Source organism: Chaetodon auriga, chromosome 22 (assembly GCF_051107435.1).
Source record: "Chaetodon auriga isolate fChaAug3 chromosome 22, fChaAug3.hap1, whole genome shotgun sequence".
Classification (NCBI taxonomy): Eukaryota; Metazoa; Chordata; class Actinopteri; order Chaetodontiformes; family Chaetodontidae; genus Chaetodon; species Chaetodon auriga.
The window spans coordinates 4,575,235-4,647,323 of record NC_135095.1 but is presented as its reverse complement, the minus strand read 5'-3'; the positions used below and the strand labels follow the sequence as shown (position 1 = coordinate 4,647,323).

The 72,089-nt window shown below is 43.0% G+C and overlaps 2 protein-coding genes across 5 annotated transcripts; both read left to right on the top strand.

Annotated features, from left to right (window-relative positions):
• The first annotated feature begins 14,768 nt into the window (after positions 1-14,768).
• nap1l1 (nucleosome assembly protein 1-like 1) lies at positions 14,769-39,147 on the top strand. 4 transcript variants are annotated; one of them, XM_076721956.1, is made up of 16 exons: positions 14,769-14,897; positions 20,482-20,520; positions 22,185-22,273; positions 24,417-24,519; positions 28,217-28,358; positions 29,594-29,686; positions 30,089-30,217; positions 30,441-30,512; positions 30,605-30,744; positions 31,214-31,359; positions 31,473-31,492; positions 32,724-32,846; positions 33,117-33,149; positions 33,271-33,321; positions 34,651-34,687; positions 37,215-39,147. In XM_076721956.1, exons 2-15 carry the CDS (start codon positions 20,504-20,506, stop codon positions 34,654-34,656), a joined length of 1,164 nt encoding a protein of 387 aa, XP_076578071.1. In that variant the 5' UTR covers positions 14,769-14,897; positions 20,482-20,503; the 3' UTR covers positions 34,657-34,687; positions 37,215-39,147. The 4 variants fall into 4 exon arrangements, with proteins under 4 accessions (XP_076578071.1, XP_076578072.1, XP_076578070.1 ...); XM_076721957.1 differs by having other exon boundaries at positions 14,786-14,897; positions 29,594-29,674; XM_076721955.1 differs by lacking the exon at positions 34,651-34,687 and having other exon boundaries at positions 14,786-14,897; positions 29,594-29,674.
• A 1,121-nt stretch (positions 39,148-40,268) lies between these two features.
• On the top strand, positions 40,269-44,119 carry phlda1 (pleckstrin homology-like domain, family A, member 1). Its single transcript, XM_076722533.1, has 2 exons — positions 40,269-40,970; positions 42,104-44,119. The coding sequence occupies exon 1, from the start codon at positions 40,470-40,472 to the stop codon at positions 40,929-40,931; it is 462 nt and encodes a 153-aa protein (XP_076578648.1). The 5' UTR covers positions 40,269-40,469; the 3' UTR covers positions 40,932-40,970; positions 42,104-44,119.
• The last annotated feature ends 27,970 nt before the right edge of the window (positions 44,120-72,089 follow it).

Genomic DNA, 72,089 nt, shown 5'->3' with positions numbered 1-72,089 from the left:
TTATTGCACATGCTGCTAGCTGCTTTATTAACACATTAGTATCTTGGAGGACATCATTAACTTCCACTTATACCAATGAAACCAATGATGGATATCCCCGCAGGTCTTTTTGGCAGAACAATAAGTGATGTTCTTCGTAAAACAAAAGGCCTTGGTGGGCAGCTGTGCCATCTGTGTGAAAACAGTGACTCATTTTTTCCCACTTTGACACTGGCCTGAGATCTGCATCAAGCTGCCTGTGTTGTGTAGCTTTATTGTTTGCTGTGTAGTTTATTCAGTTTTACTCCAGCCGCCTGCAGGTTTGCAGTGTTCAGCAAAGACTCTGGATGTAGCGTGAGAGCGCTCTGAAGGCCAGAGCCAGCCGACCACATGCCTGCAATCGGCCCGCTGACAATGACCTCGCTCTGCTCAAACCAGCCGATGTTGCGCTTTTCATTGAACCTGAGGATTAGAAGCCAGTTGTCCCTCGTCTCCTCAGAGGCCCAGCCTGCTCCCTCTGTTGACAACTGCTCACACACTGACATTCAGTGTTGCACCTCATTTCAGTCCAAAGTTGTACATGTCCTGTGAGGGAAAGGGTCAAAAGCTTGGTAGACAGTTCTAACAATAAATTAGATTCTACAGCCACGCTAACTGCTCTGTGAGGTGTGCATTCATGTCATATTGTTCAACCATAATTACTATTCAGGTCATCTCTATCAACAAAATAAGAGTCCACAAACTGGTAGCACAATAACTGCAAACATAAAATTTACTTACTTACTTATACCCACCTTGTTAATGAACCACTATGTAATATGTCACACCACAGAAGTAGCTAATTTCAGCTACATGTGACTCCCGGGCTACCTGTAGGGGTAGCCATCTTGAACTGTCCCAAAAATTGGTTTGAAATTGTTTTTTTTTTCTGTTCTTTCCATTCTGTTGACATCATATTAAAGCAGCATCAGACATAGTGGCACCTTTAGCTAAATGCTAACATCCTCACAATGACATTGCTAACGTGTTTGGCGGGTATAATGTTGGGTTAGCGTGCTAACATGCTCACTGAAGGCCTAATTAGTACTACACACAAAGTACAGCTACGGTATTTAGTCACACACCAAAGTATTAAATAAATGTACATTTTGACCTGAAGATGCCACGAGAGGCACTTTCCTGAGTTTCCTCTTTTTGTGTTATTTTGCTTTTATGTTTGCTCATATTTTTATCGACGGGACGATGACATGCTCCATGAATTAGCCATGTCCAGATCCAAAAAGCCCAGCTGCTGTTGTTATAGTCTGAGAGGTTATGAATGGATTCATGTGCCTGTGAAGCTGCTTATGGATGAGCCTTGGCACTCCAGCGTTCACGGCTAATGGATTCACGAGTGGCTCTGTAAATAGGCCATGGCACAGGAGCAGGCCAACGGCAGCAGCCAGGCCATGAATAATGCATGGAGGTAAATTCAAAAAATGACTTCCGGCTTCAAGGAGGCTTCACTGGAACTCTGCTTTTGGAGAAAGTCAGAGGCAGATCCTACACGGTTTTTCCAAGAGCCGAAATATTTTTGTTCAGCCCATTCTTCAAAACACTTCCGTCTTAAAAGCAGTTTGTGCAACATGCCTCCTGCTTCGTGTCGCCAACGAATTATTCTTGGCTTTATTTTACTCTTGTTCTTTATTTACACTGATGCGTGAGGGCTTTAGAGAGTGACAGTCGTCTGGAGACTGAACCTCCAGAGCTTTTTTTAATCCTCTCTGAATATTTGTGACTCAACAGTTCAGTTATATCTCCACAGTGCTGATACATTTTGTGCCACACATTTAATTAAATTTATTTTCATTTCCCTTGTCATTTTAGGGAGTTGTATAATGTATTTCATCATGTTCTGGTCTTGATGTCCTGTAGGCTGTGTTCACACTGCAGCTGGAAATATCCCAACTCTGATTTGCGATACACATTGAACATGTCCTTAAGGAAAATGAACATCTGCATGGAGTCACAGTTTCTCAATTTCAGACTTTGGGGGTCAATGTAGCGTGCGTGTGCCGACACAAAGATTTCAATGACAACTTTCTGAATGGCTTTTTTTTTTCCCCCATATGTTCAGAGTCATCTTGGTCAGCTTGTGTCACAGATTACTGTCAGCGGAGCAAGGCTTACAGGAGTGATGCTGGCTAACGGGAGAGCGGCCCTGTTATTCCACTGCCCAGCAAGTGTGGCGACATATTGTAGTGACAGTGGTGAATAGGATTACAGAGCAGCTTGACGGCGCAAACCAGAGCTCTGGAAGAGAGGCTTTTTCATTTCACTGTGGAGTTATTTTTAAGCGCTGTCAAACCTGCCTGCAGAGAAAGAGAGCGAGCAGTCTTTTAATGATAATGAAAACGGCATAATTTTGTAGTGATGACAGTGAGGGATTGAACCCTCTGTTTTTTCTTGCACAGTCCCTCTTTCTGTGATTGCCTTACATGCATCATAAGTCTGTTTTCCCTACTCACTAAATCAGCTGGACATTGCTAATGTAAACACAAACTGTCTAACTGTCTGCAGCAGGGTTCCTTATCACATCCAGTGGAGTTATATCCATTTTAAGGCCCAGAATTAAGGTGCTATTTGCAAAAGATCTTAAAACATAAAATAAAGGACCTGGTCAGTGAAAGACACCCAACATATAAGGATAATCCAGAACTCTGTAATCCCCTCATGTATACCAGCTTTTAAACAGAACTAGTCTGTGATAGTTCTACATAATGTGAGTGTCCAGGGCAGAAATATGAGTGGTAAACAGATAAAGATAAAGAGCGCATAAAAGTTCTTTCTTTAACCTGGAAAATATAAAGTTACAGACCGTTGATATGGCAGCATTAGCATCAATTTGGAGTTTCTGGCCACCTGGTGAATATAAGTCCAACTCATTCTCCTTTTAGCTCTGTGTTGGCCTCCACCATCTCCTGAGAAAAATATCTGACTCTTTAGCATCTAAATGGTTCTCAACATTCACCAGCTGGTCACAAACTGTGTTCATCACAGCTGACCCAAAACAGTAAAGTTCTGGTCTGTAAAGATAAAATTATGAGCTGAAAGATGCTAAAAAGCTCATTGGAGCTACATACAGTCCTCTTTCATTGTTCTACTTCGATTTTTGCTCACTGGACCGTTATTTTGGATTGTAAACCACTTCATTACTCCCCCCTGTTTTGTAAAAACCTTAAACTCCAATCAATTTCAGTGCTTAGGCTGTTTTCATTTATTAAGGATGAGTACTTCCTCTTTTTTAAAATTGATTCAAAAAAGCTTTATCATAAATTCAACACTGGCTTTTCTCAGTTTATCTTAGGAAATGTGAGGTTTTCATACAACAGCCTTGGTGCGCCTGCTGCTCGAGAGAATTGGATGCAAGTGCCACATCATGCAGGACAAACATGAGGCTGTGACGCAACATCAGAATAATATCCAAAAGATAACAGCTGGAAGCTTCACGCAGACGCAGACAGGGGGAGGAGGAGGAGGGAGAAGAGGAGTGGGTGGAGGTGCCACACAGTTGCTACAGCCCCTAGATACCATTACCACCCCCTCATCCCTCCCCTCTGACCTGCACCCTACTGTCAGCCTCCCGAACCTTATTCAGTGCTTGTTACGCAACAGGGGTTTATGCCATGTGCTACAGGCTAGTTAAGTATTTATCAAGCCTCTTGTGTAAGCTGGGGATGGCAGGCGGCTGCCAGTTGCCTCTCCCTCTTTCTCTCCCTCCCCTGCCAAGCTTGATCTATTTTTCCTCCCATTTGCTATGTGTGTGCTCGCAGGATGCCCAGATGTCACGGCCAATCCTTGCGATTCAGCCGCCGCATCTGTACCTGCATGTGCGAAGCCTCAGACGTGATTCAATTCTGATGCAGCATCATAACTTAACCTCCTGCTGTCCCCTGAGTGATGTGCCATGCTCCTCCTTTCTTGGAAAAAAAGAATAGGAGCCATACATCACAGTGGGACAAGCAGCTGAGACAGAAAATCAAACACGCAGTGATTGAGCTCCTCCACTGCCACGAGTCACTGTCACAAGTTTTACAGTGGCGCTTTGTGACAAAAATCCCATCTGGCAGATCAAACTGAAATTCCCATAATGCTCTGTGGTGGCAGACAGAGAGCGCAGGCCGGGATCCAGTCTGTCAGGAGCCCGGTGGATTACACCCATCACTGTCTTGTCAGCAGAGCCATTTGCAGGAGGGCAGAGCAGTGAAAGGTATCTCGCCGCCTGGGCTCTGCTGTTTGTTGCTGCAGCAGCACAGGCTGAGTATAAACTGTCTAGATGTGAGAGGACAAATGCGGTCTTGAAGGACGAATTCTGGAAAGAAGGAATTATATTCCAGAGATGTAGGTTATCATGCGGTAAGACAGGGATGTTGCAAAAGCAGGAGGGACAGGAAATAGTGTGGGTAAGATTGTAAACTGCGGGAGCGAGCATGCCAACAAGAGCAGTCCACAAAGCTGTTAATTATACAGCGTTTTAACCTCTATCACTGTCCTTACCCTCACTGCAGACAAACCGCATCACTCCTTCTCTCCTACTTGTCTTATTTTGTCGTATTAGCTATAAATTAGGAGCATAAGCAAACAGTATTTCCTGAATAAGAGGTCACCCCTTCTCTTACAGACTGGAGAGAGCCTCAGGATTTACTGTGTCAGGGTTCAATTACATTGAATTCTGCACAAACCTGAGGAGGTCGGTCAATCGGAATGAAGGAAAAGCAAATTTCAGTCTGACTGCACCATTACAGTGGAGGGTCCTGGCATCCCCCGCTTGACTGATGATGCATACCAAATGAACTTGTATCATGACAGGTTGACCTTGGGACTTATGTAAAAAGTTTTCCAATAATACAGAATAAAATACCACCAAGCCTTGGCTTTTATTGTGAAGCAGTCACAGGAATACAATGTATTTGTCACAGAGGTTAGCCATGACCACAATCATTTACCACGAATGCATCAACAAAACATGACAATGGTAATTTTCAGTGTTTTTCCATCAGTTTTAATTTTTGTAAGGCAGTGATGGAACAAGGAGGAGTGACCACAGTGAGCTATCGATGAGGAGGTGCTGACAACAGGCAGCACGTCTTCAAATCATCAACGAACTCCTTACACTGTACCTGCTGTCGTACAAAAAACTTCAGGGGAAATTTTGCATTGCATACCTACTAAGTAGTATTCAAACAAGCTTCAAACCCTTGCTGCTCATTATTTCTGTAACATTATGTGCATGCTAGCAACAACCAGCACACTGCTGCAGGATGAAATGCATAATTAATATTTAACCTATCCTATTTGTTTTTTAACAAGGAAAAAAAATATGCATATATCACAGCTTTAATCAGATAATAGCTCAGCTTGATCCAGAAGCTTTCACGTTTTAGGCAATGAGGTGTTCGGTGTTCATTCATTTGATTAGTTTAAAGATAATCGCTCCCAGAAATTCTACAGAAATTACACAGGATGTTCTCTTTGTTAAGTGTTCCTAGAGGTTATTTATCACCATTGGGCTGCTGCTGAGCTAATAGCCCCACGGCTAATATTAGTGGTAAAATTAAGACACTGAGACATGACATTGCCCTCCTTCCTCATCACCTCCTGCTGTGTTCACTCAGCCATCAGAGGTTGGCCGTCACACTTATAATAACGGAGGGAAAAAGCCGGATCGTCCGTCGTCCAGGAAAGGGTTGAGGAAAGTGGGTAGCTGCCATTAATATTTAAATTTGGCATCTCAGTCGGTCATCTCTCCTTACAGCTTCTGAGAAGATGTCGAGTCACATCTTTGCAGTTGATGACAGCGCTGTCATCAGTTCCCTCCTGCAGAGCCAAAGAGCAAAAAACCACAGAAACTGAGAATCCTGACCTCAGACTTTAGCCTCTGATGGCGCAGAAGTTGCCTGTATGTCATCAAAAGTTATGACCTTTGAACACAATTTTCTGACAAAGACCAGTTTTGGTTCATTCTTAGGAGGTTTCTTTATTTTTGTCCTTGTTTTTCCTCAAAGGTTTTAAGTGGGCTGGGCTCAGCTGCAAAAATGTGATGCAGTAATCTGCAGCAGGTCAAATGAAGTAAAATTTTTATCAGAAGCTAATGACTAATTTGTGTGGTCGTTTGCTTATATTGTGTGCCATTGTCAATTAAATCTGTTCAAAACGCACCCACATAGCCCGAAAGGAGTAGATTAGCTGAGTATTTAGCCATGTTAGCATCAAGCCTCTAAGGATGGTCATGTTGGTGGGTCCACCACTTTGGTCAAAAGTAAAATATCTCAACGACTACTGGATGGATTGCCATGAAACTGTATACAGACACTCCTGCTTTATCATGCGTCCATCCCTCTGATTTGGTGATCCTCTGACCTTTCCTGCATTCGTGCATCCATGAGGTTGTCAGAGTGTAAGAACTACCTCCTCTGTTTTTTCATCCAGCACCACCATCAGGTCTAAATTTCAACACTTTGATTTATGGTTTTCATATACAACTGATCTCTGCTTTGTGCTTAGTGTTAGCAAATGCCAGCATGCTAACATGCTAAACTAAGACAATGAACATGGTAAACGTAATATCTCCTAAACAACCAGCAAGCTAACATTTTCATTGTGAGTCTATTCACATTCGGATGTCAGCATTCAGCTCAAAGTACCTCTGTGCAGCCTCACAGAGCTGCAAACATGGCTGAAGACTCAGACTGACCTGAGGTCTGCATGAGAAAACGCAGCCCTCTCATTCATTTGACCCGTGTTGTTTTACATAGAGCTGTTTTAGGTCTGAATGCCTTTCAACACCCAAGGATGTTTTCATTCGTATAATCATTTTAACTTTGATTTCTGCTGATTTAGTTATTGATATTTAATGTAATTGAGGAAAAACTCTGGTTTTCATGGGTTTTCTATGAAGTGCACTTCACAGAGAGGATGAAGGAGCAATATTTTCCCAGGTAAGAGAGATCAGAAGGCTGAGTGTGTGAGCAGATTGCGAGCAGATGGTGAATTACTGTGACAAGAATTAGCACTGCTAAATATTACAGATGAGAAACAACACACGCACGCGCACACACACGAATGCTCACACACACACACACACACACACACACACACACACAAAAAAAAATACAGTTTATTTAGTGCTTAATACATTCTAGCTATTGATCAGCCGGGCTATGAGTCTTCAGTTATGGTAAGTGTGACACAGCGCTTATCAGGGTGCAATAACATCCCTCTGTGCTTCCCACAGTGATCTCTCTGAGCCAATTGTTATGTCTACTCTTGAATGGAAAATTGCCGAGGTGGAATATTCACCCCCACACGCTCTGCAGCCGAACGCCTTGCCTGGGCGCTCAAGAGTCACAACTAAGGTCCCATTAGCATTTGATGGTCTCATTAAACAGCCCATTAGGGAGCCTCACTGTGCGGACGGGAGGCTCTGTCTGGCAATTTGCAGTTTGATGGCCACGGGATGCGTTCCTTTGCCGTGCTGCCAGGTGCCCTTGAGAAGTACGTGGCATTTCTCTTCCTAATGGAGGCTTCGCAGCTAGCTTTTGGGAACATTGTTTAGTCTGAGGTGTTATTATGAGGCTGCAGTTTCGACGCGATTGTGAAAACTAACTCTGATAATGCTGCCATCCAACCCACGTTAGTATTTACTTCAGTGTTCTCTACCTATGATCCAACGTATTACAGCCATGCCTACTATTTTCCTCCAGGGTCTGGATTATTATTCTTCTACAGTTTTAAATGAGAAATTAGCTCCTTCCTTATCACTGTGATCAGTGTGGGTTTATATTTCTTTCAGTGGATTCCAATGAGGGCAGTAAGATCACACCTCCAGCCTCATCCAGCTCTCTCCTGTCCCTCCATATGTTTACTAAGTTCCAAGTTGCTGAAATATGGCTAATTGAACTGCTTCCATTGCACTCATCACGCATGATCCCTCCAAGCTTACAAGCAGGTGCACACTTTGGTTTATGGGCGTGTTAGAACACTTCCTCCATCTGCTGTTTCCGAGTTTATTGAAATGCGCTCATGATGAACCCAGCTTCAACTTGTTCATCAGTCTGAATCCTATTGTAGTTTGCTTACACGGGCATAACGCTCACACAATAGTTCTTTGAAAAAAATCCACTTCTTTTCATTTTCAGTAAATGCTTGAGAGAAAAATATCTACTCAGTTATGTGCTGTTTGTTCTTAAGAGGAGCAGCGACAGATTGTGTCCAACATTTGCACGTTTTCGTGAATTTCATTCCAGAGTATTTATATGAACCTACAAAAAGCATTTTATGTAGCACAAGCTCACCAATATAGTTCATAAAATGTTAGTGTTTGTGTCAAGTATGGTACAAAATGTCTTATAGAGCTTGTAAAATGACTTTCAGTTTAGTTTAGAGCTACATGAAATGCTTCTAAGGCTGCTGAATGTCAGTGAACATGAGGGACTCTCTCCTATGACCTTGATGAACATAATGAAATGAATACTGAGAACACGCTATAAGTTACTGTGACGTTTGTGCTGTGCATCAAAGCGATGGAGGAGATGTCACTGGAGGGGGGAATGTCTTCAAACATATGGAACACTTTGCAGGGCGGTGCTGCCACATCATGCCCTCCGTTCAGTGAGGAGATCTCATTCGATAACAAAGTGTCACCTCTTTCTTCTGGGTCATCGCTTTCCGCTGAATTCAGGAGCTGCTGATTCAACCACGGGGGGCAAAGTTCACCCGGGAGTCAAAGTGCGCATCACACCCTGACTTCTTTTTTAAACCGCATGTCAGAATTAGATGAATGTTCAAAGTTTCAGCGAGGTGCCACCTCAAACTCTTCGCTCCTGCTAGAACTAATTATATCCTGCATGCTGGTGAGGAATAACGTCACATTTTTTTACATGCTGTCAACACGTTATTCTTATATTTTGATGCCTATTATTTGATGCCTAATTGGCTGCAGACGCTCGCGGGCGTGACTCCCCTCAGATGCGGTGTCCTTCGTCTGTTAATAATGCAGAGGGATGGTGAAACTTTAATTTTCAACTTGAATGCATTTGCAGTAACTATCTGGTGTGCATTTCCCCTCCTCTCACAGCCAGCCCGCTGTCACTGTGTGCAAACAAAGCGGAACTATTTATGCACTTAAAACTTGATAGCTCTTGTGAATCACCGTGAACAATGCGATAGCGGATCCTAGAACGAGACGCCCCATCCGAAATACTAGGCTCAGGGAGGGCTGTGACATTTCAGATAACATTTAGAGGCCCGCCTAATTAATATGAGCACGGGTGTGTTTTCAAGCCCAGTCCACTTAGCAAATTCTAATTTATTTCCCAATTACTTCAAAACAACTGCTGTCTTAATACGCCTGACTTGCTCTTTTGTCAGCTTACTCACTGCCTCGTTTCCCAGCATGGCTCCCGTCACACATACAGGCCCACACAGTGGCTTTAAGGCTAAAAAGCAGCTTGGTTACTATGGAGTCTGGGTTTGCAGATATTCCACTGCACAAACACTGGAGAGTTTGCTCCTGACATTTATTGCATTGCATGGCATAATGTCCAACATACCCTGTATGTGTTATATCTTTTGTTATGCTGGTAGCATGACTTCAGGGATTGCAATAGCAATTAATCGGTCCACCATTTGAAATACCTCCAAAAATACTGAATATATATATATTTTTACATTTGGCTCAGACCTTCATGATTCCCTAATGATGGATCCTTCTGACTGTGGTCCTGACCTTTGAGAATGTTCAATACTGTGTCGAAAAGTAGCCAGACTAACTAACTAACTCACTCACTCACTGAGTAACTAACAAACATTTACTCAAGTACTGTATGTTTGGATTTTAGCTCATTTCCCTGTTCATGCTAACTGTACAAGGGGTGAATTTTTACATACAGGCTTAAACTTGCAGAATCGCATGCATAATTCATTATGCGTAATTAAGGGTGTGGCCACTTTGAGTGACAGGTTAGCTTTCAGTAACCAGGCTCGACTGGGCACACCTCAGCTCTACCCTCCCAGAGTTTGGCAGACTCAGACAGTGCCAAGACAGCGACGCCCGGAGCCACTGTCACTGAGCTTCACAATGGCTCCTACGAAGCCTGTGAGTGACGTCACTGAGACTACCCCCATGTTTTATACAATCTATGGAAACACTACATATGGTAGCCCGACATGATACTGCAAACTGTTTGCTCACTAGCTAGACAGGACCTGCTAATCGGCTCACAGTAAAAAAGAAAAATTATTCAAATTACCAACAACTTAAAAGTATTTATGGCACAGTTTTATGACAAATATAGACTAAAACTTAGAATATCAACTATGTTAGCTCCAGCAGAAAATTCTAATCTGATTTACAAATGACTTTCACAAGAAGAAATGAAGAAACCTAATATGAAATGAAACAACTTAAGTTCCCAATATGTCCTCACCTGAAACCCAAATGGCCAAAACTAGTTCTTCAGAGACATCAGGCCTTTGATTAACCTGCTTCTAATTAACTGCAATAAGTGTTTATCCAAAATGAATTCGTTCTGTATAATTCGAGCTTTCCACAAACGCCCAAAGTCAATAAAATGCTGCCCTCTAAAAAGCAAAAGAGCGTTAAAAGAGGCAGCGGCAGACTGTGTAGACAGAGCAGCATTTGTGCAATTAAAGCAATTTTGTGAGTAGAATCCAAGGCAGCATTTCACACGTCGCACTCAAACATTGACATCACTGCTGGTGGTTAAAAGTAGGCTGACATACAGACAATTCAGCTGATTGTTGATTTTTATGTTCAGGTTATAAAGCTTGGACGCAATATACCGCCAGTCACACATGAATAGTCCTGATTTGGACCATCACAGGACTCCAAAGCTCCCAACCACACCCTGTCACTGGTCATAAAAGTGGCATTTAGTACAAACCTTCCCTGAATTACTGCTGACTTCCAGATCCTGTATATATCATTTTAGAATGTAGCATCCACTCTGTATGTCTGTCCATATTATGGTAATTTTATGGTGTAAATCCTGTACCTGGAACAGCAGAATTAAGTCACCTGTACATTGTTTTAATGTTTGTTTGTTTTGCTAATCTTATGGGAAATCACTTTGTCTGGTTTTACAATCTCCTGTTGTCAGGGTTGAAAGTAAAAATAGAAAATAAACTTTCCCTGCAGGTTTTCCTGAGCAATTTTCTATTACTGTGGTCAGAGAGGGAAGGAATAATCAATATCTGTCCAACCAAGCTTTCCCAGTCTAAACACAATCTTCTAATGGTGGCCATTATCACTCATATCACTCCTGGATAACTACCCTGATCAATGACAGTATCTTTTCATCCTGAGGAGGGGGTTTCTCATTCACTCTTTCCCAGCAGGGGGGGATTCAAAGCGAGGAATCGTTCTCAACAGCAGCAGCGGTGGCAGCGTTACAGTTCCAGACGCAAACATACCTTGACATTTCCAGGTTGGCACACATTGTGTTTTAGCATGCACATGGTTCGAAGCTCATCAGATATCCTGCTGACTGCCCAGGATGTCTCAACAAGTGCAAAGTCAGTGGTGAGGATTATGTTCAGAGAAGGAGCTTCCTTGTTATTTGAAACGTTTGAGTCGAAAGTCCACTCCTTGAAAAATGAACTGACATCGGCTCTCCCAAAATGATTGCTGGTGTGAAAATAAAGAACTTAGTGTTCGCTAATGTTGTAGTTCTTCTAACATGAGTCACCATGTTCAAGGGAATTATGTCTGGGATTATCATGCTCGCTAAAAATGAGAATAAAAAAAGAGCTTTCAGTGCAAATTCCCAACAGTTTTTTTTAGGAGGTAAGTGAATATCTGCAATTAGGAATCCAAGTGTCCCGGTTGTTACATTGGAGGCAAGGGGGAAGCTCATCTGCAGCACTCTGTCTGCCATATTTTCACTAACACCTGTTCAGTGTTGTTCGTCTCACCTGTTTGTAAAAGTATGCGGGTGTTACTGCATGTGACACCTTGGCTGTTTCCTGTTGACACAGTCTGAGTGGTGTTTGTGCTTTGGCTGTTTCATAGTGGCTGTCACTACTTATTCTGATCTTTTATCCTGATGCATATCTTGTTTTTTCCTGTAGCCCACTGGCGCTATCAGAAATTGACTGTTTACAACAGCCAGTAAATATCGCTTGAAATGAGAGAAGGTCAAATCACTGCTCTCAAGTCTCCCGTTAACAGTTCTCAGCCCAGGCCAAAGTCTGGAAATCTACCCAAAACACACACTGGACATTAAAAACTACTATACAGCAAGAGGCTAATAGCAGGAAAAGCACAGTCATATGATGAATAGCATTAATGAAGGCTGCATTCAGTTTAGGTGGGCTTGTGTGTTGTACATGCTATGCTGATACCTCACTGGACAGTTAATAGACTGAGTCATTGTTCATATTATTAGTAACACCTGTCCTTTTCCTGAGACGACAAGTCAAAATGTTTGTCGTGAGGAAGGTCTGTGGGGGATACAGTTGGCAAAATGGCAAGAATGAAAATGAACAGCGGGTTCGTTAGTGCTTTGTCAGTAACAAACTGAGCTCTTATTTGTATGTCAGGCAAAATGTTCGAGAATATTATTCTAATTTGATTGTTTCCTGCATATTCTCAATTAAACAAGTGTGGCCTTGTCAGTGTTTAGTCAGAGCCATCCTGAACGCAAACTGAATTTTATAATACAAAAACTTGTTTTACTGAAACACACTGCTGCAGGGTTTGCTGTAAATATCTTTTAAAAGGAGGAAAGTTAATGCAAAAATCTAACTGTCTGTAAACAAACTTCCTCTTTAGAAACTTCAAACTGCCTCTGACCAACCTCCCAGCTGGTCCAGTAAAAGCTGCACCAAGCACCAGTATCAAACTGTGGTTACACCTGCAGGTGTAACTGTATTACAGGGCCAGAAAGTCATCCCTGAACGCCTCCACGTATCTGGTCCTCTGTCTATTCCTGTGCTACTGGCCGGCATGACTCAGGGAAATATTCACTTATGAGTTTCTGACATGGAAGGCGCACGTGGGAAGGCTTCCCCTTCCAGGGAAGCGTTGGATGACAGATCTGACCTTTGGGCTCATGCCAGACATCGCTCAGAGAGAGTTGACGCTGAGGAGTGCGTCTGGTGTTAGTAACACTCAGGCTGGTGCTGCCTGATGGATGAATCACACTGAATTCCTCACAGTCTTTGCCTCTGGCTTTGTTCAGGGTCAAGAGCAAGAGCTTTTGTTTGAGTCCATCTATGTTTTGAGATGTCTCATCACTGAGAATAGTATCTGTGATGTAGGTTAGGAGTTTTCTACAGTTATTAACAAATCAACATGTGTTCTCCTGGAAACCTGGAGGTTTTTTCCTCTAATGTAGTTGGATGCTGAATATAAGACACCATTCTTGATCAGTATGACCCCCAGTAACAGGCATTTGTGTTTAGAGTGATTTATTCACACCCTGGGATATTTAGTCCTTCAGTTTTGTTAGTTTTGACAGGTGAGAAAAATACAATTTGAACTCAGGTGGCACCAAATGACAGCTGTGACATAACTGAAAATATGAACCATTTTCACAGAGGATTTAATCTTCAACAACTACAAGAAATTACTCCAAAATAGAGAGGTTTATGGGTGTGGGGACAAGGATGTTGACAACTTGTAAGTAGCAGGTGCACACTGGGAAAGCTTAGCTTCACAAAATGAGGTTCTTTGTGTTTCTTCACCAGGACAGAAGGGTCATTATTTTGACAATGCACACGCCATCACGCTTTGATACAATTTAATGACTCTCCCTGCCATCGATTCACCAAATATCAGTCCAATAATCAGGCTGCTTGTGTAAGGTATGGTATAATTCAATGTGGTATGATTTAATTTGGTGAAAGAACGAAATAAAGTACAAAAAAGAGAAGAAGAGTCAGCTGTAAGTGTGATCACACGGGATGTCAACAGGTGGTGCAACATTAAGACAGGTGCCAATCCCATAATTTTTGTGTCTGTCATCAGGTGTAGCAGCTTCCCTCCCGCTTACAGGACAATGAAACACTTATCCCAGATAACACTGCAATGGCACAGAGTGCAAAAAACACCTTGGATGGCATCTTTAATCCAATGAACCCTTTGGCAGCGCTGCCACTGTTCATTATCAGATATCTGGCTGAACTACAGGGAAATGAAATGAAATACTCAGTGACGACATCCAGAATTTATTTTCAAATTGATGCGATTTCCTTTTATACAACTGTGATATCTGCCTGCTGATGGATGACCAAAAGAAGAAAATTTCCAGTCAGTGGATCTCAGGCAACAAATTTTCTGTCAGATTTGGTATTTTGGTATTTCTTGGTATTTCCAAGGTCAATAATTGTGATGATCGTGATGATGAAGAAGATGTAGATGACTGCACTTGTGCTCGAGGAGCAGGTAGATGATGAGGATGATAGAGCTGCTGTTACTGATGCTAATGAGACCACCATGATGGTGAGATGATCATGATGCTGAACAAGATGATGATTAATGATGAAATGGTGAGGAGAATGATGATGAATATGATGAAGAAAGTTAATAATGAGAAAGAGAAAGATGATTATAATGATAAGTATGAAAAAGTGATGAAGAGGAGTATCAGCATGATGAGAAGAAGAACATGATGGTGGTGATGATGGCCCCTCGTCCCCTGCTCCCCCCTATAGGGGCACCCTCGCCGCTGCCCCTCCCATGAACAGCGTTACCACGGTGACTGCCGGTTTACGTGATGACGTCGGATGTATATGAGCGCGGGCGGCGGGATCTCTCTCCCCTTTTACCGCCATCGGAGCGGAGTCTCTTTCTTCCCCGGGACCTCTTCGCTGCGCAGAGCCGCTTTACCAGTCCAGCCTACGGCCAGAAAGCGAAGGTAAGGGACGGGACCTGGAAATGGCTCCGGTGCCAACGCCCTAAACTTGTGCGTCGTTTCAGAAGTGAAATTACAATTCCGCTGCTTATGTGGACAGCGGCAGAGAAAGACGGCTTTTCTTTGCTAATGCTAGTGAAGTCAGACAGCGGCAGCAGCCATTGAGACTGGCTCCACCATGATGTGTGTTAACGTTACACGCGATTAAAAAAAATAATAAAACAACCATTATTATGTATGCTCGTTTCCCGTGGATCGTCTTGACAATCGTTGCATTGATAGAAACGACACAACGTTGCACAATTCCCGTTATTGTCGGCGTTTTTCGACATTTGTTGACACGTGTCTTATATCTTGTATTTTTGGAATTGACCTTATTTTTTGGAGGATGATGCTCAGGGTGGGGAACTGTGGGTGCGAGTCTGGACTTAAGGTACACAACACACGGCGTTTTGTCAAGTGGGTGATGTTAGCCGGTAAAATTACACAGCGAAAGCTGGTTTAAACATGGTTCAGGAGCGTTGGCATCACTTCCTAACTGGCCCATATTTTCTAGCTACGGCACCGTGTCTGTCGAAGCTGTTCCTCCCACTTGCTCAGCCCAAGTAGTGCGCATCAAGCTAGCAGCACATGAGCTAGCTCAACTAGCCAGACACATCGAGGCAGCGCAGTGACAAGACCGGGCAGGCCGGCTAAAGTTAGCCTGTTTACTAGCTCCTGGCTGGTGTGTGAGGGAAGCGAGCGGACCTTTGTTGTTTGACGTCGTTTCAACAGGTTGGCTGGCTCGCTTCGGCCAAATGAAGTTGAAAATGTAGCTTCAGAGTGAGCAAGCAAGCACCCACCCAGGGCTTTTTTTTGTCAGTCATTGATGGTTTGCTAGACTTGAGCATGCAACACGTGGTCACTGGGCAGGATTAGGCGAAAAAAAAAAAAACCTGTCCGAGAAAGTAGAAGGTCTGTGTTTGGTTAGTCTGCTCAACCAGTGTTACATTTAATGTTCACATCTAGATCTGAGAAAACATGAGATTTGTAGCGGCTATTCAGTGTTTTTTGGCTTTCTGTGACAGGACCGAGACGATTGAAATGTCTGATTTGCATATGCTTGGTATTTCCATTCCAAACTGAATACGACCTGTCAGAGCTGTACTGTTTGCCAAATATATTAGACATTTCTCATATAATGACTCATCATTTGGTCAGATGTGGATGTTTTCATCATGAGATAGTTTGTCAGATGGTCTTCATTGTTGAAATGAGAAAGTGTTGCATTGTAATATGGAAGCATGTGTAGAAATTCCACAAACCTGCACAGTGACACATGACATAAATGTACTCATAACTCTTTACTGACATAGTGCGTCTTCTTTTGAAATGCTGGGTCCTCGTCTTCCAGCTGAGCGGTTTGTGCACATTCCATTGTCTACCTGCAACTACTTTTGTCCATTAAAAAGCAAGTATTGACCTCAGCTTGAAACTCCCTGTCAGCACATTTTGCACAACAACAGTATGTTTGAAAAATGTCTGCTGCTGCTAAGAGCTTTCTACCGTACTTTCCCCATCAATAATTTGCCATTTTAGAGAATACAAGATGGCAGGGGTTTGTGTGTATCATCTTACCTTGGATATTGCAGTGTGATATGGGCCATATGTGCATTAATTCTTTTGTGCCTGTTCATTTGGACCATTGTTGGCTAAAAAGTGAAAGCCCTAAAGTGTCTCCGTATGGGAAAACTGACATGATTAAAGCCACAAATCAGAGTCAACACATAGACAGCTCTCTTCATCAGTTATGCCCATATGGAGGAAGGAACAATTTGATCTGCCACTTGAGTTTGCTCTGAGCTTAGTGAACTGCCACATCAGCTCTGTAGTTAAATAATCTTGCTGTATTAGCTGAATGTAGGCCAGCATTTATATATATAGATATATATATGATATGATGGCTTTGCTAAAAGGGTATCCGTCATGCCCATTTAAAAAATTCTTATGACTTAACAGCCTTCTCTTGATTTCAGGTTGAATAGCCCTCTATGAAAATGGTTTCATCTCAGTGTCTTAATTTTCTGGTCATGTGTGACCCCAGAGGTTTGAAGTTCTGGGCATTGGGACCCAGAACTGACTTACCCCTGGGATGATGGCTGAATGCATGTAATGACTAGACAGGATGACAAGCCAGTGGGGAGGTGGCAGTCAAAGACCAGGAGTGGGTTGCTTTAGCTCTATGTAAGTTTAACCGTAGCCGAGTTTGAACCTAATTTCCGACTTGGGGCCGAGTTTATGCACTATTAACATTTTAGGGGTTGCAGCTGACCAACTGAAATGGTTCCAGTGCAGACATACATTACAATTTAAATCTGACACTGAGCCCTTAATAGGCGTAAAGTCCTCTGTAAAATAGTGGTTGGCATGGCTCATTGTTTTGAAAGGTAGGATAAGAATGAAGAGGAGCAAATTATACTGGCTGTTTTTTGGTAGCAACATGTTCATAATGATAGTACACAAACTACTTCTGTAACAGTACACAGACTAATGTCATAGGGCATTACTACTCTTATGTGCCTTTTTGTTGTTGTTTGGTGATTAGCCTTAGCTATTTTTTAGCCATTAGCAGCTTCACTATTGTGTATGTAACTGTTCAGACGTTTGGACATGAGAGACAACAAGGTAATAAACACTGTCTTAAGAAAAGTGCGGTTCCCTCACATTTGCTGCAGGTAGTTTTTGATAGACCGTTCTCTCCAGAGGTGTCAGATTGATGCTTTACAGAATGTGTGATTCTGGGTTGGAACGGGGCAATACAATTGAAATAAGATGATATTAATATTTTCCACATCTAATAATTAGCATAAGGCCAAAAAATAAATTGATTGTCAAAATCTTACCAAATAATGAAAAATGTCTAGAATTTTTCAGAGTCAAAGGTAATGTCTTTGAATGTATTGTTCTAATTTTCTAGCAGAGAATGTGTACAGCACAATGTGCTGCATGTGAGAGGGGCAGGATGGACCAGTGTCTTTTTTCTGTGTCGCCTTTTCTAGTGTCATTTCCATGCATCGTGAGGCAACGAGAGACTGTCGGAGCAGGAATAACCCAGTCAACATAATACAGAACTTGCTTTGAGGCCTGTGCGTAATCTATTACACATTTGGGGCTTTGTCACTCCAGTGTGGATCAGTAGTGGCCTGATGTTCCGCTGATGGAGGTTGCCGATATTTAAGGCTGACCTAACAAATTATCTTCAGTGACTTTGGGTCCATTCAGGTTCAACACCAGTATAGAAAATTTCCACCACCTTAAGTGAACTGCACATATGACTCTGTTACACATGAAAAGCACAAGCCTCCCCCATGTATAGACCGGCACCACATGGCTCAGGGTTTGAGTTACAACCACCTTAGTGATTGTGTGTTTTGACACCTTTGTCACTTCCAGGTCGTGATCTATTGCCTCACTCTCTTATAGGCACCAATTGCTTGTGCAGGTCTCCCTTAGCTACCCCTCTGAAAAGAATGCCAGGTAATCCATCTCTGTAAAGGGAAGAAGGCTCTGGGTGGGTGAGTCACAGCCAAGGTTGATCTTGTCTGGACCAAGAAAGGGACTTCTTTTGTAAGCATGTGTTCGGACTTATCCACATCTAGGCTTTAATAAAAATGCTCTTTGTACACTGAAAACAGGAGGTTTATTTCACAACGTGATCAACTGAGAAAAGTAGGGTTGTTTGCAATTCCTGCAATGACGCATGTGTATGTATACACACACACACACACACACTCTTGACCTCCGTGGCAAATTTCAGCCTGCTAGGCCAAAGGTTGAGTATATTTTTGTGGACCGTCCAGCTGACAGAACAAGCTATAGAGCTGCTTGTCACAGCTAAAACCTGCCCGTCAAGAACGTTCCCTGGCCGAAATGATCATCAGGGATTCATGTCCATCACTCATTTGTGCATAATCAGGTGCAGGGAAAGCATGAATCGATGCATGCTTTTGTCAGTTGATCAACTCATTGGTTACTTGTTGTGAAATTACTGGTCTCACAGGGATTTCTGGAAAGAATGGAACAATGGTGCTGAACCATAATTTTCTATTGTACCAACCCTTTTCAAGTTTGGGGCATTAGTTTAGTCATACTTCTCCATAAATCCCCAAATTTTAGGGAGACCTTGCATGGGAGTTGAGCCTGACTGCATTATGGGGAAACTTGGTCTACACTCGGGAGGGAATGTTTCTGTTTTGCTGATACGACAGATATCTATCAACAGCACAGTTTGTCGAGACAATTTCCACGAGTATCTTTTTTCAGCTGCTATTTTTGTTATTGTTTTTCAAGAACACGTTGTGCTTTACTTTGATCTTACGTTGGTTGCAGGCTGACAGTGAAGTGTTGTTGACTGCTGCATAGGGTTCCTTTTGATATGCATTTTTTATGCATTTCCTCTTTGATGGCGGCAGTGCACAAACAGCAGAGTTTTGCAGGGGTAGGATTTTTCTTTAGTTTGTTTTGATTTCGTTTCCATCAAAATGCTCGGGCTGATTTTAAAAGTGGGAGAGTTTAAAGCGTTGATGTAAAATCTGGGTTACGTAATAGAAATCATTTAAATTATTTGTTCTGTTCTGCTGAGGCTGGAGTTTTCCTGGTGCCTTTTCACTGTCACACACCGAAACCTTTTTGGGAATCAGTTGGCTATTCATGGAAAGTACGATGCAGCTGTTGTAGTAGCTTTTAATGACTGAAGGTCTGTGTGAGCCGAATGCATGAAAACATTATTTGGATTAGAGAAGGAAACCTAATCTATACGTGTGTACCAGCATTTCACAAACAAAAAAAGTATAACTGGAGATTGTGACACGTGCAGCTGGCATGATGCAAACTGGTAGAGTGAAGACATATCACTAAAGAAACACTGATGTTACAGATGTTTTTCTCCCACAAACAGTCTTTGGCGAATACAGACACCGGCTTGTTGAGAGCACACCGACCTGTCAACCTTTGTCAATTTTGGCCATCAAGTTATTCACGGAATTACATTAATTGGCGACAGCTGATATGACCTGCCACCGGTGCGTTTGTCAGTGTGACTGGAGAAAGTGACAAGTCAGCGGCAGCTAAAAATGAAGCTGTTACTCGAATGTTTTGTACACGGAGCTTTAATAATGATAAATGGCACAGGAGCTTAGCAGATCTGTGTATTTTGCCAACCCAGGTGTCAGAACAGAGTCACTCAACCGGTGTGACCAAATAATTTTTCACACTCATTTTGCAGCAGGATTCTCAGTGTTGAGCCTGGCTGTTTGTAAAGGAGAGTAGCACTACAACATCAGCAGGCTGAGGTGGACAAACACAGCAAAGACAGGATTAGATTTTGATCAAAATGTGTAGAAATCTCTCAAATAACTGCTAACAAAAATCTGACTGTCATATAATATATGGTAGTACACCCCTGTAGTACTCTAAGCAGCTTAAAATTAGCGTCATGAGTTATTTGCAAGTGTTGTTTGACCTAGATCTGGTGACAGTCGAATGTTGTCAAAATTCCTTTGTCTTTCAATGTTTCTAAACTAATTTGCTCTCCTGTCTCTCTTTTTAGCATCACTTGAGACTCAGCTAAGATGGCAGACATCGACAAGTAAGTATATCTTTCACTAATGCTGCTCTGTATCAAACACTGTGCCTCCCTGCCACCTGACTCCTCTTTTGGTCTGCTGCTCTTGGTACCTGACGTAGGCTGCGAAGATATACGACATCACTGATTTGGGCGCGGTTAGATATACAGCACGTTTAAACCTATAGAGGGCAGTGCAGAAGGCTTACCCTCAATGAGGCCTAATGGGCACAGTTGTTTACTAAGGCCGGTGGCTGGTTGGGATGCCACGCCCAGGCTCAAGTCGCATCATCACAGTCTGACACATTAGACACACGGACCAGACGCCTCGCAACATTTGAGTGATGGACGTAAACATCGTTCCAGCAGGCGTGATGCTCCAGTGGTTGTCTCACAACACATGGACAGATGCTGTCTTCCTCACACATACTGCTCGACTGTTTGCCATTGATTTTCACCTCGTGCAGCAGACTGACAGGAGAATGATGGGCTTTGCTGCTGATGCTGTGTTGTGTTTAGTATTGAGCTCTCCTGCGCTGCATCTTAAAGTAGGGTGTCATGTTTCAGTGCTTAGAACAGCATCATGGGGGGAAAGAAAAAAAAAGCCTGCAGTTGTGATTACTGCTGGAGTGTTTTTGGAGCTACAACGGATCCCATGGTTTAAATGACTGAGAATTGTTTATTATCTAGCAGGGAATATGACTGAACTTAAATTCCTCCTCCCTTCAGTTGCCATCAAATGTCCCTATGAGCAAGTAGGGCTGCAACTATCCCTTACTTTCAGGGTCAAGCACTCTATCGATCAGTCTCATTTAGGGTTGGTGGGGATTCGGCGACACTGTTTCTACCACAGGAGCGATCCCTGCTGTATTTACACGCTATCATTCAGGGTATGCACTGCCACCCTCCTACACAGCAAGTACTCTCTTCTGCTTGCCTGTATGTTGCTTTCCGCTCTTTCGTTGACACGGCGGATATGTCCAAATACATGCAGTATTGATATAGATGCAGAAACCGTCATCATTATGGATGAGTCCTCCTCTTGCTCTACCCTGGTGCCACCCCTCGCCTAAACCATACAGAGTATTTCCAATAGGTGAGAATGCGTCTGACATGGGCAGATGTGCTGCATGTGTTAAAGGACATTTCTGGACAATGTCCAGGCCTGATGCTGTTCATATGAGAAAACAGCTTGAGTGTCTCTGCTGTGTATTCAGGGTGGGCAGTGCGATGTAGCGATCGAGCTGCCTCGTAAGATCACATGATTTGGGCAGCATGGCTGTTTCCATCTCTGTTCTCATTTAGAACCGTGAAGCCTCCATTTTGAAAGAAGTTAGTTTTTAGTCTTTTGTTTTTAGCTTGTTGTCATGTGAGGCAGATGTTTTATCCTCTGATCGACCCCTGTTCTCACATTCATTCTTTGAAGATTCATGTGTGTATTTGTGGCTTTTAATTGGGCAGGTTAAGACTAAACAAATGTCCTACTCTTAATTTTTCAGCTTCACCAATCAGTTGTTTTTGGAATTTAAAAAGAGTTTAATATTTGGCTGCTGGTTGCAGCAGCTTCTCCAAAACATGCCTGAAGTAGTTTGGTGGTTTGTGTTAATTCTATGCAAACAGTCTGAAGCGTCTGTGTTTTGGCTGACCTTCCCTTCTAACTTCCTCCCCCTCTGTGTCTCCCTGAGCAGCAAAGACCAGGCTGAGATGGACCCGGCAGATATGGAGGATGTGGAGGAAGTGGAAGAGGAGGAGACGGGAGAAGATGAAAACAGCAAAGGTAGGACTCGGTGATTTTTTTTTTTGCATTATTGAATACATTGTTTAGATGTATGAGATAATGTCATATACATCAAAAGATTTTTGCACAAGATTTTCATCATTCAGCTGTATAAAAGTGTCATTTCAGTAGTGTAACAGTCTGAACTCTGTCCCTCTGCCTGGTATTTAAACTGAGCACAGTTATTTACACGATTTTGAATTGTCGTGAAGAGCTGGGAGGCACTAATCCGTTTTATTTTGGGATCTTGATGCTGTTTATGCATCCTTTGATGCTCAATAAATGATTCCGACAGTTTTTTTTTTTTTTTTTTTTTTCAGATATTAGCCTACTCTCGGTTCACTGTGGATAGATATAGATGCTGTTGGACCATGTCTATTTATAGCAAGTTTGAATGGTCTTTCTAAAAGCCACACTTGAAAGAAGGCTCGTTCTGACTGCCTACGACTGATCTGTCATATCGACCACACTCTCAGGAAAGCCTTACATGAGGTCTGGAAGCTGAGGGGAGATTTTAAATGCATGACTAATATACTTAGAGCTTGCCAGCGTTAACATACAGTGCAAACTCTTGTTAAGAAACCTGTCACAACAACCCTCATAAAGGCTGCCATGAGACAACAGTAACAAACTTGGAGGGACCCACAAAGTCGGAGCACAGACCATAAGATTCGTGGAAGTGAGCCACTTAAAAAACAAAAGGTTGAAACAATGTCTGCTGCCACTACAGTGTAAATTATAGAGCAGCCCTCATCCTCAAGAAGCTGGAATCGGGGAATTTTAATCTTTTCTTTGTTCTTAAAAATAACTGATTTGTCGATTTTCAATAATCTAATAGTTGACAACTAATGGAAGAATTGTTGCATATGTGTATGGGTGGAACTGGGTGGGTGCACCAACGCTGGCATCAAACACATAACCTAGCATGTGTTTGTAACATGCTAAATTGAGATCGTGGCACTGGAGGAGCCGGAGTGAACAGCAGTAAAGGCAACAGTAACTTAAATTTGACATCCTTGCTCTTATATTTACAGTGAAGAGCCTAATAGGTTTTTCATTGAGCGTCTGTAGTGATGTGATCCCAAACTCCATGAGCATCTACAGAGCACTGCTGCTGTGTGACTTGATGAAAGAAAAGGGTCCTAACACGCCTTGTTATATGAGCATCATCAGTCTGAGATCTCAAAATGGCTCTCGACAGGGGACAAAAAGTTGAGACGTAACTGGCTTGTATAGAGCAGTACTTCAGGACTGATCAAAGTCAGAAAGTGCATGGTAGTCAGGGACAACGCTTGGTGAGCCACACATACTTCACCTCAAAAAGGCAACTGGCCCTGAGGCGGCTGACCTTCATTGATGTATCCACTAACAGGAGCATTTTCTACCACAGCATCCAGCCAAAAAGCTAGTGTTGTGTGAATTCAGACAAGCAAAGGTGTATTTATTCGAGTGGATGCGGAGACTTGGACAGCCGCTCTATGCTAGCTGGTAACACATTACAAGCAAAATGCCCAGGGTGTGCCAGCATGGAAAAGTGACTTCCAATCTCTTTAATCTTCTCACCTGCCAGCAGTGATCTGACTGAGCTTTGATAGGTGCAAGCAATGTGTCGGGACACTCCGATTGTACCATCTGTCACCTGTCTGGTTGCACAAAGGGAGAGCACCCTTTATTGCTGACTGCCACCTCTTTTGTCTGTGCAGCACTGGCAATATAACATTAGTAACCCCAATCAGTGTTTACCTTATTTACCTCGAATGACACAAAACCTAAAATATGCAGGAAACAAATATGTTCAAATGTAGCTGAGAGATGACTAAAGGCTCTGGGCAGGAAGCTGCATAGTAAGTAGTACAGACGTACAAGACAGTGGTGCATGATTCCCTACAAAGCAACAAATGCATGCATATCTCTAGTTGTTACCTAGACAGGGGTAGGGGAAACACTGCGACTAAAGCAAATAAAAATTGTGTTCTTCAGCAGTGATTCTTGTCCAAAATATGAATTTGCTTATTTAAGCAAGGCATTAATTTAATCAAACGTCCAAGTTCAGGTCCGTCCTCAAGAGACTTTTTCGTACTCTTAATTGATTGAACTGCCTTCATATTGCACTTTTGACTGATGTGCGTGTTTGTGCCCTCAGCTCGTCAGCTGACCGTGCAGATGATGCAGAATCCACAGATCCTGGCTGCGTTGCAGGAGAGACTGGATGGTCTAAACGGTTCACCGTCGGGGTACATGGAGAGGTGAGATGTAATCTTATTTTTTAGTAAGTTAATCTTTGAACACATTTTTGCAGCTTGCTCCCCTCTGCAGTTGTCATAAAGCAGAGTAAGGTGTTCAGTCCTCTTTCCATCATAACACTCCTGTTTGTTATTTGTCTGTAATATTGGATTCAGTGTAAAACATTAAATCAAGATAATGGGTTTGTTTTTAATCCCAAACTTTGTAAGTAACTTGCACAGTGGATGTTTTTTTTTTTTTAAGCACTCTGTCGGGTCCTGTTGCTGTGGGCTATCAGTCATAGGTTGTAATCATTTACTTGCACTCGGATGGTGGGTGGGTGTTTTTGCTTCTCCAGTAGCATACTACATGCTAATTACTTTCCTAAGCGGTGACTGGGCCTTGTTGAGTAGCGGTGCTTTTATGCAAATCAAGTTCAAGCAAAGTTCAGTCATATTCATGTTTCGCAGCAGTATTCCAGTAAAAGATAAAACCACTGAATCCAAAGGTGAGGATGCATTAAAGGAGCCAACATTCAACCTGTCGCTGAATGGCTGAGTCCATGCGGAGGCTACAGAGAGGCTTCATTGTGCTACTGCTGAGCCGCTTGTATGAGAATATTGTCAAGTCTCAGCCCACGTTGGGTCAATTACTGACCATCTCAATAGCAGAAAAATTGGCGCAGCTTCACAGGCTTTACTTTGTATAGAGCAGCTTAACAGGAGTGAGTGGCCTGTTTAATGTACAGCAATCATTTAGCTTCATTTTGATTGGCTCAGTTGACAGACAGAAAACAAAGGTCAGTAGAGGCGACCTGAGTACATGAAAAAGGATCTGGTGATGCGTCTGCAGTGATGTGTTGCGTCTGTTTCCTGACTCTGAACATGAATAAGTACTGAACGGAGGGCAGGCTGCCACATGGGATTATTTTTCTGCAGTCCTGACTGTCCATTGTAGTCTGTCCCCGTCATGTTTGGTGGCCAATCCAAACCAGACAGTGATGGATATGCAGAGAACCGACTAAGGGATTATTGCGGTATAGAACTGCATCAGCTCCTGAGGCAGGTTGAACTTCATGAGCTGGTACAGGAAGTGCAGCCTCTGCCGAGCTTTTCTGATGGTGGAGTCGATGTTGGACAGCCACTTTATGTCCCAGGAGATTGTGGATTAGGGTCGGGCGAATTGACGAATATATTGGCAAATGGCCTAGTCCATTGCTGATCGTGTTTTTGTTTGTTTTTTTCCTGACAGACTCTGTTCAGCAAGTTAACCCAGTAGCACAATGAGGCCATAGAGAGGCAGCTTGGAAAAATAGTCTAGAATAGGCCAGAATATTTTCTCAGCTGGCTCTGTGAATTAAGGATTTATTTCAACCAAACCAGAGTCGGTGGCAGAACAGTGGAAAAACTAACCAAGACGGTTTGGGTGAGTTTTATTTTGTTTTTATTTAGTTTGAACGAGGTGTGTTTTACGATTATTTAATTACGCAGTTAAACTCATGTTATTTCAGTGAAAGACTTGTTCGCTGCACACAAACCTGCAAGAATATGTCGGCAATTGTCTGTTGTTGGGCTGACGGGGGCTGGTTGGAAAATGTCAACAGATTGCTCAGCCCTATTGTGGGTTCCAGAAACTTGAAGGTTTCCACAGCAGACACTGTGTTGTTAAGTCTGGTAAGGGGGGTGGTGTTCTTCTGAAGTCCACTGTCATCTCCACCGTTTTGAGCATACTCAGCTCCAGTTTGTTCGAACTGCAGCAGAGGACCAGTTGTTCAGCCTCCTGTCTGTATACAGACTCGTCATCGTCACAGATGAGGCAGATGACCGTTCTGTTGCCTGCAGACTTCAGAGTTTTAATAGACAGGTCTCCTGAGGTGCAGTCGTCTGTGCAGAGGGAGAGGAGCCGTTAATGCCAAGACGGCTTGGAGAAATATGAATGCAGCTATTCTGATGAGACATAGATTCAGCCTATTGCACCTGTACAAAATACTTACCTGAGTGGATGAAAACTCTGGCAATCAGTTGTTTTGTGTGTTATGGTTGTGCATTGGGGTCAGTGTATTTTGTCTTTGTCAAAAAATCCCAATTCCACCCACTGCGATGAAGAAGTGAGAGAGGGGTGAATGGGTTTTATAGGTATCACATTTCTATTACTCACGGTTTGACGGGATGCACCAGATCGACGACTAAATGATTAAAATAACCTACAAACAGAGGTACAGTCAGTGATAGTCGTCTCTGACATGCCGTGTGAATGTAGTCGTGTGTCTGTGCCGCGGGGCTGTGCCACCCACTGCTCCTCTTCTCAGCAAAACCATCAGCAAGCAGCTCTTTGATCAACTTGTCAAGTGTTTGGCAGTCACCAACAAACTCAACAGTTACAACATCCCAGCACTTGGGACCAGACACGCATTCCCTTGCCAGGATAGTGCAGGCGGTCTAATTTACCACACTGCAGAGGAACTTGAGTAAGTGCAGCCTCACGACAGTTCCCAGAGCCTGGTGACCACTATCATGTCATAATTGCTGCTCAAAAATAAGTCGATTGATGTTCAAGGCTTCAGCCCCAGCAGGGCTGTCTGAGGCCCCAGACAAAGAAATTGGATTTCATTAATATCTATGCAAAATGAATGGTTGTTGAAACTTTTGGAGCAGCGTGGCTATTTTAGTCATTTCACATGTCAAAATGTTCCGTTTTAAAACTCAATGCTATCCTGCCAACAACACTAATAGCATCAATAAAAAAGATATTAATTCATTCAGCCTGTATTTATACAGGCTGTATTAGTCCTTCACTTCATTTTGCAAGGATGTTTTGATAAGAAGAAAACATTCAATTTGTAGTAAGAGCAAGATAAGAGAACTTTAAACCATTAAAACATTCAAAACAGCAGCTGAAAGGAATAAAAAGAATCTTAATAATGAAATCTCTAAGCTCTACAAAGTGGGTACAAGTGTATGATCTCTGTAGGACCTACCAACCTACATTCTGGTCTCAGGTTGCTGTAGGGCATTAGAAATCAGAGCGGAGATATAAAACCTCTGAGGTCTTAGTTTTGGCCTGGATGTTGTCTATGTGGAAGGTTTCACTCTGAGGTCTTTTTTTTGTTTAGGCCTCAGTGTATCACTTACAAGAGAATTTAGAAAATGTCCTCACAATATTTTTTCTAAATCTTCTAATCTTGAAGAACTCTCTGCATCATCCACTACAGTACCAGGCCATGAATTTCCTCAAGCTCAGACCAATAAATCTGTGTGCAAGTAAGACATCCTTTGTTCACTCTGTTAAATGAAGCAAATCTCAATAAAACTAGTTCCTGGCATGGTTTCAGTTTGTTTACTGGAAGGCCACCCTGACTTACTGGAGATCCTCTGGGGACAGTGCTGCTCAGCAGTGTGTTGCTCTGCTCTAAAGCTCTCAGCAGCTTAACTTCTGAGGCGGGGTCCTCTGGTACCATTTGCTCCCCATTAAGCACATTTTCTCCTGTGTTTTTGAATTCAGAAGCATGAGAGCAAATCATACATGATTAATACACCAAACCTATGGATTGTATAAAGGGTTGCACTAACAGACTCCAGCTGTTTTCATTCGATATGGAGTGTGCTTTGACTGCATTGGACTGTCTAGATTAGTCACATTTGAGTGAAAACCTGACCTTGATGCTAGGATTTTCTCTGGCTTGTTCTCACATCTTTTCTGTTCATGTGTGTCATCCCACAGTTTACCAAAGGTTGTGAAGAGACGCGTAAATGCCCTCAAGAACCTGCAGGTCAAATGTGCCCACATTGAGGCAAAGTTCTACGAAGAAGTACATGAACTGGAGAGAAAGTACGCAGCCCTCTACCAGCCCCTCTTCGACAAAGTACGTCATTTACACAGTTTCTGTATTGTGACCTTCAGTATTTGTACTATTTCTGCAGCTATGATGACTTTGAGCACCAAGCATGTTTCTATTTAGCTAAAATATTGTATGTGTTACTTTAGTACACATGTTCTAAGTGCAGTAAAGCTATCTGGGTGTCTGCAAAGCACAAACTGCTGTCATCACAATTCCATTAAAAGTATCCTGAACCTTCGATTGTTGGTTATAATGTGTAAATGGACAAAACAACAAGCAGTTATCTCACATGTTGTCAAACACATAACCTGTGGTAAACACATTCTCCCTCATCTGCTGCCTTGAGCGGGCCGCCATGTTTATGCCGATTTGCACTGCTGTATATCAGGCCAAACAACGCACACACACTCTCACACACCCTATCTTTGAAGCAACGTCAGGATTTGGAAGCAGCTCAGGCACTTCCACTGATCCAGTTTAGAGCTCAGATATAAAAGGGATGGTTCGGGTCATCTCTGTAAAGGAGATGGCTGTAAACATAAACGCTCCTATAGTGGCAGTAGCGTTTTATTTTTTACGCTTGAATTTAGAGCTGTAACTGTGGATCGTCTGTAAAATACCAGGACATGTTGAAAAATGCTCGGTTCACATTGCTTCTTTTGACCAACCAACGTTATCGACAATTAGGGTATTGCAGGTAAATTTTGCTGATTAACTAATTGGTTAATCAATCAACATTTCAGCTCAACTTGACGTCAACATATATTACGTTGGCTCCACAGTTGAATCAGCTGTCAGCTACAGAGAGGTTCCTTTGCCAATATAGCGTCTTTCACAGTTTGTGGTCGAGGAGACGCTTGTAGATAAAATGAACCAATGGTCATATTTATGCTTTTTCACATTGTCTGCAGTTGAACTCAGATATTTGACATTTTATCTCATCACAAACCGTGTAAAGGTGAGATCCACTGCATTTAAATACAGTGTCTCAACCGCAGGGCCCGTTAAAAGAGCACAAACCAACACAACATTTTCCAAATGCATGGCCAGCGGTCTGAAGATGAGTCTTTGACTTCATGTCGAACCTGACAGTTGTAGTCGCACTGGAATGGCACCTTTGGTTAGGGTCAGATTATTATACTGCGTTTAGAGGCATGACTCGGCAGTCCTGACATGATATAGGTAGAGTATACCTTGCTTGGAGGACCTCTGGTACCAATGTAACTTTAACTTGAATCTTTTTCTCCTGTCCTGTGCAGAGAAGTGACATAGTGAAAGCAGCATATGAGCCTACAGATGAAGAATGTGAATGGAAGGCAGATGAGGAGGAAGAGCTGACAGTAAGTAAGCAGGTACAGGTGACGTATACACCTGCATGCTTCCTGTCTGACTGAACACTTCTTCTCTTTTTCCCTTCCCGTTTCACGTTTAATGCATGCTAATGGTCTCATCCATAACAGAATAAGCTTCACTTCCCAAAAAGGCAACACTGCATGCAACTAATAACATAACTGTCACTGATTTCGGTGATTTGCAAGAGAACAGTTGAAATCAGTGTGATATATTGCAGTTTTTTTAGCACTGAAAGGAGCTACTTCTCCTGCTCTATTCTTTTTCTTTGTCATGTCCCCATGGCTGAGTGCTGTCTTTGTGGGTGTCGGTGGTAAAGAGCTCTTTGCATCATGGTTTGATATGTGAGAAGAAAAGTGGTTGGGCAAGCGTCATTTTGAAGAGAAAATGTCTCCCTGAACCAGGAAGAGATGAAGGAGAAGGCCAAGTTAGAGGAGGAGAAGAAGGACGAGGAGAAGGAAGACCCCAAAGGCATCCCCGAGTTCTGGTTAACGGTTTTCAAAAACGTGGACTTGCTCAGTGACATGCTGCAGGTAGGTTCATCCAGACGGCTGCTGGGGAGGCAGTGAAAATGGGTCACAGACAGTATTTGCTTCCAGCAGTGAAAAATCAGGGTGTGCTTCCACCTGCTGGCCAAGTTGCGTAATGCACGTGTTTGCAGAGTGGATTATGATGAAATCGGTTACGCTTCTAATAGTTAAAAGAGAAATTCCTGCTGGATGATCCTCTAAATGCTCTGGTGCTTTCTCTCCCCAGGAACACGATGAACCCATCCTTAAACATTTACAAGATATTAAAGTCAAATTCTCAGATCCAGGACAGCCCATGGTGAGTGAACCCGACTCATATTAAATGGCTGAAACCGGTCCGTTAACTCGAACCTGTCGGTAACTGCCAGGGTCTCGTTTGGTCTTCCCCAGAGCTTCACGTTAGAGTTCCACTTTGAGGCCAACGACTTCTTCACAAACACAGTGTTGACGAAAACCTACAAGATGAGGTCAGAGCCCGATGAGACTGACCCCTTCTCCTTCGACGGACCAGAGATCATGGGCTGCACGGGGTGAGTACAAATGCCAGTTTTTTGTTCAGGCTTTATGTTGGGAATTCAGTTGTCCAAGTCATGAAGAGAATTGCTTTTCATAATAATTTGCATTGCAGAGGTGTTAGCGGTCTCAAAAGATGAGCACCTTCAGGGTTGTCGTTGTTTATTTGAAGCTGTACCGTCTGAAGTTCTCCATACTGTTTATAATGTCAGCCTCATTGTGACTCCTGGCCTGTTACTTAATAAAACACCCCCTCAGCAGCCATCAGTGACCTTTGCCAACCATTTCTGTCTGCATCTCTATTATCTCTGACTTTTTTTTCCCTCTGAGTCATTTCTCAGTTGATATCAAAGACCTCACCGGCTAGATTCCGAAAATAAACCCAAGATGTCATTTAGACTTGACATTTAAAATGTTGGATACTGACCTTGCTCTCTCCCGCTGCTGCCTCCTCCTCCTCCTCCTCCTCCTCGTGTTTCACCACAGCTGCACGATTGACTGGACGAAGGGCAAGAACGTCACGTTGAAAACAATCAAGAAGAAACAGAAGCACAAGGGCCGCGGCACAGTGAGGACAGTCACCAAAACGGTCCCCAACGACTCCTTCTTCAACTTCTTCACCCCACCAGAGGGTAAGGATGACGCAGCACAAATATTAAACATACCGGGGTCACACCTGCACCGTCTTTGTGTCTGTTCGAGTTGTGTGGTTAAACTAACTTGAACTGTCTCCATTTATTTACAGTTCCAGAAAATGGAGAGTTGGTAAGTCCTTGTACTTCCTCCACACGTGTGCAAGCATTTCAAGGTTTTATCATTGTTCATAGAGCAATGCAGGATAATTAGCTTGAGCTTAAAACAATGCTCAGGCTATGCAGTTTCACTTAACTCATTTTGTGGTGATGATATATGTGTTGTCAGCAAATCCCATGAAAGAAAAGCAAACTAACAATTATTTTTTTGTTGACACAAAGTCTGATAAATCTTACTTCTCTGTGCAGTCGAGCCCCATGGCGTTAAAAAACATGCGAATAAGCCACATTGATATACTGGGTGACATGTATACTGACTCAATCTGAAAATAGTCCTCAGCAAAATGCACCCTTTGGTCCTGTTTGAAGAAGTGTTTGTTTAAAAGCTACGGTGGTCAGCTCTTTTAGAAAATAACAAGCGCTTTACACAAAGAACCTTCATTTATGTGAGCAGCTCTCAAAGATTTCCATCTTCAGGAGGAAGCAGTGGGCTTGGGGCTGAGTGCCAAACGTCGGCGAGGGAGGGCAAAATGGAGAGATGGATCAACACATTGTTAGCTCTGTCTCTTCAGGGTTTTGTGACGATTAAGACAAAGGCTGACTAATACCAGCATTATTCCTTTAAAGGCCAGTGTGTTCATAGGTGTTTTTCTTGTATTTTGAAATGGGAATATAGACAAAACTCAGTCATCAGTCAAAACACAATGCTTCAGGAAAAAGAAAAAATGAAATCCATGTCAATTTAGCAGCACCCTCCAACACTCCATGCTCGTTTCCAGTATTCGTTGCATGAAAGTGCTGAATCATGTCGGCCTGCTCTGGTTCCAGCACAGCGGGGGTTGGGGTCAGTACCAGATGTGCTTATTAAATCAAAGGTTTTTCAAATTCCTTATTGAATCTGTTTATCTTTCAACAGCTGTAAGCCAGACAAGCCATAAACAACTTCAGATTTAAGAAGCAAAATAATGCAGTATCGCAAGGTACACTGCTAATTTAGCTAAATGAACATTTTCTGCTTCACTCTGTGCTATTGCAGCGATGGAGAAGATTCAAGATTTGATTTATTTGAGCCTGGGCTGAACAAACGTGGGCGTTTGACAAACTAGACTGGGATCTAAATTGAAAAATCCAGTTGGAACATAACTCTACAGTCTGAGCTGCTTTCTATATAAACCTCACCTAGGGCTGTTGTAAGGGACAATAAAAAAACAAAACAAAACAAAGAAAGTGTGATTTGTCCTCAGGATGAAGACTCGGAGGCGGTGCTGGCTGCAGACTTTGAAATTGGCCACTTCATCCGTGAGCGCATCGTACCTCGAGCTGTGCTCTACTTCACAGGAGAGGCCATAGAGGACGACGACGACGACGTGAGTGCTGGCACCCGAGCTCAGTCCGCCAGCTTGTGTAGCTTGGCTGAACTTGTTGTAAACTAGGCCATACTGGAATGAACACGCTCTTTTTTTTCAGCTCTTGTAAGGAACGTTGTAGTAATGGGCTCGAAAAGACATTATTTGTTACTGTGTAATCATTCGGCTTCACAGTAATTAAGATAATTGTCAACTGTTCTAATGGAGGATTCTTTGGTAGTCTGAAAGTGTTTAAGCTCCACTCTAATCCTCATGTTTGTGTTTTTACAGTATGATGAAGAGGGAGAGGAGGCGGATGATGAGGTAAGACTGTGTTCCGGCCACAGTTGATTGACCACAGCATACAAGAGATGCACGGTTTGAGTGCTGTGACTGACACTGAGGAGACTCAGGCGTCTGAAGTTGCTCTGTGATGTGTGTTCAGGAGGGTGAGGAGGAGGCTGATGAGGAGAACGACCCCGACTATGATCCCAAGGTGAGATCACCCCTCCCAACACACACACACACACACACACACACATACACACACAGCCCTTCCCTCTCTAAAGAGCTCTGGTGTCCTGAGAAAGACCTTACTCAGCTGTTCTCAACTTTGTTGGCTCAGGATGCTCTCTCCAAAAAGTAAAGCAGCTCTGACTGGAGGCCATTGATAGCTGCAGTGATCTGAGGCTTCTCCAGGTCACGAGTGAATTTTAATGTCGCCACAGTGACAGACGTGTCGCACCTTCCCCGTGCCCTTTGGGTTTCCTGAGCGGCAGGTCGAGAACGGCTGTCCTAAATTGACTTGTCAGATGTCAACATACAGAATACATACTGTCAAATGCATCTCATTTTACACCAGCTTTTGGTTTGCTTCAGCTTTTTTTTTTGTTGTTGTTGTTGTGATCTTGATTTGGCTTCCAACGCTCCTAGTCGATATTTTTCCCTCTTCTTACCGTTACCTTAACCAGATTTTGAACCGGTATTTTCAGGATTACTTTCCACCAGCGAGTGAAGTCTGACTGTTGCATGTTACTACTAAAACCTTTAACCTCAAGAAACACGCAGATCCAGTAGGCCTTAAACCGAAGGATGAGGACGCCAGTAAAATATTCAGTTTAATGGTAGCTGCTGATATTCTGGCCGTATTGAAATGCATTATTTACGTAGAAAAACCACGGCCTGATAAAAGCGTAATAAAACATATATAGTTTGAATCAAAGCACACACGGTAATGTGCAGAGGTTTATCGCAATTCCACTGAGACAGCTAAATAACAGGTCCTCTCCTGTAGGCTGTTTATTCACTGATATTTTCCGCTTCACTACCTTCCTGATGGAGGTAATGTAGCTGAAAAACTCTGAATAAACAGAGTGTACAAAAGAAAAGCTGCGCGAGCTCAAAAGGATTGCAGGCAACAATAAGACAAATGAAAGTCTCTCGATACATAATATATTAAAAGTGTTGCCACACTGGCGTCTGCAGTGTTCGTAGCTGCACAGTTAGTGTCCATCAGGAAATTTTCACGGTGCACGAACGCTGGTTTAGGGCTTTTAAGTGTTCCTTGATTGGGTTGACCTGAGTTCAGGGGCTTTTTTTTTTTTTTTTTTTTTTACTACTAGACTGGAGCAGCTTGTAAGTTTGACAGCACACGATGTAAACAAGCACGACCTTTTGCTTCTTTGCTAAACAAAATTGTCTTTGACATTCTGTATTCTGCTAGTTTTCCTTTTTTATTATTATTTATTCCTATTCATTAATGTTTCTTCATCTCCGGTCACTTTGGCATCTTTTGTCAGCTACTCTTTAAATTTTTCCTCACTAGGTTTAAGTGGTGACAGTAGAAAAATAACCCTATCCTGGTAGGTACAGCTTGTGAATTGTCAGCTTACTACCATCACACCCCCGCCCATCACCCCCGCCCTCTCAGTTTTGGTTTTTGCTTTCCTTGTCTTCCTCTTTTTCCATCCTCCATCCATCTCTGTGCACCCCCCCGCCCCACCCCCCGCATAAGCACTCTCCTGCTCTGCCGCCGTGCTGCACCCTCCCTAGTTACTAACCCCCTGGTTTGTTGTTGGTTTTTTCTTTTAAAGTTTAACCCATAGTGAGTTCTGCATTTGCACCTGTATTATTTCTGTATGTTGAAGCCAGTCCAGCCCTCCCTTTTTTTTTTTTTCCTCCACCATGTTGAACTCGTCCCGTCCACAAACATAGGCTAGTTTTGAGTTTTTGTCAGGATGAGGATTTGTCTGCCATAAATACTGTGCTTTGTTTATGGATGTTTGTTTTTAACACCCATTTAAACATCATTGGTCCATTCGTCCATGGTTTTAATCCTCCTTCCTGTTCACATTGGTTCTGTTCAGCTGCCATTTCTCTATAGAGCTGCTTTTAATACAGGGATTATGGCCGTGGTGGGCTGTTTGTGTTTCAAATAGGGCCTAACCAGCAGTTGGCACATCACCAAAATACAAGACATGCCAAAAAAAAGTGTTTTATCTCCCCGAGGGTGCCATCATTGTCATCAAGAACGACCTATTTGTTTTGTTTTTTTCGTTACAAACTTGCCTGCAGCAGATAAACAACAAAAAATCCTTACACAGATGTTACATTATAGTTTAAAAAAAATACAGCATAGTATGTAAAATCTTGTCCTGCACAGAGTTCAGCTGCAGTCAAATACATGGCACAATAGCGAAAATGACCTTAAACTGTTCAGTCAGTATGGCATCAGGCCATGGAGAGCAGCCTGAACAGCTGCAGCGTGCCATCACCTCCAGAAGTGTCTAATGTCTGCTGGAAGGACGCCCTACCCTAAGAACGATGGGGTCTTAATTATCTTTCTGTGCACTTCTCATCCCTTATTTACTCAAATGTTGCCTTTGGTTTTGACAGCTGATTGATTTGAGCACAATGGCCATAGGTTCTGTTTGAAGTGTTTTCATTCATTATCCTGTAGCAGTAAGACCAGATAAAGCACCTTTGGCAGATGATCAGCTATTTTAATTCCATTTACTCATTTCTAGCCCAACATTAAGTCCTCTACAAACTACAAGAAATACCAAACATTTGAATCATTAACCAATGGAGATTATGTAGCTTATGTGTCCGAGGGCTCTATTTGTTATGTCTGGTTTGTGCTTATTTATATTGAAAAGCCCAACCAATACACTGGCTGTCAGCTGATCTAGCTTATCGTACATTCAAATGTTGAAACTGTCAACAGAGTTTATATTATTATTGTTGTTTGTTGACAGGGAAAACAGTTTTTTCCTTGTGAAGACAGAGTGCACCGTTGTCTCCTTTGTTGACATGACTTGGTCTTGTACAATGGTGGACATGGCCAAAAGAGTTCTTTGCTAACAGGACCCTTTGCATGTTGACACGCACAGTTGCTCGTCCCCAGCAGAGGTGTCAGTGTAGACGTCCAACACTTTAAGGGCAGTGAAATATTGGTTTATCCACATCACTCAACATGGAGGGGAGGACATGTCCAAAGCATTAATTTAACTAGCTAAAGGAAGAGTTTGACATTTTTCAAATGTGCTTTCATCCAAGATAAGGAGCTCAGTAGCACACGCATGTCTCTTTGCTAAATGAGAAGCTGGAGCTAACAGCCACTCAGCATAGTGTCACAGGGCCAGCAGTCTGTGGTTGTACTGGTGGTTACGTGGTCATTGTACAGATTTCAGTGAGTTTGTCCGCCTTGGACAGAGCCAGGCTGTTAGCTGTTTCCAGTCTTTATGCTAAGCTAACTTTGTCCTGGCTCCAGCTTCATATTCAACAGACTGATATGGATACGATATTGAACTTCTGATCTAACTCTGCTTGAAAGCGCATTTATTTCCCAAAATGTCAAGCTATTCTCTCACTATTCATTAACACTCATTTTAAGCTGGTTACACCAGGAGCGCCAGTATGATGTCCCGGTTTAAATCCAACCCAGGACCTTGTCAGGTCACCTGACCTTCTACATCCGAGTCTTTTCTGTTTCTTGATACTTTGATATACAAGAAAAGGCTGAAAGTGTTTTAAAAACACCTCCAGAATCTTTGCACCATGGCGGATAACACTGTCATGTGACGATCCAAAACCCTGTTGGCAATCATTGCATTCCTAAAGGCTGCAACGACGAACCATAGTTGTCATAGTGTGTCTGATCTCAGTGTGTCATGTTGTCCACGTTCATATCTGTGATTATTGTTTGTGTCAAAGCAGTCAGGAGATGATAAACGTTTGAGGTGTTTTTGAGCGTTTCAAAGCTTGTTGAATGCTTTAGGACTTGAAATGGCTCAGCGTGTGTGTGTGTGCGCGTGTGAGTTTGTGTGGAGAGGAGTGTTTTTTGTGTGTGTGTGTCTTAACAGCCCCACCCCTGTGATTTTCTTACAGAAGGATGCAGCCCCCCCAGCTGAGTGCAAGCAGCAGTGAAGCCTGGCCCGGCTGCCTTTTGAGGATCAACTGCACTGTAACGGCTTCTCAAAATAAAAAATAAAAAACAAAATAATAAAAGACTTAAAAAAAATAGTTACTTACCGCCTTATAATGTTTTGTATTTTTCTTGGTAGAGAATTTGAAGAAGAAAAAAAAAAGTTTCAAGATTTTTGTTACAAAAACTCATGGTAATATACTGGGAGCTGTGTGGCTCAATATACATAGTATTTTACTAGACCTGTTTTTTTCCCTCTTCCTCCTTCTCTGTACAATAGATAGAATACAGGAAAAAAAAATCTCCCTCAAAAAGCATGATCTTGTTTCTTCACTGCTAAGACTAGTTTGGGTTCTTGTGAAGTCTTTTGTTGTATTTGCTCTTAGACAACAGCTGTGGTTTAGACTGCATCGCGGCGACGTCAATTTATAATCCCCGCCCCGTTCTTCCTTCCTCTTCCTCCTACCAAAGTTCCAGGTTGGTCAGTTCTGGTTGTCCCAGGTGAATCTTTTTTTACTCTTAGTGGGGCCTTTAGCACTTGTAAAAGCACTGTAGCATTGCCAGCTCTAGTGAGGGAGGACGTGCAGCCCGGTGTCTACTCCAGTTTATCTAATCTTGCTGAGCATGGGATCCGGAGTTGGTGTTTTTGGCCACTTCCTGCGCCACTTGTGCTCAACTACTTTCCACTCTTGATACATTCCAGTAAGCAGACTGGCTGGCACCGTCGGCGAACCTCTTCTCAAAAGGAGTCCGCTTCTCTTTAACTGGGCGGACTTCGTCTAAATTGAATAAAAATGAAGTTTGTTTCAACCTCTTCGTCACGTAATGGGTCGCTCCCATGGCTTGGTACAGCCTGGTCGAGTCTCTTTAACATTCCAGAGGATTCTTTAGATGTGGAAGGGGATGAGGCAGTTTGCAGGATGGCCAGTTCGCCCCCCCCCAGCCCCCCCAGCCCCCCCAGCCCCAATAACCCAGTGCTTCAGGCTCCCCGTAGGCTCGCAGTGGCGTGGCTGTCGTCTGTTCAATAGCACTTTGTATTAGCGTGTGGTGTACCAGTGGCGTCCTGTCATCGGTTAGCTGTCTGAGTATTCCTTGTGAGCAGCACTTTGTTTGGCGCCCCCCTGCCTCATCGGCCACGGAGGCCGGTGCTGTAACCTCACTCTGTGGAGGGTTCAACTTGTGCTATCTGATTTTGACTTTTTTTTTTTTTTTTTCCACTAGGGGAGGCACACTTGGCCTGTTCAGAGACACTGTAGGAACAGGGTTGGGCAGATGTAGCACAGTGAATGACATGGAAAGGCCAAACCTGGTGTTGAGGTGTCTTGTCGCCATGTCAGGTTCACCAAAACCCCCTCCTCCCTCATCAGTCTGACATTTACCTCCCGTGTCGTCAATGCGTGACTGGTCAGGTGACTCACGTGGACCTCAGGACAGCCCCTGAGGTTTTGGTTCATTTTTAGCACTGTGAAAGAAAGAGGGGAAGTGTGATAAGGCCATTGTGTTGGCTAATGACCCACCACCCTCCCTGCCCCTAAACTCCTTCCTTTGTTACCCAGAAGGCCACAGAGAAGCATGTCAGAGCAATACTTTAAAGCCAGGAGGGGGACCGCAAAGAAACCGTAGCCTGCCTCCCTCGCTGTCCGTTTTTAATGCCTTTTTAAGTTGTGAAAACAGCCAAGTGTTGGTTGTGTTGGACAGCATCGTGTCCACTGTGGAGAGCCAGGGTACTTCTAATTCTGCAGGGAGTATTCAGATCATGTTCATTGGAAAAGGACGTGAAAGGGTTTCTGTAGGGTCCTTCTGAGCAGCTGTTGTCAAGGCAAAATGCTATGCTACAAAATACTAATGTACTCAATAACTGTTCGTGTATGTTCATGAATAAATTGGTTAAACATGTCTCGTGGTTGACTCGCTTTGTTTTTTGATCATTAAGCTTGTTTTTCCCAATCACGCCTACTGTCACAAACCTAAATGATTATTTTCTTCATCTATTCTGCTGGAATATGAAAGCAGCTGCTGGCCCTTGGACCAGTGTTATAGCAACTTTGTGCCAGCAGAGGGTGCTGTTACTGTGAGTTTGTGCAATATTTGACACTTCCTGACCTCCATCGGGAATATGGTTTGTAATGAAATAAAAAAATGACCACATCAAATACCACAGTAAGCCAGGAGAGCCATTAGGCTTGATCCTGGAGAGGGCGGTGTCGATGATCCAATTTAAAAATAGGCTCGTTGCAGGCGGCCGTGAAGATTATGCCAAAGCCAAAGTGTGAAGACTTTTAATTGGGTTGTCTGTTCAAAGTTCACACATTCACTGTAGTACAAATCGATCTGTTCATATCTGCAGAAGGTGGCCAATAAAATAATGTAGTAGAATCTGATACAGAGGTGGAAGAAGTATTCTGGTCCTCAGGTAGAACTGTAAAATACTAATATACTTCATCAGAGGTCATCACATTGCTGTGGATGCTGAGGCTGTGAAGTAGAAGTACCTGGAAGTTTGTACTTCGATACTTTCAGGAATAATATTAGTGAGGTGTTACTTTGTGCATCTACTGCTTATTTCCTAGAAAACTGAAACACCACATAGAACTGTCAAACCAAAGAGTTACCAACGCTTTGAAAAGGCTTTTATATAGAAACTAGCAATTTTATGTAAATCTATTCTTTGGATTATACAGCTGTGTGTGTTAAGATCTTTTCCAAATAAAAATGTAATGAGGGGGCTAAAATACTCCAGTCTTTGTGCAGTCATAAACTGCAGTATATACAGTACAAACTGCATCTACTTGCAGTGTAACTCAGCATCTCATCTCATCATATTACAGTCGCCCTAATAATATTATCAATGGACTTTTAAAATACTAAATCCAAATTTCAAACTGAAGCGGCTGTCGGAAAGAAAACTGCTCATTCTCAATAGGCTGTTACTGTTTTCAGGGTCTCGAGAGGCTGGGTGTCACTGAGGGGGGCGGTGCACCTCTCCAACAGACCCATCCCGCCCCCAAACCCCCCTCACACACTGTGACCAGCAGACAGCCAGACAGGCAGGCAGGCAGGCAGGCAGCCCGGCAGCCCTCTCACTACAGCCATCACCACCGCAGTCACAGCAGCATCTCATGCCTCCACCTGCTCCGGGATAGACAGCCGTCCATCTGTCCCTCCGTCCGTCCAGTCAAGCAGCCAAGGAGGTGGAAGCCTGAGGCGTCCAGGTGAAGATGCTGGAAAACGGCAGGAAGGTGTTCAAGGAGGGTCTGCTGGAGAAGCGGAGCGACGGGCTGCTGCAGCTCTGGAAGAAGAAGCACTGCGTCCTGACCGAGGACGGCGTGCTGCTGCTGCCGCCCAAGCAGCACGACCCGCCGCATCACCACCAGCCGCACCACGGCGGCGGGGACTCAGGCAAAGTCAAGGAGCTGCACTTCGCCAACATGAAGACGGTGGATTGCGTGGAGCGGAAGGGCAAGTACGTCTACTTCACCGTGGTCATGACGGAGGGGAAGGAGATCGACTTCAGGTGTCCGCAGGACGAAGGCTGGAACGCGGAGATCACCTTGCAGATGGTTCAGTACAAGAACCGGCAGGCGATCCTGGCCGTCAAGTCCACCCGGCAGAAGCAGCAGCTGCTCGTGGTGCAGATGCCCGGCCAGAAGGCGATCCGCAGCTCGCCAAACGTAGCGTGACCTGCGGCGAGTCCCGCGGACAGTGGTGCGCCATTAGCGGTAAGACAGCTAAAGAGATAGCGAGATTGAGGGGGGGTTTCCAGGTCCGGGACCACCTGGGGACCCCCTTGCAAATTAAGGAACCCGTTTTCGTTTCTGTTTAACCCCTGGATATGTGTGCCATGATTGAGGACGTCTGTTTTCATCATAGGTCGCAGTCCTCCCTCACAAATCAAACCCCGAGCGAATATTCTTCCATGACGGGGACAAAATGTGGATTTATTTTGGTCTAAACAAAAGTTTGGGAGCCCATGATGTTGGCCTGCCAATCTGTGTCCCCCTCATGGAGCTGAAATCCCCCGCAGGATATCCATTCCCGGCAAGGTTTGATGTTTCAGACAAGGAGGGCTTCATTATCTGACATATATGGCTTTATGCGCAGAGAAAAGTAGGTTTAAATTACGCACGTTGCGTAATTATTTACACCAATACAGGAGGGATGTGTATTTGTTTCTATAATCCATTCAAAACTGGACTTCCATGAGTGAATCAAGGTCGGAGCAAGTCCACTGTGTTGAAGTTGAACATTTGTGAACTGGTAAAATTTGCCTCAGTTGCTCTAAATTAAGCGTAACGACGCACAGATTGCGTACAGAAATCAGGCGGTCAGGTGAATCCCCCATGTTTTTCACTTCACGCTCATAAATTGACTTCCAAATTTACTCTGACACTGTACCCTGCACTGTAGCACAGTCTCAGCAATATATGCCTCACCAGAGCCAAGTATATGCACCTTCACAGTCCCAAGACACCCAAGCAGCTCATCTCACTCAACCTCAGAAACAAGCTGCTTGGTGAGTGTTTGGACCACGGGGATTTGGCTCATGGCCTCACTATTTCCAAAATCCAGCAGTAATCCTGACTCTCTTACACATACTTATTTCATTTATGTAAAAAAACAAAACAAAACATGTATGGTCAGTTAAAACTTTCAGAAGAAATAAGGGAAAAAAAGTTTTTCCAGGATGTGGGATTGAGTTGGTGTCTGTGGTTTCGATCCAGACTGTTGAAATGAAATGATCCGCCTGAGGTCCCTTTATATTGGGTCCATGTTTCAAGTGACTGTAGCTCTCCTTTGCCTCCTGTGTCAGGCACCATCAGTCTGCAGCCTGTCTAATTGATTGCACCCGCAGGTTAATTGGACACTCAGCTGGAGGATGAATATCGAGCCGGGCTGCATCTCCCCCTGCCGCTTCACCACCGAGCTCCATTCTCCAGGAGAATTCCTCTTCCATTTAGTGGTTTCCACAGACCAGTACCCCCGCCCGGTCCCCTTTTCAATACAGAGACTTATTTCACAAAAGACTGATGGACAAAAAGCATGTGAGAAAACTACTGTATTCTACCGTGCGATGGGCTCGTCCCTTATTTATTACATGTGTATATATATTTTCTATGAATTGTTATGTTGTTGATGAATGTTTGGTGTGGTTGTTGCTAGAGTGGAACAAGAAATACTCGCTCGGCGGTTCATAGCCTACACGTTACACACAAAGCCCGCTGGGAATAAGCTTACATACTTAGGATGGTTGCTGTAGGTTGATGAAATCGCTTCATTACTGGTGAAATGTGCCGTCCACATTTTTGATTTTTCAACTGAACCAAAGAATCACTTCATGACATTTCTCTCTCTTGTGCAGTGTTACAGCTCAGAATATACTATACTCAGATACTATAGATATATGATGAGATACCTGCATGTCCTATTTGTTTGATGGCTTGATTTGTTAATACCTACAGTGCATCTTAGTATTTTCATTGTGTACATTGTTAATTTTCCACCTTTTTATTTGGCTGTGTTCATAGATGTATGAGCTATTTCTGGCATTTTGTGTGAGTCTTAAATCTGAGTAAGAAACTGCTTTATTACCCAGTTTGTTGCCAGTGGTTCCAGAGAAAAACTTATTGATATAGTAAGTAAGACGCAGAGCGGTGTTTTTGTTATATTGACAGTTTTCAGGAGCCGAGCTGCATTAAATCTTCATGGGTGGGGACAAATTACCGCTGTTTTCTGGTTTGGTACCCACAATCTTACACTAAAAGGTGGACAAACAAACACAGCTTCAAATTGATAACCAAGAAGGAAGAGGAGTAGTACCTCGACATTTTCAATTCGGTTGAAATTCAGAGATACTTCCTCTGTGTTTAAACTTCTTGAGACTACAGTGTTTCATCCTGTTTTTATTCAGCCGCCCTTTGTCAGCTTCTCCACAAAACAGGCAGGGTTTGTATACAGCCACGAGACAGGAGTCAATGGTACAAATAGGTCTCTTGACTAAACTGTGTCAACTTAATGCCCCGTAAGCAACTGTGCTAACTAGCTAGCTGGTTTATTATCACTTTGCAAGCTAGCTGGCAAGCTAGTGAGTAACATCCTCTATTATGACTGACTAGTACTAGTAACGCATTAGCGTTTAGCTCACCAGCTAGCACAGTTCACAAACTAGTCGTTCTAAGCTTCTAGAACCACATATTTTGGAAATGCGTGGTTGTATTTTACTGCTACGTAAGCTAGCACTCAAGAGACCGGCTTCCTGCTGTCTTCCTGGTCCACCGTGTCATGTGACCTCCGGTTCTGCAGGCCAACAAAGTGTTGCGTAAACATGTTTGTAGCTTGTTAGCTAGTTGCTGACTATCCAATATGACAAATGCTGTGGACTCCACCCACTGACTTTTACCACAACCAATCAGATTCATCCTGTCTATGCAGCAGCTCTGCCCCTGAGAAATGTTCACAAAATGACACCTCGAACCTGCAACTTCTGCAAGGCCTGAAATGCTTTTCATGAGAAAAAGAACAAAGTAGACAATGTGAATGAAGAAGGATGTCTGGGAGAATTTTATTTCACTACAGCTCACGTTGTTTCCTGTTTGCTGGAAGTGTTTCCCACTGCTTTCCCATCTTGCCAATGTATCACCGCCAAACCAGCACATGCCTCTGTGTTGTTGTCATCTCCCACACAGGGTAATAGCTATGCCCTTTTATCTAATGTGACTGGTGTGATGCTTCTCTGACATGCCTTTCTGTTGCCATCATTACACACACAGTTATAGCTGTGCCCTTTCTAGCCACTGTTCAATTTCTTGTTTCAATGTGAGATCTATTTTCATACCTCGAAAAGAAACATTCCATTAAAAAATGAAAGCAGCACGGTGTCTCATGTGGTTTCTTTCCTTTTTGTGCACAACGGCAGATGAATGTCAGAGCCCTGCGGTTCAGCGGGGTCACCTGAACGACCTGATTAACTAGCTGCTGCTCTGTCGTTCTGCAGCCTTTCATGCTTTACAAACGCTGAACCTTTCACCTCTTGTTTCCTGATCTAAAAGTAGAAGCCGTGTGGAGAATTGGGTTTCACTGCCAGTTGTTGCCGCTCAGATAAACTGCCAGCGCGTAATGTCAAATGCACGCGTGGCTCCGTCTACACTCCTGTCTAAAACCGAGCTAATTCAATTAAATGCGGCGCACATGACGGCATCCTCTCTGACACATGAAGAGTTCGCTGCTGCCAGATAGGAGGAACATTGATGTGTCAGGAGGCAGCTTGTCTCTCTGAATATTGAAGTCTGGACCTTAAAGTCACCTGCTACTCCAGTCCTTGAACACTGCTTCTCCTCTTATATTTTACAGGAGAACTGATAAGAGTCACACTGGTGCAGTCAGGAACCATAATGAAAATTGTTCTTATCTAGAGTGAGCTGAAAAGTTTAAAAACTTTGATCTCCACCGTTACAAGCAAGAAATATTAAAGTAAGGCGATGTAAACTTAGCTGAACACCTGTGGCCACAAGTGGCAATTGCATAATAATGGTAAATGTTAAAACTTAGTGCAACAGTAGCACACAAATAGAGAAGAGTTCTATAATTTGCTGGACAGCAAGACTGATTTAAAATGAGCTAACATTAGCCGCCATAAGATACTGGTCATACCAGACCAAGTGAGGCTGCAGCAGTAAAACGTCAGAGTTTATTGACCTGCGCAAGAGTCTGTTTTATCACTTCTGATTTAAACTTTGACTTTGTAAAGAGGAAGTGTTAGCTGGTCTTTCAAAAGTTACCTTGTGTCATTTTAAGGGATGCTGTTGTGTAATGTGTGACTACTTTGTGACTAAGAAACTAATAAACTGAAATCTCTCCTAACATTTTATTTTATGGGTCAATAAAAGCCTAATCATTTTTCTTCTTTTTAGTAGGTTGGTGGTCATTTTGCACAACTTAAATGTGCAATTTATCTACAGGCAGGCACACAATTTAACATAATATATGAAGAGTAAAGTTTCCAATTGGCAGACTAATGGTGGATTTTTTTGCACAGTTTTGCACCATTTACACCAAGTAACATGGTACTTTAAGTACTTCAAGCAACTGCTAAGACATAATGGACCAGTATGGTAAAGCATTACCACAGCTCAACTTTCTGCACCACATAACACATGAAATAGTTATTTTCTGCACAGTGGTGCTGTGTTCAAATTAGCCTACTAAAAGGGGACAGAAGATCAGTGAGGACGTGTTGCAGTTACAGCCTTGGTGTTGTTGACATCCTCTCATCGCGGCGGTGTGTTCCTTTGAACTCCCCAGCAGCAGCTGTTCTTAAAACATTGCATAAGAAGCCTCTGTAGCTCCGTCTTAGCGTGTAGGTTGACTGCCAACTTATTCCTCACCTTCACCATCTCCCTCTTTGATCGGGTGGGTGCATGACTCTAAGTGACCTCCGAAGAGCTTTTAATCCAGAATTGTTGGGTCTCTCCTGAATCTGCACCACCTTTGTTTCACCACAGAACTGGATCCCAATTTGACCCTTGGCCAACTTGCAAGATAGTTAATAACAGTTTTGGGATTATTGTTTGCATCTAAAATAGTTCTTTCCAAAGATTATTGATCTTGTAGCAAAGAAGAATCTTGCACACGGCTCTTGATTTTGAGATATTTATTGTATCAGTACATCAATCACACATACAGATAGATGAGTAGATGGTGGGGTGGGGGTGGGGGGCCACAGGTCTGAGTTGAGCTCAGGCTACTGTGGTGGCGACATGGCCAGGTGAGCTACCTGGCTGCCCCACATTGCTGTGTTTTTAATAGTGTTTGGACAACAACACAGCTCTATGGCACAGAGGAGCTGTATGAAACCTGTTACAACGAACACTGTCTGTCCGCCTTTTTGGGTTTTTTTTTTGTTGAGAAAAATAAATCACTCATCTTAAGATGCCACTATATCAGATGGGCAAACAGCTTTACAAACTGCTGGGTCAGCAAGGTGCCCCTGCATAGTCTATTTTTGAAGAAAATGTGTTTTTCAGTGAATTTTAGGCGGCAAAATTCTTTCAGAATGGATACATCCTGCAGCACAAAAATGGAACAAATCCTTCAAAGGTCAAATAAATCTGAAACTGCAGCAGCTTCAAGCTGTTCTTTGGGGACTGACTCGCTTCATAGTAGCCTTTCTGAATGGACTGCAGGCATCGGCAGGCTTACACCATATGGTAGCTGTGACCAGTCTGGGTAACAGCAGACAATCATGAGGAAGTTACGTTGACAGATAAGTCTCCCTCTCAAAGCTCGTGTGTCTATCTCTTCTGCAGACACAAACCACAGTGGACTGCATTCGCTCCTCACTGACTTATTTTTTCCTTCCTGTGTCATGTTGTCAGTGGCATAACACGAGGCCTCTGTCACACAGTATCTTTGATTTTCTAGAGTTTATTTGTCACGCGTAATGTAACATAATGTTCCTCAAAGACTTTCATTTCAGCTGACCAAAGCACTCTTCGCAGGGCCTTATGGTCCTGTTTCTGTAGAGTTGAAATTCCTCAGTATCTGAGGTGAAACACTCTTTGCCTTTCCTACCGTTGAGTCAGCATGCAGCACCCAGGTCAAGCCCCCTGTCCACGCTCTCCATTGAGGACCAGCTGATATTTAAAGGGGAGGTAGTTCCTTCCCTGCTTCTTCACAAAGTTCACTCAAGGTCCTGGAGCTCTGTGGTGCGCCCAGAGTGCACTATGGTGATAAAAGCTGTACTGCAGTCAATAAATGGCAATCACTGAGGGCATGCAGGTTATGGTCGTCAGGTTAGCCTGATTGAATCTCCAGCAACAACCAGGGCAGCATCATGATTCAGGGTCTGTGATCAGATCGTGTTTTTGCAAAGATCTGACAGGGCTGCCGCTGATAATGACCTGTGTGAATTGCCTTGGTGGAAGAGTCACCTGGTTTAGTGAAATAAAGGACATTAGAGTTGCTGATAGCTTGTTGGAAACTGATGTGGGCATGGAGGTCATCCAGTTTGTCATCCAGGGCCTGTACACTGATTAGCAGGATGCCTGGCAGAGAAGATCCATGTGGCTAGGACTGCAGCTGGCGTTTATTCCCGCCAAATTTACCTCAGTGTTTCCTCTGATGTTGAGATGGATGCAGAGTTGGTCTTACTTGTCTATGTGGTCAGGATTGTAGAAGGTGTTTACAACTAATATTTATAAAAAATAAACATAAAGAGCATACATTTGGCAAACTTCAGTGGAGATACAGACAGGCACCTGGGTGAGTCCATGCTTTCTAGATTGATTTCCACTTGAACTGGATTCAAGTCTGTCAGGTCAGACCAGAGACCAGCTCATGTACCGCATGTAATGCTGATATGTCCTAGATTTTTGGCTGCGTGGTGAGAAAACAAGCCATTTACAGACCATTTGTATGCATGCCACAACACTGCCTGTCAAATGGTGCATGAAAGTTGTCATGCCTTGTTTACTTTATTGTTCTGCATTCATGTGTTTAGAAATCCCAGGATATTCCTGGTAATCAATAACCTTCCCAGAATCCATTGTATCTGAGTAGGCTGAATATCATTATGAGCGCTGCAGTACAAGCATGCCTCACAGTCTTATTGATCTATAAACTGAATATGACTTGTAAGTGAAGAGGCTCTTAACCTACACTCTTCTTGTTCAGATTACTGTGATATAAAGATTATCAGTGATGACCTTTGACTGTGCAGCAGCCTATTTAGGGTTTTATACAAATGCTCCACAGGCTAACAAGAAGATGGTGCTAATACCTCCAGGACTATTTGCAAAAGTGTTGGCATCAGACAGTGTACAGGCAAAGCAGGTCTGAGTTAAAACCCACTTGTCATTTGAATTCGAAACATCTCTAATACTGATAATGCAGAAAAGTCTTCATGTTTGGAAGGCTTTGGTGGGCTATGTGGAGGAAAAGATGGCATGAGGGCTGGTTTGATTTGTTAGCCATGATGCAACACACATGAACAAGGCCAGGAGAGCAGTGCTGGAGATACTGAGCTGTACAGAGAAAAACCTAAAAGAGGTGAATTCTTTTGGATGGCTCAACAATTTGGAACTTTATGCCATTCTTATCCTGTAAAACAATAACACTGAACTATCAATAATGAGAGAGGAAGTACCCAGAGACAGAAGAGGCCTGCCAGCCAGACAGCTACACCATCATCACCACCAGCTTTGCAAGAAGTTGTCATGTGGTTGATGCAGAGTCCAGTCCTGCTGCTGCAGGTGTGTCACGCCTATTCCCGCCTGGCCAAGGAAGCAGAAGACTCAAACAGGACTGTTGTCATGTTAAAACTGCAGAACATGGGGCTAAGTTCTCAGCATGCGACCACAAGTTGAAGGTACACGATATTTTCAAAATTCTGCTTCTTTCATGTATTTGTGGTGGAACAACAACCTAAACAATTGTTACAGTAGCTCTAATTGTTTTCTAATGATGTACAGTTCTTTCATACAGTATTTCAGGCTGTTCTAAGCCTGTATTATGAGAAGATTTAGGCAAATTAGTTACTTACTAAAAACTGCTGCCTGCTGCTGCAAAAGCAGCTCTGATAAGAGCAGTGAGAGGGAGCCGAAAGCAGTAGATTTGTTGGTTGTTAAAAGCAGATAAAATGCTCGGTTCGGTGATAATTCTCTGTGTTTGTCACCATGAGTGATATCTTTTGCATTACACATCGATTAGCCATCATTAATTTGAAAGCAATGATTAGAGCAGCTTTAACTAAACATAAAACATGTTTTGGGATATTTAGCTTTCCATCTCTATAGTTGATAATGCACATAAAAGTGTTTCGGTGGAGTTGTTACTTGAACCCATACCTGCATGCAGCTGACTACGTGCTAACTTCATGATATTCTAAGTAACCAAACACCACCCCTGTGCTACCTGGCCCCAGGTTTCCTGTGCTTCTGCTAAACCCAACAGACATACAGTGAAGCTCAAGTATCACCCACTCTGTTCGGCTGGTAATCCAGTCTTAATTAAAGGCTTTGCACGATGTGCTAAACATACATATTATGCTAATGTATGAGAATGATGCATGAAACATACAGTAGTAGGATGTGCTTCACTATAAGCCTCATTTATTAGACATGCACAACATCATGCAGCATGCTGAATCTACTGAATGTGCTTAAAAAGTAGTGTGATCCATAAAGCATACAGGTGGTCGTACATTGTGCTCAAGTGTTAGCGTCCTCCATGATCTGATATGATATTTATTTGTGGGGGTTTTTTTTTTGTTTTTTTTTTTAACATATATGTTATTTTGTATGTCTATTCTCATGATGGTCAAAGATGCCTTCCAGCTCTGCTTGACTGGTTGCCATGCCAGCCTTTGCAGAAACAAGTGAGTTAATGGTCTCATTTGTTCTGTTTTTTTTTTCTTGTATTTGTTCACTGTCTCATAGAAAACTTTTCAGACAGCACACAAATGTTCTTAACTGCTGTATGAAAGCCATAATCATCTTTAGGATGTTCATTACTTAGATTACAGGGACTCAGCTGCCACTCTTATCAAGCCACATCCCCGTCATATCCGTAATCATAGATCACTCAGCAATGTGGATGTAGAAACCCCTCAGATTGCTTCATTATTCAAAGTGGCTGGCGAAGAGATAACAGGTACACAAAGAAAGGCCCATTATGCTGGGACATCTGGCGTCAGCCCGACTTCACGGGCTCCGTCAGACGGTAAAGCGGCTCATCAGTACAGAGAACGGAGAGCAGATTGTTCACACATTCGCTGTTTTGTTTTCTCTCAGCTGCGTAGGCGGAAGACGGATAGGTTGTAAGATTGCTTTATGGTGCTTTATTCAGGTTGCGCGTCAGATCCAACTTGTTTGTCCCATTTTGTGGATATCTGATAAAGTGTGGGTGCTAGTGAGTTTTTTTTTATACATATTGTTTCATTATCCTGCAGTAAAGGATTATGGGAATATAAAATGAATAATCCCATACTTGAGATCTCCATTCTCACTGCTCAGCATTATTAAACCATTACACTTTACGCAATTAGCCATTAGCAGGCTGTGCAGTGTTGTATTGGGATATAAAATTCCAGAAATACTTAGCCATCTGCTCATTAGTTCATAAACTGTGTGTTTTATACTTTCTATGTAAATGACCCAAATGGTAAGAAAAACTGAAAATGATGAGCAAGGCAAGCTGGCTTTGTGAAAAAGTATTTCAGCCTGTCGTTTTGCCCGCTTCACTCCGTGTGTGTATGTGTGGGTGCAGATTGGAGTTTCAGTTATGCAAACATGTCTTGGAGGCAAAGCTGCTCTGGTGTGCAAGGTCATCATTCGCCATCTCTGTGATTCATAGATGCAGGGACTTGTTTTGGGTTTAGTTCTGTTTTCTCAGCTTCAAATGAACAGACATGTGCTGGACATAATCGGATTGGTTGAGCTACATCACAGTTTTTATGGTGTCGTGAACTGAGCCCTGTGAAGAAGGGGAGAGGGAGGAGAGGAGGCCAATGCTACTGACAACTGGTGCTTTTGCTGACTCTTAGACTTTAACCACCTTTACTTTCGTTCTTACATTTGATTAGACTCATGCAAGTCGGTCAGTTTCATGAAAATAAACTAATGTTAAGCCTAAAGGTTAGCAACACCTCAAGGCCTCAAGGTATCTCTGAAAGAAAAACTGCGTTACTTTAAAGCTGCAGTAATTAATATTTTGTTTGAAAAAAGAGTCTTAATGTACATGTCGATTAGGACCATGTAAGATATGAAAGATTTAGACAGCTTTATGCTTTTCTTATATCTTTCTGATGAGTGGCATGGCTCGGGCGCGCTCATGGAGAAGTGAAATTCACATCAGAGTTTCTTCATTTTCATGAAAAGACATTTTCAAGACACTTAAATATAAATAACCGCACTCGCCTCATTTTGTATTCTGTATCATAATCAGAAACTTTCTTGACCTTCCGCTATCATAATGTGACATGACTCATGGTCATATGAATAAAAGAGGTCATTGAAATAGATTGTTTTTGTGTTTGGACAAAAAATTCCACTCAGCCAGTCAACGTAGCCACTTGGTGAACACGCCCTGCAAAAAGAATGAGCCATAAATTAAACAATGAGGTTGTATTTGTATCTCAACAGCAGCCCTGGCCAATGTGTGTACGAGTACAATTTTCTCTCTCTCACACTGTGTGTGTGTGTGTGTGTGTGTGTGTGTGTGAGAGAGAGAGAGAGAGACACACACACACAGTGTAGAGTCTGAAGTGTTCGTGGACTATAGATTTGGCTCTCCTGCATCTACCTGCCCTTTGACCCTGTCTCTCTGCTTGCTGGCTTTAGTCCGAGACCACCTCCCTTTCCCCCTCTCTCTCTAACCCCCCAAACACACACACGTGCACACACACACACACACACACACACACACACACACACACACACTGTAACACCTGTTGCCAAACCACCCGGCAAAGGCAGCGCTGGTCAGCCGGCTCAGCTCAGCCTCTCTCAGCGATTAGAGCAAGAAGTTGGTGATAAGAGCAGAAATGTCACCTTGGGCTGTGCTGCTCCTGAAAACTCCATAAACCCCGACTGAGCGCTCACACACACACACACACACACACATACACACACACACACACACACACACACACACAGCAGTGCCAGCTGTAAAACTGCTTTATGGGAATACATTTTATTGTCTTTGTGAGTTACATGAACACAACTGCTACGAGCTGATAATCCTGTTCAGACAGAATTTAGGTTAGGATCCTATTTAATTTATGATTATCTGCAAAGCTTTTTCTCTCATTCAGCACTTCCACACTGAATAATCACATTTACTGAATCCCCTCGGTATCTTGACACCAGTGTCATTGGCGATTGGGCAGCACCTGGGAAGCCTATTGCATCAGGGTAAACATTTTTTTGCAAATAGATGCTTGCAGATGACTGTATCTGGACACATTAGCTTGAAAACACAATGGGACCACAGCATGAAGCCTTACCCTACTCAATATTAACAAAAAAGAAGATAATACCACAGAAACTGAATATTTTCATACATTTTTTCTAATGGTCTAATGGGCGTCCTCCTCCAAAATAATGTCATTTACCATACATTTATAATTATCAATATTTAAGATATCTGTACCTAGATTTTGGTCCTTGATTTGAGGTGATAGGAACCATTAAAAACCCACTGAAGTGGCTCATCAGCGTGTTCAGAATTTCATTGGCTATTTGAAGTGTCAGTCATCTGCAATATTGGTTGGGTTTGGCTGGATCTTCACACAGAAGCAGAGACCCTTTTACTCAACTTGGACTGTTACTGGCCGCTCTGGTATGTTTGGCTGCATTTGACAGATTGTGATTGGTCAAGTGAGGTGTCATTTGAACCTGGGACCCCAGGAGGCAAGATGGCGCCCATCTCCAAACATTTCTAGAAGTTGTAACAGGGGGAAACACAGAACACAGTCTTCCTGTGGATTGTTATCATGTTTTGGACTAAATACTTTGACCGCCGTGGATCATCTGGACCTTTGCTGATGTTTCCAGACTGCTTTTGTTGGAGTGTTATTGACCTGTGGATCGCTGAGAGACGTAATTGGTGAGTTGCCTCAATGTTGGTTTAGTTTTAAAAACTGTTGTCTGCTGTTGGGTTCACTGTGCCTCCTGCTACGACTCTACTGGTTTGCACCAATGGATTCACGTGAATCTTCGCTTTCTAATTATGTGTAATATGAGTATAAACGTGAATGTAGCTGTTGTGTCAAAAGCCTGTGGGCAGACTGTTGGAACAGGAAGGGGTTCTGGAGATGTTCCAGTCCTAAACTGGGACTTTTTGCTCACATGACCTGTATGAAATCCTCTTTGGCCTTGGAAGTTCTGCTCACCTATTGCTGCTAACATTTGTATCTTACATTAGAGCACTCAAACACAGTTGAATCCATTCCTTAAACTCTTCTCACCAACATGTAGAGAAACCCAGAGCTTGATGGCCGCCATTCCTAGTAACAGCTGCTCAGTTGTGATCATATAGTCTTTCAGGGGAGGTGATTAGTGCACATTTAATTAGCAAAAGCTGCCATTTGTGCCAGTTTGCATCATGCATTCAAAAGCCTTTTCAGTACATCACACACCTGGGCAAAGAGTCAAGAACTGAAATAGCACAATCCACTATTGTACTACTCTTCGCAGAAATGTGATTTTAAAAATGGACGCAAGAATGACAATTATGAGTCAATTCCCTGAACTGGTGAAAGGGACAAGTCTGAACCCCTCTGCAGTTAGAGCTAGGAATTAAATCCATACGTGTGTGTTCAGCTGGAGGATACCTTGCAGAAGAGTATTAACCGCCATGTGAAAGCGTACAAAACATCTCATTAAATTTGCAGTGTGGGTGTGGATTTGCATGCATTCCTCAGGCTGTGTGTGAGACATTAAGTTTGCACAGCAGGTATGAAAAACACCTTTGGAGCTGTTTCCTGAAAATGTCCTTTGTTGTCAGCAGTTAAGAAAAGATGACATGAGCAAACCACAGAACATATGTATTTATGACCCACATTGTATCCTCTAGTTCAACCAGGAGACCACGTCTGCTGTCTTTTTGTTCAGACACACATACACACACACACAAATATCCTCTCCCCTATCAGTATAAATATGCAGGTGGTAAGCTGTAGACTCCTGAATACAAATATACAGAGACAGATGCACTGAGTCTGTACAAGCGCAAGCAGGCATGTAGACAGGCAAACACACACACACACACAGACACGTAGCCGCCCCCTCGCCCACACACACACAGGTGATATGGTGTCTGCCAGCGATAACAGCAGCCGGGCAGCTGAGCGGACACAACCTCCTCCTCGCTCCCTCAAGGTCACTGATAGGCCGGCAGCGGCAGGGATAGCTGTCTCTCAGCCAATCGCCGACCTCCCTCTGTTTGTGTGAAAGGCTCAGTTCCTCTTTTGCAAGAGATAACGCCGTTGTTACTCTGGGATTATCTTCTCTCAGGAGCCAAACAGCAGTTAAAAACAATGCAAATGGAGATGGCGAGCCACTTTGCAGGCAAATTGATCTGGAAAATGGAGAGCTAGCCAGGACTGGTTTGGCAACTAACGATACAGCTTTTTTGTCCCCCCCCCCCCCCCCCCCTTTCAACAGCTGTAGATTTTATTTCCCTGGAAAGCGCCAGCAGGAAATGTGAAAAGGGATTTGTGATTCCTCTGATTTCTCTAAATGCACCCATTTAAATCATTTTTTCACATTTAATCTTTCTACATTTGTCTCCTTCAGCCTTCAGACTCAGGTTCAGTCCCTTGTGTCAAACATCCCCGCTGATGTAGACAAGTGAAGGGACACATTTCTGATTAAGTGCCGTATCATTTAGACTAAAATGAGCTCCTAAATAGGTCCTGTCTTCATAAAAAACCCCTTTCAGTGCTTGAGATGCACTCAAATGCAATTCACAGACAGAATCTTGCACATGGCCTTGACCATTGCCATGGTTCCTAAAATGACTGTCAGGTCTTTCACCGTGTGGATTTAGAGTGATGGTTGGATCTGAGGAGAGGATGCAGCCAGTGATGGGTACTGCTTACTTCAGTGGAAGAATTCACCTGGCTGGAGGCAGGAAGTGTGCACGAGATGTGATCATTCGGCTTCAGCTAGATTCAAAGAACTGTAACGGTTGCAGTAGTCTCAGTGTGTGGGTGCCTGAATGTGCGATTATTAGGATATCAAGTCAAATGCTGCTGAAGACAATTTAAATCTGACAGTAAAATAATTTTCCCTGGTTCGTATTCTCAACGCCTTTGTTTGATTTCTTCGTTGCTGACATGTCACTTCTAATCTCTGTGTGAGATTGATGATCGTCTTAATGTTAGGTGCTGACTGTGAGACAACCCCTTGTTTTGTAGCAGTCCCCCCACAGTCTTTGTTTCTGTTATCACTGCAGCCCAAAATGACTGAAGTATGTTTCCATTTTCCATTGTGCAAAAACAAAAATGAGAATTAAGTCAATCAGTTTGATATATCGCACAGCGTCACATCACAACGTGTTTTAGGATTTGGGTGTCTGCTCATAGTTTTCTCCTCAAGTGAGTCCATAAGGTGACCTTGGTTTACCACACTGCCAAAAAGCTCCTTAAACTTGCTTGGAGCGATACATAGCCTGTGGGCAAGTGAATCCTGAGAAGAGTTCTAGAGAAGCAAAACTGTTTCTGTTGTAGCTGACAAGACAGTTGTCAAAAGTGGTTAAGAAGTGGATCGTTCTAGTGAGGCAAACTGAGGTAAACATTGCTCCAGTTGGACAATTTTCTGTGGGAAAATAGTGGGTCACAATTGCAAGAATTGGCTGAATTTGGAGGGACTGTATTGGGATTTGTTATGTATGCATCGTCATGGTACCTGTGGAGAGGGTGTCTGCACTTTCATTGATTTCGTGTGTCCCTGGCCTTGACCTCCATGCTTGAATGTATGATGCATAGAAAAAAAAAAAACAGTTTGACTACCAAACCAGTTCAATTCATTCATTTTCCCACTGCCTGCTTGGCTGTGTCTGACCTGGTTCGCTTTATGAAACAGTTCGATAAGATAGAGCCAGACACAGAGATCATGCGGTGACGTGTCCTCCAGGCTGCGCCGCCTCGGTGACAACACCAGCTGAACTGACATTTGCCAAATCTGTATGAATACACAACCTTTTGCCTTTGAAAGGCAACAACAGACCTGACATCTTCCATTCATTCCTCTCAAATTACAGCGTCTTTATTACCGTCCCTGGCAGGAGGCTCCTCTGTGTTTTGCGTATCTTCAGGATAGATGCAAACATTGTTCACTCTCCTGGAATGTGAATGAGCCAGACACACTGTGAGTCAGCACCTGGGCAGATGTAACAGAAGCGAGGCTGCGGCTTCTAACTGCATACAGGTCGGCCGAAAATATGGGCGTGTTTGGTTTTGTGTGTGTGTGCGCATTGAAAGTGAGAAGCCTCCTTTTGACATTGACGTGTGCCTGCTAAACAATGTGGAGGAAGAAAAGCACTCCGGGACAAACTTTCCTTCTGTTCTCGACCTCTACATTTGTTTTTCTTTGCCTCCATTATGAAAAAAACCTATGACGGCAATTATTGCTGACATTTTCATATGAATAAATGCCTCTTGAGTACAGCACAGTGGTAACTAATCATGTAACCTTTTAAATCTAACAATTTTAGCACGTCCTAACTTCAAAATATAATCAGAGTAGAGTTAATATAGATAGTTATGATCTAACATTTAAAGTGCTTTTAAAGGGCTTCATTATTGAGGCTCAGCCACAGCAGCATTTAAAGCAGCAATTAGGTGGAAAGGAATTGATTTTGCTGTGATCTGTGGATTCGCCGAGGGGGGGCAAAGTAAATCTGCACGAATCATTTAGCGTCATGTTCAACTTTGGTGAACTTTAGCAGGTTTATTCGCGCCGTTGGCCGACTGTTTTAACGCTCTCAGGTGCAATCTTGAGAGGTAGTAAAAGGCACGACTGAAAAAGGGTGTGACAGACTAGAGGCAGCATCTGGCTCGTTCTCATCTCCACCTCTCATGTATTGCCACTTCATTTATCCTCTTTCACACATAGTTCCTGGTAAATTACTGGGATAATCTGTCTTTGGCTTTGGGAAAGATTTTCACAGTTCACACATTCCCGTCTTCAGATTTTGCTGACACCACAGTGAGTGTGTCTTGTCAGATGGACCTTCACGTGCTTGTACCTTCAGTGTTACTGTTTTCATTCCCAACACACACGTAAAGGCATTTTCCCTGGAATGTTACCAGGTGTTTGACAGGAAACTGTTGATCCAGATTCCCCGGAATATCAATCCATGATGACGAAATGCAAGAAATGTTCCTGAGCATTTCAAGGATAGACTGCTTGTGTGAAAGGGGCTTTGAGTTACACTTGAAAAACAAAGAGGCTACCCGCTGCTGTTCTGAAGGTAGTTCCACAATCCTCAAAGACTCTTTTAACCATCTGGATGACAAAACATTCCATCCACTCGACAGTATAAAAGATTTTGATGTGTTTCTCAAATTGCATCACTGTTTCCTGTTTCAAACAAAAATGGCAGCCTGTGTATCCGTGTTCAGTTTTTATGATTTAAGTGTTGTTCAAAGTGCGACAGTTTTTCCAAATAATATCTTTGGAAGTTGTACTTATGATTAGTATTTTTCCAAAAAAAATGGATGCCTGTCCTTACATCGCCAAACCTCAAGCACTGCTGATTTTGTAAAGGAGCATTTTAATGTGCCATGTTCTCTGAGGGGTCTTGGAGGCCTTTCCAGGAAGAAATGCCCACCGCAATGTATCCTGCAGGGATACTACATAATAATGTTTTTCTGAGCAAACACTGACATAAGCCCCCTGCAAAGTTAACGATGTTCATACTGCACATCAGTCTAACTCCACATTGAAAATATACCTTTAACCAAACTCGCAATCTCGTTTGGAAACCACACAGGAGAGATTTGCCGGCAGAGCAGATAAGAGCTGAGATTAGTTTGTGTTGACTGCAAACAGAACGGTCAGTCCCGACTGATTCCTATGAGGAAACCGCATGAGTGGTATGATGTCCCACACACCCACACTGTTTGATTGACAGGTGTCCACCAACGCTTTGACTTTTTTTTTTTTCCTTTTTTTTTTGCTTGAGAAGATCAGTAATTATTAGAGCACAGTTTCGGTTAAGAGTGACACAGCTCGCTCAGGGAAGAAGTTGATCTTTGGAGGGTGGCGCTTGTATTGTGACGCTCAGCGCGCCCCCCCCCCCCCCCCTCCCCTGCGGTCATTTGGGAACAATGAAAGTCTTTCATTGTCAAAGAAACACAGAAGGTCAGGGAAGTCGATTCAACTTCTTATTGTTTGCCGTTACATCTGATATCTGGGATGTGATGTTGATAGTGGAGGCTGCATTGTTATCAGCTTGGTGGTGTGTTTAACATTCAGAAGAAACCAACCTGCCACTGAACACGGCTCAAAGTCTTTTGGTTTAAACGTCACAGATGACAGTGCAGAAGAGATTGTTGGTTGGTTGTTGTTGGTTGGCTTTTCTATTGACTGTACTAACACTCAATTCACCAAGTTATATGCTGAGATCTGGGAAAATTGGGAACACCATGAACATAATCAAAACTATGAAAATAAGACCTGAGTTGGAATAAATCCTAATTTTCCTTAAAGGTCATCATTGTGAGAAAATAGTCTTTTATTATTCAAAGTAACAGTTTAGTCAGCTGGGGTCTACTTCCTTGTCTGTTTTCATCATCTTTCGTCACAACTCCGCTTCTGTTTCTGTTTGTCATTTCCTTCTTTTATCCTTTCCTCCTCTTTCAACTTCTCTCTGCTTTCACATCTCTCTTTACATCTCTCCTTTTATTTCCTGTCTTTTCCTATTTCCTGTCTGCTCTCTGTCCTCCCCTCCCTCCTCTTTCTTTCCTCTGCCTGTCTTCATTTTTCACCCTTTCAACTCAAGCTTTCACCACCTGCTTCTCTTCATTTCTTTTCTTTCCTCACTTGTAATTTCCCTTCACCTTCCACTCCTTCCTTCTTTTTCCCATCTCTTCCCCTTTCCTCCATATACCTTCATACCTTCTCTTTTATTGTTTCCTTTCTTGTTGCCTTTCCTCTTCTCCTTTTATTTATTATTTTCTTATTTTCATCACCCCTCCTGCACCTTTCATTTTCTTCTTTTCTATTCCACCCTTCTCTACGTCTCCCTTTAACCCTCTGGTAATCCCCTTCTCTGCCCTCTTCTTCCTCCCATCAACCATTTTTCTCCTCATACCTTCTTTTTCTCCTCTCCAATTTTTCATTTCCTCCTTTCTCCTTGCCTCACCTCTCCTTTCATTTCCTCTCCTGTCTTCTCCTTTCCTCCCCTCTCCTCATCTACTGTCAGCCGTCCTCTCATTTTCATTTCACTTCCTTTTCCTCCCCTCCCCCCCCTTCCTTTTCCTCCTTTTGCATTGTGCCATGCTTTATAGTGAAGGACAACGATCTCATTCACATCCGCCTTGGGAAAATGTTTGTGACACTCCGGAGTGCTGACGGGCACTCGTGCAGTGCCACCAGGCTGCCAGGGGACCCTCACAGATGGGGGCAAATGGGGGCGGGAGGTGGGTGAGAGTTGGTGGAGGGAGGTGGATGATGTGTGGGAGGCGAAGCGCGTGGTGTGAGTGACTAGTAGAAGAAAGGGATGGAGTAAAAGGGGACAGAGGGGCTTGTTTCAATGTCACCCTGTAATCCAACACACTTCATCACTTCCTCTTTCTGTCATCCTGTCCCTCCGCCCCTCCTGTATTTCCTTTCCTATCCTCATCTCTCCCTCTCCCTCTCTCACCCAATCTCTTAATATTCTGTCTTGCAGACAGGTGAACGCATTTTTCTTCCAGAAATGATACTGTCACATTTCTGAACGTTTGGAGAGGGCAGGGTGGGATTTGAGAGTGAAAGAGACTGTGATTTTAAATGTTGTGATTGCCACTGTCAGGACTACTGCCACTGTAGATTAAGGTATAGCTTGAGAGGAGTCAGCTCAGTAAACTCTGAATAGTCTGATTTAGCCTGTTTTCCATGTAACTCTCCACTAAGCTAATTGGTTAGTTCGAGCAATAAATTGCGCAGTAGGCAGAGACAGGCTGAACCGAAGTGTGTCATTAAGTCTTTAATTGCACTGAACGCTTGGATGGTGAGCTGAAGCTGTCTGTCCAGTGCGAGGAAAAGGAAGGATGGCAGTGAAAATGAAAGCCACCTGTGCAGAACATGGGAAGTGACTATATAATAGACATAGATATGGTGGCAGAGAAAGACTAGAGCGACTTGAAGCTGCACTAATCTGTATTTTTATATTAATAATGGGTGAAATTGCTATGCACAATGTGAAAGGGATCACTCATTGTGCTGAATCCACAGAGAATTAGCCCCCGACTCAGCAGTTCCCTCAGCTCGATGAAGCATTTTAGCATTTTTCCGCCTTTTTCATTCTGTGATCTGCATCTTCATTGTTGTGTCGTTCAGTCTCATGGCTCTCACAGACAGACACTGTTAGCGATTAGCTCATGAACATAATGGAGAATTCAGCAGCTGAAGAGCCAGATGTTTCCCTCAGGAGTTGGTGGAGACCAAAACAGAGATAAAAGGAGAAAGAATGTTGGAATGACGTGCCGGGTGGCCAAGAATGCAACTCTAATTGAATGCTAATATTGCTCTGTGTTTGCTGGATGTGTTAATTGACAGCTGTTTGCTTCTGAAACTGCCAAAAAATGGTTTAAAGAGTTGTGATACGGTTGAAGCTTCTAAGAATTCTGGAAAGTTCACCTTGAGTTATAGATAATTTTGTCAAAGTAATGCAGGGATCAGAACACAAAACAAAATGTGAAACTGCATGCAGAACACCAGAGACAACTGCAGGCCCAATGTGGGCAGCATGGCACGATGCTTTGATTTTTCTAGTGGGGCAATAGTGGCATTTGATGACAGAAAACTAGCAAAGGTAAAGCCCTCCTGGACCTACAGGTCCTCAAAGTTAAAAGAAAATGCTTCTCTTTTCTCTCACCAATCATTCAGCATGTAAATCTGAATAATTTTAATGATTATGCCCTTTTCCTTGGCTTTTGATGGAAAATTCCATCAGATCAATGAAAAATGTGATGGAGAAACAGTACTGAGCAAAGAAAAACTGAACACACACATAATCATGCAGCATTTGTGCGTTATCTTTAAAATATTGTGGGAGCAGTGAACTGTGGGGCTGCAGTATCTAATAATGTTTCACGATAGACGGTGCCGACTGATCGAGAGAGGGAAAGACACAAAAACGGTCTTTTCCAAAGAGAGGATTCAAACATCACCCACCGCTGCTGACACTTGGGACGGCACTTTGTTAGAAACCTTCCCAATCAACATTGTTGGATGTGTGCACGAAGAACTCCCCAGCAAAATACTAATGTATCCACCCTCCAGCAGACTGAGGCAGTTATTGGTCTCGTCCTCCCTCCAAAATCCTTCAACAAAAACACTTTTCATGCTGCTATAAACTCAGTTCCTCAGCACAATACAGAAGAACCCCAGTTCACATAGACATCCTTGAATAAATCCCAAAGTCTCTGGCCTCGTGCTGCTTTTTTCATATGCTGTAACCTTTTGAAACAGTGATGACTCTAAATGGTAATGGCATTTTCTCACAAAATAAGAAACATTTGGGAGCTTGAGACACACTGTGATGCTGTCGGCAGCGCAGTCAGCACGCACACACTGTATGTATAATTTATCATCTCCTCTGAAGTCTTCTCTGCATGTGTATCAACGCAAAATATGGGATGGCTCGTAAGGTCTTTAAAGTCATCCTTCATTCTGATACATGTCACACTGATAAAAAGAAAAAGTCAACTGCTACAATGTAGTGAATCTGGAAAGTTCCTATGAATTTTTGCATTGTCTCATTAAAGAAGCTACATTCATTATTTATACAATAATGAGCCAAATGACAAAGTGAAAACAGTGACAGTGTAAAAGGAGTTGCGCTTATTGATGAACATGCAGCAAATTATTTTTTCAATCTGCCGCTCCTCTCCTGTGCAGCTTCTCTTACCGCTCTGTACACTACCTGCTCAACACCAAATGACAGACAAACACAGTCAGGTGGTGAACAAGGTGGAGCATTTAGCAGCTAAAGAGCCAGAAATGGCTCTCAGGAGCTGGTAGAGACCGAAAACAGAGCTGAAAGACAGTCAGTCGTCATCCTCGTCACCTCAATCTAAGTCCAGTATTCACTTAAGCTGACTATGTCATAGATTATGTGTCAGTGTTATGTTCACAACTTGTTTGTGCTGCCCCCTAGTGGCCGAAAAGTCAGTGATTGCAGGTTTAGTGCAGTTTTTTGGTATGTCGTTGATTGTTAAAGGAAAAGCCCACCTTTGAATATTTTCACACTATTTTGCAACATTTATCTATGAATATTAAATGAATTCCAAGAGTTTCTAATGAAAATAGGATTTTTTTTTTTTTGGGGGGGGGGTATCCATCATCAACCTGCCTGAGCTACCTCAGCCTTCAGTCATCAGGGCAGGATTAACCAACTGATGGACCCTGTCTGATTTTTCCTTTGGTGAGAATAAAGTTACTTGTTTAAAATTAATTGAAATGAATCAAACTTTCACAAACTAGATTATAAATGTGGAGGGCCTTGGTAGCCCCTGAGGTTCTGGAAATCTGATATTGAAGAAAGAACCAATGGGAACTGATACTCACTGATGATCTTCTAATCTCAAACTCCGCACTTGGTGCTGAGAATATCTGAACACAATGTCATAGTGTCTATGATTAGTCACTTTAATCAGAGAGTCGTAGAGCTCCGAGCAAGCTTCAATTACTGCCTCAACTGTTTATTTCAGTAATCATGTAGGAGAGCTGTGTGAAATGAAGACTCTCATTATGAAAAATGGGACGACTGACAGTTGCATCACAACTTCACACATTCGTAAATAAAGCTCCGCAGAGACAGTCGTTTGTGAACGCTCCGGGCACCACTACTAGTACTAGTTTCTATGGTACAGTTTGTGTTTGGAAATTAACTCTCAGGCTACAGCCGCATTCCTTACTGTGAACATGTGATCAAGATTAAACCAACCCACTCTGAAACAGGGGCAAGCCATTCATTATTGATGATCAAATCCCTCTGAAGATGACCTAAATAGACTTGTGTGGTTGCATAACAAATGTGTAGCTTGTGAGCCGCTGATGAGACTTTCCTGTCGTTACCGGCTTTTGTGAATGAGAGCGACTTGTAACGCCTCGCTCCAGTCTGGCATCATTCTGTAAATGTCACAGTGTTGCATTTAAAAAAAAAGGAGCTGATTTGCTTGAAAGGATGATCAGTTTCAGCGTTGTTACCTATTCAGCTCGTTATTGGAGTAATGTGTTTGTATATGATTCGAATTGGTTGCTCATTACTTTTTGCTGATGCTGAAAAACCAAATATTAAAAATAGGATGCCATAACATTCAATTTGTGCACATTTGAAATTCACTTTTCTCTTCATGCTCGCTGCTCTAATGCTGAACTTTCATTCCGTTCCTGTGAGGAAATGTTTATTAGAAAAAATAAATCTTTGCTTTCCTTTCAGCTGGAGCTAAACGCTATGAGATCACTGACAGGTTGCTCCAAACAGCTTTAATTTTACTGCAAACCTTCCAAAAATCCTCGCTGCCTGCACTGTGAGAACAGATGCATGAGTTTGGGATTGCTGGGACTTCTGCTGTTACGTTATGAAGGCTTTAAGCTGAAGCTAAATGTTGCTCTCATATCTGTACATTAAATATAAGGCCAGCAGCCTGTTAGCATAGCTTAGGTTAGCAGTTTCCATTCTCTATACAAAGTTAAACTAACTAGCTGATCCTCTTCCTCCTCTATTTCTCCTTCTGAATAGATGGATATTGAACTGAATTTTCAGCCCCATCGGGATTACCAGTGCAAGGAGTTTTGGAAATCACTGTCACGGTTTATTTCAATATGTAGATCGGACCTAATTTTCCTTTTCCTTTTAGATGTCAGCTGAGTACAGTTTGTACACTCAGACTGTCTTTGTTGCCAACACTGTAGTGACACACTTGTGTGAGTTGTGGTCTAATTAGACGAAAAAGCACAGGTGGAACCATTAACATTAATGATGCTGTGTTGCAAAACTGGTGAGCCAGTATGCACAATAGCAGCCCTGATACTGGAAGACCTAAATTTAATGCAGTCATTGTTAAAGTTATTACACCTGTGACATGTCGAAAGGTCCGCTGTGAGCTGCCCAATTCCATTTTTTCAACCTACACAGGTGTTGTGCTTTGGTTTTGCGGGTTGGCCTGACCGCAGCGTGAGAACGTGGAGATTTCTGACATAGCCGTGGGAACCTTAGCTATCAGCTGGAGAATTTATTCCAGAGAGGAGAATAAAAACTGGTCCCAGCAGCCCAGACAGCAGTGTATTTTTCATAAGAACAAAGAAGTAAGACAGCTCTTTCATTCTCATCTGAGGTCTCCTGAAGTTAAACATGAACACATAATGTAACCATGAAATTTTTAAATGACACGAAACAGTTTTAAAGCTCAGGACATTATTATATTTCATCCCCCCTTTTTTTTGCAGTTACTTCTTGCCATTTCTATTTAATTCCTGCTGTTTTTCTGTCAAAAGGTTTTATTTTATGGTGCCACTTTTGTTCAGTTTTCCAAAAGCAGCAGCCAATCACATCATAGACTCTGCCCTGTTTGTCTCGAGCGACAGACACTGTATTCACAACCATCTACTATACTAGCAGTACATTTGTCTAAGACATACACAGTAGTATGCAGTATAAAAACAAAGGTAATATCTGCAGTATGCCGAAAATACCCTCATGATGGACCGATTTGGCAAAAATGTAAATTCACTTCGGACAAAATCCTGATAAATCTGGTTCCTTTCAGTCGTCAGACAGGTGTTACCTCTCAGGCAGATGCTCATCTTTAGGAAAATCATGAAAATGCATGTTAATAATTTCTCTTTTATTTGAGAGCATAAGGGGATGCAATGGTTTTCCATTAGTCATGTGACTGTTTGCTTCTGCTTTCCAAAACCAGAAACCAGCTAAGCCTGGCATTGCATGGAGTAAAGTAAATCAACAGTTTCATACTGGATAGTACTACAAAAAACAGTATGTACTGTATATACTATACTGCGTACTGCTTCGTTGGTAGTATGTCGTAGGCAGTTCCAATTTCACATTAAAACCTTTCCCATTGAAAGTTTTATTACTTTTATCACTACACGCTGCCACTTTTCATCACTGACTATTTAAAAAGAACATTTTTAATTAATTACTGGAATGAAATGAATGTAACCTCCAATGTACTCAGTTATTGAAAGAAGCAAGATGATATTTTGTCTGCATTTATTCCGAGAATTATTCCACAAAACTTTAATTTAGGACACTCTTCTCCATAGCATCCTACAGAGCCTGATTCTTGTCTTCACATTAACATTGACCATGGCCCTCTGCTTAAGAATGAATATTAAAAACCCCTGTGGAGGTTGACAGAGTCATGTTTGCAGTCAGTGCTTTTTGAAACACACTGTGTGTATCCTTGAGGTTTAACAAACATGTTGAGGAGGTTTCTTTCCTCATAAAATATGTGCATTGCCAATGCTTTGAATATTTTAAACTATGCATTGTTTACATCAAAGTTTTACAGCTTGCAGTCCTCGGTTGTCTTCGCTACCTTTGCAGGTGCACTGCTCCTCCTCTCCGTGCATCACCCCATCAACTGTTAATGAGTCGAGTAGTTTGAAACCAGGGACGGCAATGTGTGCCATGTTGTCTCATACCATACCAACTAAACTCTGACCTACCTGTAAACACATTCAGCTTGTGGTCAAATATTTCACAGGGCGGCTTCAGAGTCTGTTTCTATGAAACTTAATGGGGCAGTGGAAAATAAAATAGAGATTTTTAAAATGGCATATACACACAAACCAGCTATAAATAAGATTAAATTAAAGTATATTGCCAAGTATAAGCTTCTCTTCCACTGAGCTGCCGCTCTGACTGGCAGCCATCATGGTGGACGGTGACGTTAGAGCTGACGAGTCGATTTCAACAAGTCCAGCGTCTCGAGCCCTTTTTCACTCGACCTAATTCTGATTTTGTTTCCCTTTTCCCTCCAAAAAAAGCCTTAATTAGTCTTCATTGTGCTCGGGCCATTAACTACTGAGATGAAGTCTGAGAAGCTGAACATGCACATCTTCGAGTATCTTACACAAGCACTTTGTTATAGGCTGGCATCGTTCTCCTAATTTGTCTGGACTTCATGTTAAAGTGACAGCATGAGTGTGCACGGACCACGTCTCTGCACTTTGTAGCCTCTTCAGTTCCTTGACTGTTTTTTTTTTTTTTTTTTGTTGAGGACTAAAGAATCTAATTTTATTACTTTACGCCTCAAAGTGCTAAAACCACCAGAAATATTAGGATCTGACACCATCCCATAAATCCGACCTCAGCAGCGTAAAACAACATTTGCTTTGGTCTCTTGGATCACACAAACCATTCTCAAACCCATTTCACCCCCCCCCCCCTTTGTTTTTGCAGCTGTCTTGCAGCGTGGCGTGGCCGGCTATCGCCACCCCTCACTGTCCTTTTCCCAGACAATCCACTTGCTTGTACTTTTCCACGGCTGACGGTTTCTATGGCAACAAAAGGGGAGGAAGATGAGGCTGGGGCTTGACGGAGCACTGTCAAGCAGACAGCACAGGGGCGGCTGGGATCCTCACGAGGTGGGAGAATACCCACAGGGCAGAGAGCAAGAAAAAACAGGGAGGTAGGAGAGATGGGGGAGAGTTCAACAGAAACAAAGCTGCATCGTTCAATGATTAAGGCTCATTCTTGGCTCTGTGGTGTGCAACTTTGTCAAGATTATGCAATATCAGTTATATCTGGGTGATGTTTGAGTGTATACTTCACAGGGAAAAATCATACAGTATAACATCGTTGTGGTATTTTCCAGGGAAAGTGAGTCAAATCAGCTCACGACTTAGGTGCAAACCCACCAGCAAGCAGTCAGGAAGTATCAATCAAGCAACATGTTTTGATAATTGGTAATCGCTGTGCACAAAGGTCAAAATTTGTTTGCCCAATTTAGTCATTTGTGCTTGAATTAAATACCTGAACTCCTTCAAAAATACTTATTCCTTCAAAAAAAAGCAGCATCAAGTCATTGTAGCAAGAACTGAAGTTAGAGGTTAATGAGGATGGCCCGGTAATGAGGATGATCCACAGTGTTAGCAGCAGGCTAGCTAGGCATGACCTGAAATGACTGCACTCATTCCATTCACAATTGTGCCGTAGTGATTTTGTCCTCGTGCAGTTTTGGGTTACTTTGGTCATTGGTTTATTACTTCTAATCAAAGGTACAGCTAGTTGCTTAGCAGGCAGATGGACAGTGGTGTGTATATGAATGCATACAGTGTACACTGACCTCTGGGCGGGCGGATGGACCTTTTCCGTGGCAAACATTTTGACTTGTCACAGCAGGAATTGGTGCATGAAAATGCAAATTATTTACTCTTAGGGGGTGGAAGCCAGTGTGTACCAACATACACTGCCTTCTTAACATTTTAACATGTAATAGCCTCAAAAGCAGCTTTAGTGAATGATGTTAAGGGCTGCATTTGATTTAGGTGTGCCAGATTGAGGGTGCTGGTATTGTAAATGCTGGTTCATTGGCTGCTGCTACCCATTCACTGCATGGAACAGTGGAGCACATTATTAATGGCATTAATGGCACCTGTGCTTTTCCTCAAATGACATGTGAAGAGTGACCAAAATCTTGCTTGTGTGAAAATATCTGCTAATTTCTGCTAAGAGCATGATGCTACACAGTACACACATTGAACAAGCTACTTCTCCAACATACTGCAACTACTAGGCCACTTAGGTTCAACAGTATTGTTATATTGTGTGTCATATGGTGTACACACTTCCAGCCCCCCTCTGGTCTCTCAGACCTGTGTCAGGCTCCCTTTACATGAACAGGAAGTGAAGGCAACATGTGACAGCCACTGGCCAGCAGGCAGCTGTCAGAGAGCAGTGCTGAACACTTTTCGAATTAGATCAGAGAGAGCCGACACACACTCGCGCTTGTGCAGGGATACTTTGAGAAGAAAGGAAGCAGAAGGCCAGAGCCATTTCCTCTCTTGCTGAGTGGGCTAATTGAGAAGTGAAGTCATTAATCTGCTCCCCAGCTCTGGTTGCACCCTCTATAAACAGTCTGGTGTGTGTGTGTGTGTGTGTGTGTGTGTGTGTGTGTGTACGCTCAAACGTTTTGTATTTCCACCACAGCTGTCTCTGTCCATCAACACCAACCAGGCGTTTGTGTTGGCTGGAAGCGCAGGAGCTCGCAGTGTTTGACAGAGGGGGAGGAGAGTGGTGGAGGAGGAGGAGGAGGAGGAAGGAAAAAAGGCAGATCTGAAGAACCCGTCTGCAGCCTGAACAGTCAGTGAGAATATAACCCCGGGGCGCTGGAACACAGGCTGTAGCGCTTTCGAGCAGTCCTGAATACAGTTTGATACATCATAGATAAGAGTTAACATCCCCCAGGCTGTTGCCGGCACTTAGTTCTGGCTGGAAGACGGCAGAGATCTGTTGTAAAAGGCCTCCTCAGGGATCCTATTGAAAGATCCATCATTTAGTTACTGTTATCTGTGCAGCGGTCAGCAGAGGCCTCGCTCAATCGATTTTTCACCACAGTCCCGCGCGAAGCAAAGGGGGCTGAGTGGAGGCGAGTCGGCTCGTGTAATAAAGAAGCAGCTTGTCCGCTCTTTCGTCTTTGCTGTTGTCAAACGTGATTGCGATCAGAATCGGGCAGGTGCGCATTGAGAGGATGAGGAGCTGCAGATAGGAGAACACGGCTTGGACTACACAGATGTACTGGTAGTATGACTGTTTTTTTTGGACCTGCCTGTCAGCTCTATTCATGCATACCTTAGTCCATATGTCTATAGTGTTTTTTTTTTTTTTTCCTGAGTACCACCATCTTTTTGAATTGTTCCCAACAATTGAGCGTAGAGAGCCCATTGAATAAGGGCCAATGTGAAGGCTCTGGCTATCGCTGTCTTAGCAGACTCCAGGCTAACCCAAAAATGGGCAAAGATGTGGAACCAAGGTGGATCCAGTGAAGGTTGCTGAAACCTAGCAGCTAGCTGTTACTCAAAGCGGCCATGCCCATAATAATATATAACTGTAATATGAGTTAAAAGTGAGTGAGTCAAAAAACCTAAAACGTATCTCAGCTGATGAATCCAATAACTGACAGTCTACTCGGACTCGTTTGTGTGAACAGCTCACAAAAGCTCTACGTGTAAACAGTCAGCTTGGGACAGATTTGTCTTGAGAAGTTAGACTGAAGCTAAAACCAACTGGTTCTTTGTCTGCGACTCCATAAAAACAGCAGCAGCGTGTGTTTATGGTTACTGTCAGCTGGAGTCATAAAACATGTGGACAGCAGGCTTCTCGCCCACTTCCAGCACAGCCCCACACATCACAGAAGGCGGAGGACTGGGTGCCATACTGCCAAAAACGTGTATGACTGTGGAACCCGACCTCTTCATATCAGTGCTCATTTTATGTCAAACATGCAAGAAAATGTAAATATGTACTTAACCAGACATATTATACAGTAAAACCATGACCACATCCTGACCCTACATTAGAATAGGAAGGACTTTTTCTAAATTACACCGAGGACAAAGATGTAAGTCCCTTGTCATCAGCGCTGACTCCTTCACAGCACTGTTTTAATGAGACAGATCCCCCCAAAACAGGGAAGCATGGCTGACACACGGAAACGCTGAGTGTGCTGCACGGTGAGGATGAAGGCTCCCTCTGACTCATCAGATCAGTCATGTAACGCTCCCTTGATCACTCAGGAAGTATGGAGGCCTACAGTTACTTTATCACCCTCATTAATTTCTTATCAGTCATATAGCAGCAAGAAATCCGCCATTTTTCCCGCAACAGAATTACAGGGAAGATGATATGAGGATGTGGTCACTGCTGCACTTGTGTGGGAATTTCCTCCGAAGTGAACGACGCTGATGGTTTGTGATTGACTGCAGAAGACAGTGAGCGTCTGGCTATCGCTTTTGCCTCATATTTCCCGCTCGGGGTCAAAGGGCGGCTTGAGAGAATGAGGAGGCGACGAGGACAGATGGTGGTGGAAGGTCATGTGTGATGTGCTGAACAGGCATAAAGGGCAGAACACACACCGGCTGCACGTACAGTTTACAGCTTTTATAGCGAGAGGTGACATTTCCGAAACGGAGATTTAAAGGAAAACTGGTTCGTTTTTGTGGCTTTGGAGCACAACTGTTGACTGTTAGGACGCTAACACGCTACATGAACAGTATACGTGCAAAACATCAGCATGTTAGCACTGTCATTTGACTGGGCTATTGTCAGGAAATCAAATTCAAATGTGGTGACCCCTGTGATATACAGCCAGACGTTTGCATGAGCCATAGCAGTTAACACTTAATGTAAGAATTTAACCTCTACAGGCTACAGTCTTTTCCAAAAGATGCACTTATAAGGTGCCTGCATGTTATGTGGGACAAATGATAATTGGTAAACTGCATAATGGGCAATTTAAGGGGAATTTTGTGAACTTTCAAGTGCTTTTAGTCGCTAATGTACCTCATTAGTCTTAAACCACTTGCTACGTGACTGCTACACAAACTGTGTGCTTCACACAGGCAAAGCAGGGGTTTTATCAGCTTCTTGCAGACAAAAGATGTAACCTGTAGATTAAGATTCACAGTGCAGCAATACTTTATCAACTTTATAAAAGCTTCCCACTGTGAGGCAGACAGTTACATTTAGCACACACATACAACATGTGCAGCCACAATATGCAATACACATGTCCGGCCCAGAGTTTCCAGGAGGAGCTCTGGGTCACCCTGTCCTAAAAAAAAAAAAAGATGCTAACTTTAAAGGAAATGTTTCCATCTGGTTTCAATTATGTTGCGCCCCATCCACATCTGCTTTAAAGATCTGTTTACTTCATGTGTTTCTTCTCTCATTCTCTGCCAGCCTTCAATTTTGCTGTCATTGGTGGGGTTTGTGTGTTGATGGGGACTTGCTCTCAGCGGAGAGCAGAAACAAGAGGCATCATTGTGCGCCTCACCATCGTGCAGTACGGCTTTGATCCACAGACACTGTGCAACAGCTGCTCCTCTCTGTTTTCAGTTTTTGGTGGGTTAAATTCTCTCTCTGCTTTATGACCAGTTTCCCAGGCTGGGCACTGGGCTCAGGTACCGGGACTCAGCTTTGAATTGGGACAATTCAAGTCCAAAATTTAGATACATTTATGAGAAGAATAAACCCTATGGGATGAACCATCTCATTTTCAGTAGTGTCCTTGACTCAAATATACATGAAATACGTTAGTAAGAGCAAAAATCACCAATACACTCACATGTACACAGACATGGCCAAGATACCCCCAAAAAATACCCAGGTGTACAGTGAATGTACACGCACCCATACAAAGCTACATCCATATATATTTGTATGCACCAACACATTAGAAATAGATTATTTTCAGGATAATTAATAGCAATTAGAAGCAAGAGCAGAGAGAGGCCTTAAAGAAGTGAACAGAGTGAATAGATCTAAGTGAACTGGGAAGGTTGTTTTTGAGCTTTGAAGCCTAAACAAGTCATTCTGTGCTCTTCACTGATTTGAATGAGTAATATTAATCCAGACATAAAACCGATACAAAATGAATGGCAGAGCAAAACTGTGATATTGTGATTGTTAGTCCCAAATAATACAAGATCATCCATTTACCACAATAGCCGAGGACTTCATCTGGGGCTTTTTTTTAGACTTTGGACAGAAGACACAGGCTGAGCAGTGCTCACCATGCCTAGTAAACTGACCTTTCTGTCTAAAATCAGTCTTGATAACAATCATTTTCAGTAGCTCAAAAATAAGCATCTCTCTCGCGGCAGCCAACTCTCGTTCCAGCAAGCCTCAGGAATCATATGATAATCAGTCAGGGATGCTGTCCTTCATCCTGGCGTCAGCATTGCGGCTCAGTGCACTCGTTGCAGCTGGGTTCAGTCCAGTACAACCTCCCCCCCCCCCACAAAGCTTCAGAGATGGCCTTTCTCACACATTCGGCTGGTTAAACCTCACCTTCAAACCAATGAACCGCAGGTTTTGGTGTCTGTCTCTGTTAGCAGCATCCTTGACAGGCTGATGCAGCATCTCACATTTTACAGCAG

Bases quoted from the DNA above. Each gene is read 5' to 3' on its own strand.
- nap1l1 (XM_076721954.1), top strand. The intron at 24,520-28,216 runs GTGAGATGTAAT...GTCATCCCACAG, and splicing joins CCGTCGGGGTACATGGAGAG to TTTACCAAAGGTTGTGAAGA. The intron at 31,360-31,472 runs GTAAGGATGACG...ATTTATTTACAG, and splicing joins CTTCTTCACCCCACCAGAGG to TTCCAGAAAATGGAGAGTTG.
- phlda1 (XM_076722533.1), top strand. From the start codon at position 40,470: ATGCTGGAAAACGGCAGGAAGGTGTTCAAGGAGGGTCTGCTGGAGAAG.